The sequence below is a fragment of the Cucurbita pepo genome, chromosome 16 (assembly GCF_057944985.1).
Source record: "Cucurbita pepo subsp. pepo isolate OVF chromosome 16, ASM5794498v1, whole genome shotgun sequence".
NCBI lineage: Eukaryota > Viridiplantae > Streptophyta > Magnoliopsida > Cucurbitales > Cucurbitaceae > Cucurbita > Cucurbita pepo.
The window spans coordinates 4763360-4835448 of NC_141813.1; the positions used below are offsets into that span (position 1 = coordinate 4763360).

The following is a 72089-nucleotide window of genomic DNA, read 5'->3' on the forward strand; positions in this document are numbered from 1 at the left end:
AAGTGCTAGGAGAACTCTGGCTAAAAGGATTTTTTATTGATGACTTCACGTATGTACAGTAAGAGAGAATTACAGAGAATAGAAAGTACATTTTCAAAGCTCTACCAGACGGGATATATATATAGTTCAGTTTACTATATATAGCTACCAGATTTAACCATCTACTATATATAGCTATTTACTATATATAGCTTTACCCGATTTAACCATCTACTATATATAACTATTTATCATATATAGCTTTACCGGATATAGCTTTATCAAATATAGCTTTACCGGATATAACCGTTGACCAAGCTATAAATAAGCAGCAGGCTCCATAACCTAACAATTCTCCCACTTGGAGACTGTTCTAGTCAACCAAGAATTTCATTCTCAAACGACCATGAGCATCTTCATGGTCTTCATGGCACCATATCAATTGAGGCTTTGCAGAACCTCAATATTCCAACATCAACACATTTTTTCAACATGTTTGCTGGATTCTTTGCACCCTTTATCTTCTCCAAACACATCACCATCTTTCACTAACCTGCAAGTGAAATGGTATCGTCTTCTGTGTTTTCTCTTGAAATCATAGACCGGGTTCCTTCGCCAACTGTATGACACTCTGACTATCTCTGTAAAGAATATCTTCGTGCTACTTCTTGCCCATTCTTCCAGACAGTCAGTCATCCATATCGTCTTCTTTCCAGCTTCAACTATTTCCACGTACTCAGCCTCAGTACAACGCATTTTTGAAGCCTAGACGTCTCATCATCCATGGCTTGCTCCTACTTGGTTGTATCCTCCAACTGTAGGGCCTCATCAAAGGGCTCTGGTTCTCTTTCATCAGCAACAGATAGTGTAATGAAGGTACATACGTATCTGGTATTCTGATAGTACAGGATGATCTTCTTAACACCAGTTCAGGTGTCACTTGCTCCACTGCTGATTCCTCCGCAACAACCTCAGGAGTTTGTTGAGTATCTGCTACAAGATCACTTGGTGATTTTCTCCGCAACTCAACCTCAACTCCCACTTGCTTTGTTGTCTTGGAACCTTGCTCCACATCTGGTTCCTCAGCAGTAGTCTCAGGAGTTTCTTGAGTATTTGCTACAACATCACTAGGTGAGTTTCCCTGCAACTCAAGCTCAACTCCCACTTGTTTCGTTGTCTTGGAACCTTACTCCACATCTGGTTCCTCAGCAGTAGTCTCAGGAGTTTCATGAGTATCTGCTACAACATCACTAAGTGAGTTTTCCTGCAACTCAAGCTCAACTCCCACTTGCTTCGTCGAACCTTGCTCCACATATGATTCCATTTCCAACCGCACTTTCTTCAATTCTCTGGCGGTCCTTGTGAAGCTAACTCGTTTCTGCTTGCTCATAACGTAGTTCTCACAATGACCCACAACAACAAATTTCAGACCTTCTAAAACTTCTTTCGTAGCCAGCCTCTTCATTCCTTTCGCGCTCATAGGTTCAAGTCTATTGTGCCGTAGACTTGAATTTGAAGCACTCTCAGCAACAGTAGCTATGTTCATACACCCTGCAGTGGTGTATAGGGTTCTAGATTTTGAGCCACGTGCTACCACCGTAGCACCCTTCGTAATCTTCCACGAACTCTTCCCTAACTTTGTTGCATAACCTTGTTGGGTTTTATGTCCTAAAACTCATAGTTTGTAAACAAAAACATATTCTATTTTCAATAAAGTTATTATTGTTATTTATTCAATAAAGATTGTTATTGAACAAAGTGAACTTTACGATCATTAATCTAAATCTAATAAACTAAGAACACTCTGGCTATAGTATGATTACTTGAACTATATGTAGAGACATAAGAGTGGATCAAGTTCAAGTATATAGTCAAAAAGATCTATAGTATAAGGATAAGGCTGAGAACCTTATTCTGGGGACACTATGGATGCGGCCCACTTTTGTATATGATATAAACAATGTGATCACTAAATTGTACATGTGGAGACATGTGAGTGGGGGCGTCCTATGCAATGAGTATTGCATAAGATCGGACCATGAAGAAAACCACTCTCACTTTATAATGTCATTTACTGTTGAGACTGATTTTCTTTTCATTCGATAACCTAGGTAACTCGATTTTAATCCTGAGCTAACCATGAACTCCTGTTTATTCGGAATTATCCTTAGATTTGCATGGGTGAGAGTGGCTCTAGTTCGCCGACTCAATAGGCCTCTCATTTCAGGGGTAAGACTGGGTGAATGGCTGGGGACGTGGGGTGCAAGATGGAATTCACTCCTACCCACTTTTAGGGATAGAAGAAAGGTAGTTCCCTTAAGTACTGACTCCAGGTCTTGAACAAGGGGCCCCACCCTATCAATTGGCCTGAGAGGGATTCGGTTTACTGGTTGGACCACAAACCAATTGTTCATTAGAGGATCAGTGAGACATAAGGAACAAGAAGTAACTTTAGGGGTAAAACGGTAAATTGACCCAACTCTAGTTACGAACAACCTGTGAAGGATCGACTTACTAATCATGGTTATATCAAATGGACAGAAATATATCTATAGTGAGGGGAGTGCAACTACTAGGCTATAGTGGAGTGTCCTAGTAGTTAACGAATGTTGGTTAACAAGGTTAATGAGTTTAGCCGATTAATCTTGGATCGTTGGAGCCCATGATCTATAGGTCCATTAGGTCCCTCTGCTAGCTCATATCGGACTAAACCATAGAACAGTGTGACAAGTGAGTTCGAAGTGTTCGAATTCAAATTAGGGAATATGCGCTACATATATACGATATATTTAACCGCGTTTTTGTTTTATTTACGAATTAAACAAAAGAAGAGAATCAGAGATATTTAAATAAGATTTAAATATCTTAATCAATTATGTGTCAGAATTGATTGGGATTGACATTTGAATTAATATTAAATATTAATTAAATAGTTTAATTAATCATTTAATGTTACTTTAATTTGAAATTCATTATTCAAATTAATTGTTGAATTAAAATGAAGAAAGTCAAAATGTTGACTTCATTTAATGGAAAAATCCATGTTAGTGAATTTTGAGGTGTCAAAATTTGGTTTAACCAAACTTGCATGTTTGCCAAATAAACCCCATAAGTTTGAGTGGAATTTTGAGTGTCAAAATTTGGTTAACTCAAACATGCATGCTTGCCACATAATTGTTGAGTTATGGAGTCTGCTTCCTGTATTTATAGCTTGGTCAATGGCTATATCCGGTAAAGCTATATTTAGTAAAGCCATATATGGTGAAGCTATATCCGGTAAAGCTATATCCGGTAAAGCTATATATGGTACATAGCTATATATAGTAGATGGTTAAATCTGGTAAAGCTATATTTAGTAGACTGAACCATATATATATCCCGTCCAGTAAAGCTTTGAAATGTACTTTCTATTCTCTGTATTCTCTCTTGTTCTACATACCCTGAAGTCATCAATACAAAATCCTTTTAGCCAGAGTTCTCCTTGCAACTTTTCTCTATCCTCCTTTTCTTTGTGTTCATCTAGATCGAGCGTGTGCGTTGTTGTGCGATCCTAACAACTGGTATCGATCCTAACAACTGGTATCAGAGCAAGGCAAAATTCACCACGATCGGTGAAGATGGAAAGTTCAAAGATTGGAATTGAGAAGTTCGATGGATCCGATTTCGGTTTCTGGAAGATGCAGATTGAAGATTATCTGTACCAGAAAGATCTTCACGAACCTCTGTTGGGGGTGAAGTCGGATACCATGACCACGGAACAGTGGAAGCTCAAGGATCGACAAGCCTTAGGGATGATCCTGTTGACGCTATCCAGAAACGTGGCGTTTAACATCATCAAGGAGAAGACAACGTCAGATCTGATGAAGGCGCTGTCAAATATATATGAAAAACCGTCGGCTATGAACAAGGTGTATTTGATGCGTAGATTGTTCAATCTACAGATGTCTGAAGGTGGACGTGTTGCGGATCATATAAATGAATTCAATATGATCATAAGTCAACTGGGTTCGGTGGAAATTAATTTCGAAGATGAAATTAAAGCGTTGATTTTGATGTCATCCTTACCCGAGTCATGGGATACTGTTGTTGCCGCAATCAGCAGTTCCCGAGGATCTGATAAACTGAAGTTTGATGAAATTCGAGATGTAGTTCTCAGCGAAAGTATTCGCAAACGGGAAACTGGAGATTCATCAGGCAATGCTCTCAGTGTTGATCGAAGGGGAAGAAGCAAATCAAAGAGCTCAAACAAACATGGGCGTTCAAAATCAAAGAACCGGGGAAAATCTCCAAACAAACCCAACGTAACGTGTTGGAGCTGTGGGGGAAAAGGACACTTTCGGACAGATTGTACAAAGCTAAAGAAGAAGCAGAATCATAAATCTGAAGATGATGATGATTCTATATACACAACAGAAGATGTTGAGGACGTTTTAATCCTTAGTGTGGATAGCCCAGCTGAATCCTGGATTTTGGATTTAGGTGCATCGTTCCATTCGTCTCCAAGTAAGGAATTGTTTCGAAATTTCAAATCAGGAAATTTCGGGAAGGTGTATCTTGCCGACAATAAAACCTTGGAGATTGAAGGAAAGGGAGATGTCTCCATACAAACTCCAGCAGGAAATCAATGGACATTACAAGATGTCAGATACATTCCTGGTCTCAAGAAGAACCTGATCTCTATTGGTCAGTTGATAGCACAGGCTATGCAGCAGAGTTTGGAAAGAGTTCCTGGAAGATTGTGAAGGGCGCCATGGTTGTTGCGCGTGGCACAAAATCCAGAACCTTATACACTACTGCAGAGTGTATAATCCAGAACCTTATCCGGCTTCACCCCCAATAGAGGTTCGTGAAGATATTTCTGGTACAGATAATCTTCAATTTGCATCTTCTAGAAACCGAAATCCGATCCATCGAACTTCTCAATTCCAATCTTTGAACTTTTCATCTTCACAGATCGTGATGAATTTCGCCTAGCTCTGATACCAATTGTTAGGATCGCACAACAACGCACACGCTCGATCTAGATGAACACAAAGAACAGGATAGAGAAAAGTGCTAGGAGAACTCTGGCTAAAAGAATTTTTTATTGATGACTTCACGTATGTACAGTGAGAGAGAATTACAAAGAATTGAAAGTACATTTTCAAAGCTCTACAGGACGGGATATATATATAGTTCAGTTTACTATATATAGCTACCAGATTTAACCATCTACTATATATAGCTATTTACTGTATATAGCTTTACCCGATTTAACCATCTACTATACATAGCTATTTACCATATATAGCTTTATCGGATATAGCTTTACCAAATATAGCTTTACCGGATATAACCGTTGACCAAGCTATAAATAAGCAGTTGGCTCCATAACCTAAGTTATGCCTTTTGGGCTAACTAATGCTCCTAGTACATTTATGCACTTAATGAATCACGTTTTGAGAGAATATTTAGGAAATCATGTTGTTGTGTATTTTGATGATATTTTAACTTATTCAAAGAGTTTGCATGAGCATGTGGAGCATGTTAAGTCAGTTTTGATTACGCTTAGAAAAGAGAAACTTTATGCTAATTTTAACAAGTGTAGTTTTTGCATGTAAAAAGTTAACTTTCTTGCCTTCATAGTTGGTAAAAATGGTGTAGAAGTACACAAAGAAAAAGTTAAAGCAATTAGGGATTGCCCAACACCAAGAAATGCAAGTGAAGCTCGTAGTTTTCATGGGTTAGCTAGCTTCTATTGGAGATTTATAAAGTTAAAGCAAAGAATGTTGCTTTTAAATGGGGAGATATGCAAGAGAATGGATTCAATGAGCTTAAGAATAAATTAACAAATGCACCATTACGCCTATGAGCTTAAGGGTCAATGCACCATTACTTGTCTATGAGCTTAAAGCAAACTGAAGTAGACATGCAAAGTGGGTGAAGTTTATTGAAACATTTCTATATGTCATAAAATATAAGCAAGGTAAGGATAATATGGTAGCTGATGCATTATCTAGAAGGTACAATCTTTTTACTTCGCTTAGTGCAAAAATTCTTGGATTTTAGCATATTAAAGAATTATATAGAGATGATCATGACTTTGGAATTATTTATGCATCTTGTCTTGCAAAAAACACGTGGATTATTATATGTTTCATGAATTTTTATTGAAGAAAAGTAAGTTTTGTATTCCTAAATGCTTTATCAGAGATTTGCTTCTAAAAGAAGCACATGATGGTAGCTTAATGGGACATTTTGGGATTAATAAAACTTATAATATGTTGCATGAACACTTCTCTTAGCCGAAGATGAAGCACAAATATTCATAAGTTTTGTGGCCAATGTTTTAAATGCAAAGAACTAAATCTAGATCACAAACCAACTGGATTGTATACTCCTTTGAATGTACCTAACGAACCTTTTACTAATATATCTATTAATTTTGTTCTTGATTTACCGCATACTAAAAAGGTGAAGATAGTATTTTTGTTAGGGTAGCTATTCTTGACATTGTTACCTAGTTTTAATAAAACATTGTCGGAAATATTATCATCAAATCATTTATATTGAATGAAAACCCTAATAAAACATTGTCGGCAATATTATCATCAAACCATTTATTTTGTGTTATAATTTGTAGTTCTTTTTAGGGGTAGCTTCATAGTTGAAAAATAACTATTAACAAAAAAAAAAAAAAAAAAAAAACCATCTAATACTTCCCGTAGAATTTTTAGTACATTCTACTTTCAATGTTGCTGACTTGAGTTCTTTTGATGTAGGTGATGATTTTTCTGATTCGAGGACGAATTCTTTTGAAGAGGGGGAAGATGATAAGGATCACGGTATAACAAATGTTTCAACTGGACCTATTACACAACCCAAGTCCAAGAAGATTCAACAAGCATTCATTCTTCATCTACAAAATTGGATAGGCTCAGTTCAACCTTCATTTCACGTGTTACAAGCTGACTCGATTGAGGAAGGACCATTTGGAGCTTCAGAAGTGAATTTTTGCACGGAGCTTTAGAAGTGAATTTTTGCACAGTTGAAATAGTGCATGAAATTGCAAGAATCATTTCATGAGATGATAGAAAACTTTATTTAATTTCAAAAAGTTTGTAAGGGTGAAATTGACTTCTGTCTTTGGTGGAGATTTAAGGAGATCATGATTAAATAATAGCCACTAACTTCTTTTCTTTTGTGGGGAGACTATAAATACCCACAAATTATTATCTAAAAATTAGATTGTGAATGAATGAATTTGAGGCTTTCACTCTTATAAATCTGAGCATCATCGTTGCCATTTCTATGTTTGATGCAATTCTTGTGGTAGATTATGTCTGAGTCATTCAATCAAGCCTTGATCAAGTTCGATTGTGGAGTGACTCAATTTAGAACAAGGTTCCAAATCTTGTTCCTAGATCTCTAATCTTCAGAGGTAATCTAATTCTAGCCTTGTCTCTTGGTTGATCCCAATTTTGTATAATGAGGTGTTTATTTCTTTTATTCAAGTTCTTGCTTCATTCAAAGCTTAGAACGTTGGGCTGAGGATTAGTGTTGTCTTATCAACAGTTGTGACCTATTTAGCTTATTTAAACTATTCCCAACCATTGGTGCCACGTAGTTTAACTCTTCTAAGCATACTAGAGTTCAGGTAATTTAGCTGTGCTTTTACCATTTCCCCTACTATTGATTCAAGTTGCAATAGGTGAGGCCACCTCCTATATGTTCCAACTATATGGCATATATGCTTCCTTCAAGATCAGATGACATGCCACTTGAGATTAGTTGGCAAATATGTAACAAGAGGACCCTAACCTACAAAAAAAACAATTATGAGTCAGTTAATAGAGGGCCTAGTGGACAGTTTCTCTAAATCTTAAGATGATGGACGGTTATGTCAAGGACGCCGGTGTATTCCAGTAATGGAGGAATTAAGGAGCCTATGTACTCCAACAGTAGGGGAATTAAGGAATGAGATATTGATAGAGGCTCACAACTCGTCATTTGCTATACACTCAGGTAGTACAGAAAACCAGAGTGTCCTTGAGATTCAGACGTAAGGGTAAACTTGAACAATACTAACTTTTGTAGAAGCTTGAAAAATCATGTCGTGGCCATTTTAAATCTCTAGTGAGTTTAATTGATTTCAATAATGATAAGCTATTGTATTTTTATTTTACCTTTATAAGAGTCTTTAAACATCCCTCTAGTAGACATGATTTAAAATTGTGATTTTGACGGCAATATTTAACGGGAAAAAATGGACCATATTTTTTAGCAGTTGGAAAGGGGAACGAAATATTCCTTATAAGGATGTGGAAACCTCTCCCTAGTAGACTCATTTTAGAATTGTTCGGCTCGTGGTGATACATAATGGAAAAAATCGGACAATATTTGCTAGTGGATGGATTGTGAGATTGAATATAGGTTGGAGAGGGGGAGAAATATCACTTATAAGGATGTGGAAACCACTCCCTAAAAGATGCGTTTTAATACCGGGAAGTTGACAGTAATACGTAACGAGCCAAAGCTGAATATATTTATTGATGGTGGGCTTGAGCTATTACAAATGATTAGTTGGAATAGCTCTTAGCTATAATACCTCAGTTGGTTAGAGCGTGTGGCCTTTAACAACAAGGTCAGTGGTTCAAGCCCTCCTTCTAGCGATAGGAATGAATTCACTCCTTATGGTAGTGGAAAACATCTTTTGAGTATAATTTTTTTAATCAATTTAATAAAAGAATAGCACTTTAAAACAAAACCTTTCTAAGTTATCAAAGGTGGGCTTTGAACTAACGCACTCTCACAAGGACAAAAACTTCAGTTCTAATGTCTTTGACCACTCAACCATCTTAACTATTTATTATGAGGTCTATCATCGGTTGGAGAGTAGAATGAAGCATTCCTTATAAGGGTGTGGAAACCTCTCCCTAATAGACGCGTTTTAAAACTTTTAGATTCAACGATACATACAGACCAAAACAAACAATATCTGCTAGCAATTGGAGAGGGAAACCAAGCATTTCCTATAAGGTTGTGGATATCTCTACCTAGTAGACATATTTTCAAATCCTGAGGCTGATGGTGATATGTAATTAGCCAAGGTAGACAATATCTGATAGAGGTGGGCTTGGTTTGTAACAAATTGTATTAGAGCTAGTCATCGAGTGGTGTGCCAACGAGGTTGTTGGGAACACAAGGGGGTGGATTGTGAAATCCCACATCGGTTGGGGAGGGGATGAAACATTTCTTATAAGCATGTGGAAATCTCTCACTATTAGACGCATTTTAAAACTGTGAGGTTGACGACGATATGTAACGAGCCAAAGTAGACAATATCTAGGCTAATACTCATAATTTCTTGGAATAGTTTAGTTGGTTAGAGCGTATGATTGTTAACGATAAGGTCGAAGCTTCATCTCTCTTTTTAGCCATGGGAATGAATCATTCAATTTTAGTACGTGGAAAAATTTAACCCTCCAACCAAAGTGGACAATGTCATATAATTATGTAGGTTCGTGATTCCTAACATTGTTACATAGTCGAGTTCTTTTTACGAGTACCTTCGATACAAAAACATAATGTAAAAAAATATTTAGGCATAAAGCAGTTACATCATGCATATTGTAGTGACTCTATGTCCCTAGAAAACTAGGGTCGTTACATATAATCTACTCCTGAACTTTCTATAACCTAGAGAAAAACCCGTGGCAACTTGCTCGATCAAGGATTCGATTACCGCCTACAAGTAGGTTAGTTATTTAGTTGCACTAGATATTACTTTTCCTTTTTTGGGGATCACTAATTGTTAGTTAAAGTCACAAAGGAGGGTCGTCTCGAGCCGTCAGTTCTATGTGTTACGAGTTGTTGTCCTTAGTTTTCGAATCTTGTTCCAATTTTTATCAAATTTTTTATCAAATTTTTTCCATATGAACTCCTAGGACAACTTATGAAAAATTGAAAGCCATTGGAACAGGTTAAGTAGCAAAACCAAGAATTATGGGTAAAATAACCAAAATGCCCCTAGGACGACTTATGAAAATCCAAGATCTATATGTGCTCCAAATGGTTTCGTACTTCTTATAAAATCTATTATGAAGGACATGAAGATATGTTTGGGGTTTCAAGTTGATTGGAGCAAGTTTTGAACCTAAACCAAGTTAGAACCCAAGAAACACCTAAAGGAAACACCACAATAATTAAGATTCTTCTAGAACCCTCTAAAGAACTCCCTGGGAATCTATGACCTTCTAGAACGACTCATGCTAAGATGAGTTCATATGGTTGCAAATATAAGTTACAACTTATGCCTCAAGGAATTACGAACCTCTGAAACTTACAAGATTGAGAACCAAGAACAATACCTCACAAGCTTTACAACTACCCAAGTAAAAAGAATCCAAGATACCACTCAAGGATAAGGGACCAAGGTCCTCAGACATAAAAACTCTAATCATGTCCAAAGTGACCCATGACCTCCCACCAAGCGGTGCTTTATGAGGCCCAAGATTTCTTCTTCTAGGTGGGATGCCCTGCACAATGTTTCCTTTGCAGAATATCATGTTTGGCCTCATTTCCCTCACCTAGAAGAGATGCCCTCTACCATATTATGGGTACCCGAAAGATTTGCGGGATGTCATGTTCATGTATGCACCGACCACATGATCTTTATGGTTTATCATGGGGAGTACTCTAGGGCCATGGTGGAACAAGAAGATAGTAAGTTACCCTAGCCAAGAATCAAAAACTCCTAAGACCTCCCATGGTACAACGTGCTTATGACTTAAACTACGTTGCTTGAAATTCATGAAGCCTTGAGCGTAGATGTTCAGACTGTATCATAGGGCAAGCCCTTGATGCAGGATTAGACTACATCTCTTGAAACTTAAGAAGTTTTGGATGTTGGTTTTCAGACTATGCCGCTTGGAACGCATGAAGCCTTGGGCATAGGTTAGCAGACGGTATTGGAGGGCAAGCCCTAAGATGCGGGTTAAGACTACATCGCTTGGAACGCATTAAGCCATGAACGTAGGTTAAGACTGTGTCGCTTGGAACGCATGACGCCATGAACGTAGGTTAAGACTTTGTCGCTTGGAACGCATGAAGCCTTGAACATAGGATTGTTAGGTGCATAGCTAGTGCCTTAAATCCTAGGGGGAGTGTCTTGGAAAATGAATCAAGAACATAACAAAAACAAAGCAAGTACCAGGAATAAGAGAAAGATCAAGGTCTAGAACATGGATCAAGATCCAAGTTCTAAGGACAAGAACCAAGAACCAAGAACCAAGAATCATATACTAAGGCCCTTAAAGGATAATCAATGTTTCAGAATCCAGAGACCAAGGTCCTCAGGATAATCAAGATAAGAACCCCAAGTCAAGAACAAGAACTAGAGAACTTAAGTACTTACAACAAGAACAAGAACAAGAAAACAACAAAGAATGTGGTACCCTAGAATATTAAGGACACAATTAAGAGCTTACAAGTAGGCTACTTACTGAGTCTTTGTCTCATTCTTTATTCTCCATTTTTTTTAGGTAATAAGAAGTTGGTCAAGGTCGGGATCGGACTCTGAAGTAGGTGTCATACACAAACCTCACTTGTTGTCCTCAACCCTTTTGTTTTAAAATGTTTTGTGCCAGTTCCCTTGGCTTGTGTTTTAACTAGTATGTTGTGTTTTAAATACTTATGTATAAACTTTATTTTAATATTATGTAAATATAATTTTTTAAATTCGTTTGTTTATTTCACGAAAAATTTACTTGTCTTTTAGAATCATTGCGATAGCCCGATCCTTACAGAGTGGTAGCAGAGCCCAAGGTTTCTCTATGGCCTAGCTCTGGAGGACTCCCTACCTAGACCAGGTAAGTATGTCTTTAGACTATTAACTTCAAGTATGCCTAGAACTTTAAGTTATTGGGGGATGATCATTGGGTTACTATTTAAGATAAGACTTAAGATAACTTAAACACCTCCACGATAAGAGGGTTAGACTATTAATTTTGGGGACTTAGTCGGATGAAACAATATTATTTACTTGTATTGATTTTCACCACAAACGGTTAATTTTATCTATTGGAATATAAGACTTATTTAAATATTGTATTTTATATCATTTATTTAGTTTTTCTAATATTCTCCATAATTAAAAAAATTCCATTAGTTTCATAATATAATGTTTTATACATATTTAAATTTAATTAACATACAAATTATCCATGTGATGTTGTATATTCAATTTGAATGTCTAATAGGCTGTTGACCTATTTGATGCTCTTAAAATACATATAAATTTGAACATTTAAAGTTTTAGAGATGGAATAACATTTAAAAATTTTCAATGTATCAAATAGCTTATAAGTTCAAACACCTATTCAATAGGGTGTGTTTTGTATTAAGAACCTGTGTGATGTATTAAGAACAAGGGTCAAAAGAAATGAACAAAAGAAAACTTACCCTAGTAGTTAATATAAAGTTTGTTAGAAGTGGGATTTGAACCCACGCCCTCTCATGCGGACCAAAATTTGAACCAAGTATCTTAGACCACTCAGCCATTTTGACTATTTATTATGAGATCTAACATTGGTTGGAGAGGGAAATGAAGCATTTCTTATAAGGGTGTAGAAACCTCTCCCTAATAGATGTGTTTTAAAACTTTTAGACTTACGACGATACATAACAGGCCAAAACAAAATATCTGCTAGCAATTGGAGAGGGGAACCAAGCATTTCCTATATGGTTGTGGATACCTCTTCCTAGTAGACATATTTTAAAATCATGAGCCAGATGGTGATACGTAATTAGCCAAAGTAGACAATATCTGCTAGAGGTGGGCTTGGTTTGTAATAAATTGTATTAAAGCTAGTCATCGGGTGGTGTGCCAACAAGGTTTCTGGGAACACAAGGGGGTGGATTGTGAAATCTCACATCGGTTGAGGAGGGGATGAAACATTTCTTATAAGCATGTGGAAATCTCTCACTATTAAATGCGTTTTAAAACCGTGAGGTTGACGACGATATGTAACGAGCTAAAGTAGACAATATCTAGTTTAATACTCATAATTTGTTGGATTAGTTCAGTTGGTTAGAGCATATGATTGTTAATGATAAGGTTGGAGGTTCAAGCTTTCTTTTTAGCAATGGGAATGAATCGTTCCATTTTAGTATGTGGAAAAATTGAACCCTCCAATCAAAGTGGACAATGTCATATAATGATGGAGGTTCATGATTCCTAACATTGTTACATAGTCGAGTTCATTTTTTACATCATGCATATTGTAGTGACTCTATGTCCCTAGAAAACTAGGGTCGTTACATATAATCTACTCCTGAACTTTCTATAACCTAGAGAAAAACCCGTGGCAACTTGCTCGATCAAGGATTCGATTACCGCCTACAAGTAGGTTAGTTATTTAGTTGCACTAGATATTACTTTTCCTTTTTTGGGGATCACTAATTGTTAGTTAAAGTCACAAAGGAGGGTCGTCTCGAGCCGTCAGTTCTATGTGTTACGAGTTGTTGTCCTTAGTTTTCGAATCTTGTTCCAATTTTTATCAAATTTTTTCTTTGTCACGTCAGTTTTATGTGTTACGAGTTGTTGTCCTTAGTTTTCGAATCTCATTCCAATTTTTATCAAATTTTTTCTTTGTCACGTCAGTTTTATGTGTTACGAGTTGTTGTCCTTAGTTTTCGAATCTCATTCCAATTTTTATCAAATTTTTTCTTTGTCACTATGTGTCATGAAAAATGATTTGAAGTCTTGAAAATTGAGTTATTATAGTTGTGATTTCAAGTTTTTAAAATTGAGTTATTACAGTTGTGCCCTATTTAGCTTATCTAAGCTATTCCCGACCATTGGTGCCATGCAATTTAACTCTTCTAAGCATACCAGAAATCAGGTAATTTAGTTATGCTCTTACCATTTCCCCTACTATCGATTCAAGTTGCAATAAGTGTGTTGGCAAATATGTAATATATGACTGTATGACAAATATGACTCCTCAAAGATGAGATGACTTGCTACTCAAGATTAGTTGGTGAATATCTAACAAGAAAACCAAAACCAACAAAAATTAAAAAAAAAAAACAAAAACAAAAAACAAAAGCTTGGACGAACTAGTTAATTTCTTTGATTAAAGGTTTCTTGCTTCAACTAAAGTTTGGATCGTTAGGTTGACGATTAGGGTTGCCTAATCAATTTGGTATCAGAGTCTAGGTTGCATCTATATGGCCTACTCTAGAATTGATATTATCTTTTGTTTATTTGTTTATTGTTTTTTCTTTTCTTCAAATATGTCCATTTATTTTCTTGCTGTTATCTTTTGACCTTTTCTCATTTTCATGTTGAAGATCACATTTAGACCTTGAAAAAAAAAAATCCTTATCATATTTGTTATTAATGTTCCTTACCATTTATTTGAGACTATTTGTATGTTTATTTAAAGAACAAATAAACTTCGATCCACATCCTTTCTTATTCCATCTAAATCGAGTTTGATATTTTTTTTTTTTCTCATCATTTAGACTCGAAGATAACTTCTAAATTTTTCCCTATTCTATATAAAGAAAAGTTAGATTGTTCTCAAATCTTCGTACCATTCTCTTTGAAATTCTTTTCTTTTTAAGTATGCAATTTCATCCAAAAATATATTTGTGCCCTTATTTCTTTATTTATTTTTTGCTTTTATTGCCATGATATTTCATAATTAATTTATCTTGATTTCATTAAATAGCTTGCTATTATTAGAATTGCTTTATCCACGCATTAGCCTACCTTGATCATAATTTAGTCACTTTTACAAATAGCCTACTTCTGTGTAATAAACACGAGTATCCCTGAGTGTAAAATTAGTGAGTTGTGTATGTGAGATCCTAAACATATTTAACTATCGTTTGTACAATCATGAATCATGATGGACGAAATGGAGGGGAGATCAATGAAGCTAGGTGGAGAGAAGCACAAGTCAGAACTATTACTCGTTTAAATCAAGTTATTAGTACATCGACAAATCGGATGGAGTGAATTTAAATAGCCTTAGGTAATATTCAAGGAAGAGAAGTACTCTCGAATGAAGGAGTTGAAAATGAAGAAGATGACAATGTCACCCTTTTAGCAGGACATAGTCCTAGGGTGGTTGAGAAAGAGTCAGAAAAGGAGTAGAGAAATTTTAGCACAAAAAAGAATTAAGAGGGAGTTAGAATATGAGAGAGGAGAAGGAAGAGGAGTTCGGGGTAAAGCTTAAAATTCCAACTTTTGATGGGAGATTTGATCTATAGGAGTATTTGCAATATGAGAGCAAAATTGAGCATGTTTTCGATTGCAACAATTTTAGTGAAGAAAGAAAATTGAAGCTTGTTGTGGCTGAATTTTGTGATTACACAAATATATGGTGGACATTTTTGAAAATAGAGTTTAGGAGAACTTGGGAGAAGGACAACTAGCTTAGGAGAAGGAGAACTCGAAGAGGTATGCTATTTCTAAGTCTATTACAATGCTTAAAAAAATAAGCAAAAATTGAAAGGATAGATTTCAAGGTTAGAGGCAAGTATGAGATTGAAAAAAAGAACAAAGATGAGATATCCAAGGGTAAAAAGAAAGTGGAGGAATACAAGGAGGTCATATTAGTCGTGATTGTCCTAACAAGAGAGTCATGATCATAAAGAATGGACAAGTTGTCACACATAGTGAGGAAAGTGACCAAGATGAGCTAGTTGAAGAAGAAATCCAAGAGAATGAGGAGGAATTGAGAGATTAAAAATAGTGAAAAGAATAATGAAATTGAAAAAAAAAATGAAAGAAAGTGATTTGTTTGGCTAGAGTTGGAGAGGTTAGAAGCGCAATGTTTTCACAAAAACCATCTTTATACTTATGTTTGGTCTCTAACGATAACAATTTTTCTTTGCCTTCTATGTTTCAATCTCTTTTATAAGAATTTGAGAATGTGTTCCAAGATGAAGTACCTAAAAGACTACCTCCCATTAAAGATATTGAACATAAAATAGATTTTATTCCGGAGGTAGTCATTCCCGCTTATAGAGCCAACCCAATTGAGACTAAAGAAATTCAGAGGCAAGTTGGGGAGCTCATGGAGAAGGGTTATATACGAGTGAGTTTGAGTCCATGTTTTGTACCAGTCTTATTGATGACAAAGAAAGATGAAACGTGGCACATGTGCGTCGATTCTTGAGCCATCAACAAAATCACTGTAAAGGATCGACATCCTATTCATAGGCTAGCCCATATGCTTGATGAATTGCATGGTTCATATCTATTTACGAAGATTGATTTGAAATCTGGATATCATTAAATTAGAAGACATACCGGAGATGAATGGAAAAGAGTTTTCAAAACTAAGGTTGGATTGTATGAATGACTTGTTATGCCTTTTGGGTTAACTAATGCTCCTAGTACATTTATCCGCTTAATGAATCACATTTTGAGAGAATATTTAGGAAGGCATGTTGTTGTACATTTTGATGATATTTTAATTTATTCAAAGACTTTATATGAGCATGTGGAGCATCAAGTAAGATTTGAATATGCTTAGGAAGAGAAACTTTAAGCTAATTTTACCAAGTGTAGTTTTGCATGGAAAAAGTTAACTTTCTTGGCTTCATAGTTGGTAAGAATGGAGAAGAAGTAACTTCTTGCTCTCAAGCTGAAGTAATCCTTGATTTGAAGTAAAAGGGATTGTAGATAGGATTTTGAAACTTACCCCTAATTTGAGCCCAAAACGGATTTTCTTCAATTGGGATTGTTCTTGAAGTTATTTCTTTTTGTTGTCTTCTATGGAAACATCCCTTGGAGGTGCGATTGGGATGGTCCTTGCTTGACATATTCTCGTGTATCCTCGGATTGAAATTTTAAATTTTCCTTGAAGCTCTTCCATGGCGAATTGGAATAGGGGAATGATTTCTAGGCACTTTCAGCATTGTAAGAACAAGTTTGAAGAGAAATGGTGGAGAATTGCTCTCGAATTTGGAAGAAATTTGGGAGTAGGAGACCCAAAATCTAAACGCTTATTGCCTACTATTGGGAGCTCGATTCTTGTTCCAAACTATTGCCTAAACTTTCAACTTTATAGGGAAAGCTTAAACTGACATTGCGAGCTCTAGAATCACTATGATTTTGAGATTGGACTTTCTGGATAATCCAAAAAAAATATCTACCCCGGTCAGAGGACTCAAAATTTTATCCCTTTTTATTCATGGTTCTTATAACCAACTACTCTCTTTTTCTATTAAACGATATCATTACACCATACATAACATTACTACTATGCATGAAAGAATTTATTTACAACGTTTCATAAACGGTGCTATGAACTAAAATGTTCATAATGAACTTATTAAAACAATATTGTTATGAACAACATAGTGGAAAATAGATAACATTAGTTTAAATAAAAATAAAGCAATGCCCTGATCTAACCTAAGGATCATTAAAAATAACATGAATGCAACTACCCTAACTTTGGTTCCTTGGCCTTCAACGCGACGTTGTCATCCGTAAATGGATATCTTACTTTTACTTTAAAATAAGAGTAGCATGTGGTTTGAGTACTTTAATAAATACTCAGTAAGTAATCCCATTGTTAGGGATGGAATATGAATCACATGTAATATAGTGGGACCTATCCTTTCATAAATACATTTTGGCATGGGCTTGGGCTTTGCTTTTTCAGTCCGAGCAGAGTTGAATATGTTGTACTTCCCTACACACGACCCATGAATGTGCACATTGACCAGAAGGTGGGTTGGTATAAGAGTACTCTGTGGGACTGCCTCGTCGAGCTTGTGCACACTCACACTACCAAATATCATGAATGGAAAAAAGCCGCATAATATCATAAGGAACATAAATATTGTAAGGTATGTGTCTGTACTAATCAAAATGGGGAAGTATCACAATGCACCTCCCATATAAAATGCTTGAGATCCCTAACATTAAAACACGACATAGCGTTCCTATGAGACATACATACTTGATTCTTGTCATTATTGTTCATGATTAACAATACATAGTTTTTATAATATTTCATAGGCATATGGTGTACACATAATATAGAAGTATCTCGATGCACGTGGTATACAAAATGCATGAGGTCCCATAACATTAAAGCATGACATATATTCATGGCGCTAGTCATACCTCCAATCTATTCCTAGCATAGCGTTCCTATGAGAGATAAATACTTGATTCATTTCATATTTTTAATAATTTACAATACATGATTTTGTAATGTCTCATAGTCATAGAGGGTACGTATTAACATAGTTTACATGAAATGATACATGAAGAATCATGCATCAAATAACATCGAAAACATAATATTGTTCTATGACATAACATAATACAAGAATATTGTATATGATATCATAGCGTAACTTGTATGCAACATATCGTATTTCATAGCATATACATAACATAGTATATGTCATACAATCATAAAACACGACATGTGCAGGGACCACAGGTAGCGATGTCCATTCCCTGTCATCATCCCCACCATCTATTTCATTCTCTATTTCTACGAAATACTCTATTTATTTGTGTGGGGATTAGGGTAAGGGATTTTTCCATTTATTATTCTTTTAAAAAATAGTCATTTTAAATAAATTTGTTAATGGATACATTTTATTTTTTCAATATAAACTATTAATTGGTGTTTCCATGCATGTTATTAGAAATTGAAGTAGAACCACCTTACTCTAAATTAAACTCATTTCATCTACCCTAGTAAATAAAATATAAACTTAATCTATGCCTAAATTATAAAGACAAAATTTGATAACATAATTTTCAAATCTAAGAAAAACACAATAAAAACAGTGATTAGTTTTTTCCGAGTCATAAATTAATAGTTGAATCAACAATAATGGCCATGAATACGACAAAAATAAAGCAACCGTAATGACATAAATAAATGGGTTCAATTAGACAAAAAAAAATAATAATAAAATAAACAAAAAAAAAACTAATCCAAATGTAAAAAAAAGTTTGTTATTACATAAATCAAACCAATGAAGGCAAGACCTTCAACCCATTGAAACATGGAAGACATAAAACCCATTGGAGTTTGGAATGGAAAATATATAGATTTCTTCATCTTTGGAAATATATAAAACTTGGAAATGGAACTTAAAAAGCCTCTCTTTGAGGCGGGGTGTGGGACGAGACTGGTCAGGGGAGTTAGGTGGGGACAAGAATGGGGAATAGAATCTATGTCTCCGGTCCTATTTATGTAACAGGTAAAAATTTCTCCTCACTCATTCCCTCATTTCCTGTTTAAAGATTACCATGGAGAAATACATTTTGAACACTCAACTAATGAGTGAACCATTTTCGAGCAGCAGCAATAGTGAGAAAGCAACGAAGTGTAGTAAGTTGTGCTGTAGGAGAAAATGTCTCTTTGTTATCAATACCTTCAACATGAGTATATCCCCTTGCTACCAGCCAAGCTTTATAACGTTCAACAGAACCATCAAAGTTGTATTTAATCTTGTACACTCAACGATAGCCAATAGTTTTACTGTCAGGTGGTAGATGAACAAGAGACCAAGTATGATTACGTTCCAAAGTTGCAATTTCAACCTTCATAGGTTGTTGCCATAATGGGTTGTCAACTGTCTCATCATAGGTTTTAGGTTATGTCTGGTTGTAATAAGAGCTAGAAAACCACGTTGAGTAGGAGAAAAACGAAAGAATGTTAGAGTGTAACTGATGTATCAAGTGGGATAGGATTAGAATTAGTGGGTGAATTTGGAGAAGGAATAGAAGGTGGATGAGATGACGAAACAGAAGGTGGGATAGGATTAGAATAAATGTTTGAGTAGGATGAATCATGAAGTGGTAAAACGAGAGTCGAAGCAGCTTATGTCAAAGTTTGTGAAGCTGGTGAAAAAAGAAAACATCTTCACAAAATTTAATATCACGGCTGATAAAGAATTTGTGAGATTGCATGTCATACAACTTGTAACCCTTGTGACCACATGGATATCTTATGAAAACACAAGAAATTGCCCGAGGTTCAAATTTTTGCTTAGGATATACTACAGTTGCATAACATTTACCTTCAGAAACTTTAAGATGATGAAATGTAGGTGGTCGTTTGTAGAGTGCTTCAAAGGGTGTCTTGCTAGATAACAATGGTGATGGTGTTCTATTTATAAGATAAACAACAGTTAAAATGCGCCCTTCGAAAAATTAAGTGGAACCTGTGACTGAAAGAGGAGAAACCTAGCTACATTTAGGATATGACGATGCTTACGTTCTACGACTCCATTTTTGTAGTGGAGTATAGACACAAGTGCGCTAAAATTCAATGCCACAACACGAAAAAAATGCTCTGAAATTCAGTCTCATTGCCTGATCGTACTGTAGTATGAAATTGAGTTTGAACGAATTTAACAAAGTTCATTAACAAATGATGTACTTCTCATTTATGTTGCATAAGAAAAACCTAAGTTCATAGAGTAAACCGATCAACAATAGTGATAAAAGAACGCAAGCCAGAATGGGTAGGAATTTTATGAGGTCCCCAAACATCACAATGTAACTGATCAAAGGAAGAATGTATTGTTATTGAGCTTCTTGAAAAAGACAACCTAGTTTGTTTTGCTAATGGACAAATACTATAGTTATGAGAAAAAGTAGCATTATTAAGATGCAATTGATCAGTTAGAAATTTAAAACGAGAAAAAGAAAAATGACATAGACATAAATGCCATAAATCAGATGATTAAAATACTTGATGAGTAGAATATTTGATTGAAGATGAAGAAATATGATAGAGGCCAATAAATTTTTTACCCGAGCCAATCATCTTCCTTATAGCCAAGTCCTGCATAACACAAGAATCAGGATAGAATGTTGCACAACATTTGAAGTCATTGGAAAGTTTGCTGATGGACATGTTTAAATTGAATGATGGAAGGTGCATGGGATAGAAAGGGCGCACATAGAAAAGGGCATGGGATACAAATGAATTCAAAATGAACCCCAAAAAGAATACAATTAATTGATGTCCCACGTCGAATACAACTAACAGACATTTCGGGTCAACACCGCTCTGTGTAGTCCCTAGTAGGTCTCTTCAAAAACTCATTCAAAAAACCAAAAAGTTATTTTGATTGAGTAGTTAAGGCGTGCGCTTGCTAATTACATGTAGGTCTCAAAGTTATTGATTTTCACTAACCATCTACCTTTTTAGTTCCCAGTGTCTCTTTGAGAAAGGTTCATAAAATAAAAAAGATGCTTTGTTCGAGCGATTAAGACGTGTTCCTGCTAAGTACATGTGGTTTCCCTGTGAGAGTTCAATTCTCTCATAAGATGAAAAGTTTGTTTTTATTTTGTACATAGGGTTTCCCGTGAGAGTTTAATTCTCTCATGAGATACAGAAGAAGAGTGCACATGATACAAAAAGAATTTCCCACCTTGACCAATACCTGAAATGGAAAAGGACCTCCCACCTTGACCAATACCGGAAATGGAAAAGGAGAAAGGGGTAAGTATTAAAATATACTTGGTAACCAATTACTTGTAGGCCCTCATTGCTTTCTTCTTCTATTAGGTTTCCACGACTTTCATTTTGTCTATATGAAGTTCAAGCAAACCATTTACCTTGCTCTAAGCTACCGTGCAGGTCTCAAAGTTCTAATTGATTCCAGGCCCTCATCGCTTTCTTCTTCTAGTAGGTTTCTACGACTTTCATTTTGTCTATAAGAAGTTCAGGCAAACCATTTACATCACTCTAAGCTACCGTGTAGGTCTCAAAATTCTAATTGATTCCTCATTAATCATCTATCTTATTAGTCCCTAGTACCTCTTCGAGAATCGTTCCTAAAATAAAAAATTTATTTTGTTCCCCTCTCCAACTGTGGTTGGATTTGTCACAACGAAGTTTCAAGGTATCAAGAAATCAAACGCAGACGAAAGTATAAAATTTGCACAGTTTAAAAGACATACAACACGTGTGTCAGAATTCCAATGTTATTTACAAACGCAAAAAAGGCCACGAGATACAAAAGAATTCATAATGAAACCCAAAAATTATACAACTAATTGATGTCCGAGGTCGAATACAACTAACATACACTCCAGTTCGACACCCCTCTATGATAGTAGAACTCCCGAGTATCTTCCCACCTTGAAGAAAACCTGAACTAGAAAAGGAAAAAGGGGTAAGTATAAAATATACTTAGTAACAAACCTACTTGTAGGCTATCATCACTTCCTTCTTCTACTAGGTTTCCAAGATTTTCCTTTGGTCTATAGGAAGTTCGGGCTTTCCCTTTACTGCGCTCTAAGCTACCGTGTAGGTCTTGAAGTTCTAATTGATTCCTCATTAATCATCTACCTTAGTTGTCTCTTGGGCCTCTTCGAGATTCATTACTAAACAAAAAAGTCGCATTGGCCGAATGGTTAAGGCGTGTGCCTACTAAGTACATGGGGTTTCCTTGCGAGAGTTTGAATATGTAAGGCAATGAAAAGTTTAATTTTTGTTACTATCCAAAGGCTACCGCTAAAAGATATTTTCCGCTTTGACCCCTTACCTCATGATTTAATAGACGTATTTACACCCTTATTATAAGAAATGATTCATTCCCCACTCCTACCACTCTTGGATCTGTCATGACCGAATTTTAAGTATTCATCGATTATTTTAGAGGTTTCGACAAATCGAACTGCAATGAAAAAATAAATTTTGCAAAGTTTAAAAGACATACAACACCTATGTCACAAATTAAAAGTTATTTACAAAATAAAAAAGGGAATGGGATACAAAACAATTAAAAATGAACCCCAAAAATTATACAACTAATTGATGTCCCAGGTCGAATACAACTAACATACACTCCGGGTCAACACCCCTCTGTGATAGTAAAGCTCTCAAGCATCTCCCCACCTTGAACAGTACCTGAACTAGAAAAGGAGAAAGTGGTAAGCATAAAAACATACTTAGTAACCAACCAACTTGTAGGCTCTCATCGCTTCCTTCTAATACTAGATTTTCACGACTTTTCTTTGGTCTATAGCAAGTTCAGGCTTACCATTTATGGCGCTCAAAGCTATCGTGTAGGCCTCAAAGTTCTAATTGATTCCTCATTAATCATCTACCTTTGTTGTCCCTAGTGCCTCTTCGAGATTCATGCAAAAAAATAAAAAAGTCGCTTTGGTCGAGTGTTTAAAGCGTGTGCCAGCTAAGTACATGGGGTTTCCCTACAAGAGTTTGAATCTCTTAGGCGACGAAAAGCTTTTTTTTTTTTTTTTTGTACTAGCCAAAGGTCACCGCTAAAGGATATTGTCGGCTTTGTCTCGTTACCTCACGATCTCATAGAGGTATTCACACCCTTATTAGAAGGAATGCTTCATTCCGCTCTCTAAGCGATGTTGGATATGTCATGACAAAATTTTAGAGGTTTCGATAAATTGAACTAGGAATAAAAATAAATTTTTCTTTAAAAGAGATACAACACCTATGTCAGAAATTCAAAGTTATTTACAAAAGAAAAAAATGGCATGGGATAGAAAACAATTCAAAATGAACCCCAAAAATTAATTATACAACTAATTGATGTCCTAAGTCGAATACAACTACAATACACTTCAGGTCGACACTCCTCTGTGATAGTAGAGCTCTCGAGTGTCTCCCCACCTTGAAAAATACCCGAACTAGAAAAGGATTGAGGGGTATGTATAAAAATATAGTTAGTAATCAACCTATTTATAGGCTCTCATCCCTTCCTTCTAATACTAGGTTTCCCAGACTTTCCTTTGGTCTATAGGAAGTTCGAGCTTACTCTTTACTGCACTCTAAGTTACCGTGTAGGTCTTAAAGTTCTAATTGATTTCTCATTAATCATCTACCTTAGCTTTACCTAAGGTCTCTTCGAGATTCGTTCCTAAACAAAAAAGTTGCTTTGGGCGAGTGGTTGAGGCATGTGCTTGCTATGTACATGGTGTCTCCTCGCGAGAGTTTGAATCTCTTAGGTGTCCAACAGTTCATTTTTTTTTGTACTAGCCAAAGGCTGCCGCTAAAAAAATGTTTCATTCCCAACTCCAACCGTGGTTGGATCTGTCATGACCGAATTTTAAGTATTCATCGGTTATTTTAGGGGTTTTGACAAATCGAACTGCGACGAAGAAATAAATTTTGCTCAGTTTAAAAGAAATACAACACCTATGACAGAAATTCAAAGTTATTTACAAAAGCAAAAAGAAGGACATGGGAAACAAAACAATTAAAAATGAACCCCAAAAATTATACAACTAATTGATGTCCCAAGTCAAATACAACTAACACTCCGTGTCGACACCCCTCTGTGATAGTAAAGCTCCCGAGCATCTCCCCACCTTGAATAGTACCTGAACTAGAAAAGGAGAAAGTGGTAGGCATAAAAATATACTTAGTAACCAACCTACTTGTAGGCTCTCATCGCTTCCTTCTAATACTAGATTTCCACGACTTTCCTTTGGTCTATAGCAAGTTCGGGCTTACTATTTACGGCGCTAAAAGCTACCGTGTAGGCCTCGAAGTTCTAATTGATTCCTCATTAATCATATACCTTTGTTGTCCCTAGTGCCTCTTCGAGATTCGTGCAAAAAATAAAAAAGTTGCATTGGTCGAGTGGTTAAAGTGTATGCCAGCTTTGTAGATGGCGTTTCCCCTGAGAGTTTGAATCTCTCAGGCGACGTAAAGTTTTTTTCTTTTTGTACTAGCCTATGGCCACTGCTAAAGATATTGTCCCCTTTGGCCAGTTACCTCATGATCTCATAGAGGTATTCGCACCGTTATTGTAAGAAATGCTTCATTCCACTCTCCAGCTATTCTATCTATCATGACCAAATTTTAGAGAATTCGACAAATCGAACTTCAACAAAAAAATAAATTTTCCACCGTGTAAGACATACAACACCTATGTTAGAAATTCAAAGTTATTTATAGAAGATAAAAATGGCATGGGATACAGAACAATTCATAATGAACCCTAAAAATTTTACAACTAATTGATGTCCCAGGTCGAATACAACTACAATACACTTCGGGTCGGCACCCCTGTATGATAGTAGAGCTCTCGAGCATCTCCCCACCTTAAAAAGTAAATGAACTAGAGAAGAAGAAAGGGGTATGTATAAAAATATAGTTAGTAACCAACCTACTTGTAGGCTCTCATCGCTTCCTTCTAATACTAGGTTTCCACGACATTCCTTTGGTCTATAAGAAGTTCGGGCTTAACCTTTATAGCGCTCTAATCTACCATGTAGGTCACAAAGTTCTAATTGATTCCTCATCAATCATCTACCTTTGTTGTCTTTAGTGCCTCTTCAAGATTCGTGCAAAAAATAAAAAAGTCGCTTTGGCCGAGTGGTTAAGGCGTGTGCCTGCTAAGTACATGGGGTTTCCCTGCAAGAGTTCAAATCTCTTAGGCGACGAAAAGCTTTTTTTTTTTTCTCTACTAGGAAAAGGTCACCGCTAAAGGATATTGTCGACTTTGTCTTGTTATCTCACGATCTCATAGAGGTATTCACACCCTTTTTACAAGGAATGCTTCATTCGGCTCTAAGTACATGGGATTTCCCAGCAAGAGTTCAAATCTCTTAGGAAGAGTTCAAATTTCTTATGCGATGAAAAGCTTTTTTTTTTTTTTTTTTTGTACTAGCCAAAGGTCACCGCTAAAGGATATTGTCGGCTTTATCTTGTTACCTCACGATCTTATAGAGGTATTCATACCCTTATTACGAGGAATGCTTCATTCCGCTCTCTAACCGATGTTGAATCTGTCCGGACTAGATTTTAGAGGTTTGGACAAATTGAACTCGAAAGAAAAATAAATTTTGCAATTCAAAGTTATTTACAAAAGAAAAAAAAGTGCATGGGATACAAAACAATTAGAAAATGAACCCCAAAAATTAATTATACAACTAATTTATGTCCTAGGTTGAATACAACTACAATACATTTTGGGTCGACACCCCTCTATAATAGTAGAGCTCTCTGGCATCTCCCCCACCTTAATAAGTACCTGAACTAGAAAATGAGAAAAGGGTATGTATAAAAATATACTTAGTAATCAACCTATTTGTAGGCTCACATCGCTTCCTTTTAATACTAGGTTTCCAAGACTTTCCTTTGGTCTATAGGAAGTTCGAGCTTACCCTTTATTGCACTCTAAGCTACCGTGTAAGTCTTGAAGTTCTAATTGATTCCTCATTAATCATTTACCTTAGCTTTCTCTAAGGTCTCTTCGAGATTCGTTCCTAAACAAAAAAGTTGCTTTGGGCGAGTGGTGAGGCGTGTGCCTGCTATGTACATGGTGTCTCCCCGCGAGAGTTTGAATCTCTTAGGCGTCCAACAGTTCATTCTTTTTTGTACTAGCCAAAGGCTGCCGCTAAAAGATATTGTCCGCTTTGGCCTGTTACCTAACGATCGCATAGAAGAATTCACACCCTTATTATAAGAAATGCTTCATTCCCAACTCCAACCACTGTTAGATCTATGATGACCGAATTTTAAGTATTCATCGGTTATTTTAGAGGTTTTGACAAATCAAACTACGACGAAAAATAAATTTTGCCCAGTTTAAAAGACATACAACACCTATGATATTCATTCAAAGTTATTTAAAGGAAAAAAAAAAGGACATGGGATACAAAACAATTAAAGATGAACCCCAAAAATTATACAACTAATTGATGTCACAGGTCGAATACAACTAACATACACTCTGGGTTGACACCCTTCTGTGATAGTAGAGCTCCCTAGCATCTCCTCACCTTGAACAGTACCTGAACTGTTAAAGAAGAAAGTGGTAGGAATAAAAATATACTTAGTAACCAACTTACTTGTAGGCTCTCATTGCTTCCTTCTTCTACTAGGTTTCCATGACTTTCCTTTGGTCTATAGGAATTTCGGGCTTACCCTTTACTGTGATCTAAGCTACTGTTTAATCTCGAAGTTCTTATTGATTCCTCATCAATCATCTACCTTTGTTGTCCCTAGTGTCTCTTCGAGATTCATGCCTAAAATAAAAAAGTTGCTTTGGTCGAGGGTTTAAAGTGTGTGCCTCCTAAGTACATTTGCTTTCCCCCCGAGAGCTTGAATCTTTTAGGGGACGAAAAGTTTTTTTTTTTTTTTTTTTTTAGTAGCCAAAGGCAACCGCTAAAAGATATTGTCTGGTGATATGAACCACGCCCAAGGAATTTCCATACCTCAAGGTCCAGTTACAAGAACGAGAGCCAAGAAGGTACAAGAAACCTTGTACACTTATATTCAAGCTATGGTGAGATCATCAAAGGAAATTCTATAAGGCGTTGGAGACCTCTCAGATATGTTGTGCAAAGTGGAACTTCAAGAAAGAGATGCATTAAATGCACTTTAAGTTGCATTTAATGAACTCAGCTAAATTTATGGAACTAGTCCAAGGATAAATCCGGGTATCATCAAATTAGAATGCAGGTAAGAGATGAAGAGAAAAAAATTTTCAAAATTAAGTTTAGATTATATGAATGGTTTGTTTTGCCATTTGTGTTATCTTTATGCCCTTAATGAATCACGTCTTGAGACAATATTTGGGAAAACATGTTGTGTATATTGATGATTTTTTAATTTATTTGAAGACTTTGCTTGATCATGTGGAGCATATTAAGTCAGTTTTGATTACACATAGAAAGGGCAAATGTCATTCTAACTTTAATATGTGTAGTTTTTGCAGGTAAAAAGTTCACTTCCTCGGTTTCATAGTCAGTGAAAGTAGAGTAAAAGTAGATAAAGAGAAAGTTAAAGTCATTAGCGATTTGCCAACACGAAAAACTGCAAGTGAAGTTTAGAGTTTTCATGGGTTAGCTAGCTTTTATAAGAGATGTAAAATATTTTAGCACCATAGTTGCCCATGAAATGATTTAGTGAAAATAAAATGTTGTTTTTAAAGGGGGAAATGCAAGAAAATTCATTCAATTTGCTTAAGAAGAACTTAAAAAAGGTACCATTAAGTTATTAAGCAATTGATAACTCTAAGGACTAGGGTTGCAACGCTGGACCCCGAAGGAGGGTGGATTGTGATATCCCACATTGATTGGAGAGGGGATAAAAAATTCATACTAAGAGTGTGGAAACCACCGTAGTACGTAGCCAGCCAAAGCAGAATACATCTATTAGTGATGAGCTTGGTCTTTTACAAATGATTGGTTGTAATAGCTTAGTTGGTTAGAATGTGTGACTATTAACTGCAACGTTAGAAAAATAGAACTTTTTCTATTGAATAAAAACCCTTAATTTTTAGGTGTAGCTTCTGGTCGTTGAAATAAAATGTAAATGCATCTTCTGAGTCGAATTTTTTTTAGGTATCCCTTTTAAAGAGTTTAAAGCATATTGACACTGGCTATATTGTTTTCTAGAGTGTTAAAACGAAATTGAAGCCTTTTAGGTTTGTGCATACCCCTAATGAACCTAAGCTCACAACATAATCTATGAACAAAAAAAAATATATTTAAAAGGAGAGAAAACCAGAAAAGTAGCGGAATATTGAAAATGGATAGTCATTCACTATGAGAAAAACACAAAAAATTATGGCGGATGCTAATGAAGGAGTGGGGAAGCAAATGGGGAAGAAGAAATATAAGAGAGAGGAGAGGGCTTTGGAGGCTTGAAATGTTAGATTATGGCGGGCAAAAATGTCTCTAGACGCACTAAATTTTGTCACGTAGCATACATTGGCTAACACAACATTGGCGAGATAGAGGGGTAGGTTCCAACGTACAAAGACAGTTAACACCATGAGAAAGAAGGAGAAGGAACATGATGTAGACAACGAGTTTTGAGACGGAGCAATGAAGAAAGGAAAATGCGTGAAAACGGGTGGAGAAGACGAAATCCACCTAGTCGGACCCAAACTCGAATACCCGCAACCTCATTCCAGCCAAGCAACCTCATACCTAATTTGGTCAAGTAACCTAAAAATACAAAGCCTTGGCACAACAATGCAATCAGATACCCTCCAACAAACATTCCAGTCCAGTAGTTTAGTTCCTCTTTGCTTGGCCCAAAAACTCACATTCAAGCCAAAATACATAGAACCCGACCCAACCCATGATCCACTACACAAACATGTGTGCCCACATGAACATTCAGACCCGTGCCTCGACCCATTTCACGACCTACTCATGTGTCAATGTCCCTCAGCGACAGGGTCACTGCTGCATACACCGGCCCCTTATCTTAGCTTCTCAAAATCCTAAGCTAAAAAATGCCATATTTGGCTCCGTTTGACATTTTTGACACCGACCCATATGTTATTTACCCTTCCGAAGTTGATTTTTACTTTAACAAAGATAATTAAAGTCAGTATAATTTCTTATTTCTCAAGTTCATGTTAAATTAGATTAGAAATGTAAATTACTAATGAAGCAAGATGTACATTTTAATAGGAAACAACTCCCGAAGATACTTGGAGCAACTTCAAGAGACAGAATTCAAATGTACTCGAGTTTAGAGAAAATGCCGATCAAGGTCAACCAAGTAAGTGACCTTATTATCGGCTTGATTGGACGACTTGATTTATGTATGACGACACGTGCCCAGTGGTCCTTGCACATGCCATTTATACTTTATATTTTATGAGTTTGTGACTATATTATATGATGATGATGCATGTTATATGACGATGTGACTATGTTATATGATGATGCTATATGATGTTATATTATGTTATACAAATATGTTAGATAATGATATTGTATGATGATGATATGATGATGATGATGTATGACAACATGACGATGTAAAATGTAAGATTATAAGATTGATTAATATGACATTATTTTGTATTAAGACATGGCGAGTGTATTATATGCCAAGATGCACTATGAGATTGAGTTTCTCTAATATACAAGCTTAACTAATGTTAATGATGATGAACCTATAAGGCCAATGAATGGATAATATGTGAAGGGTATATAGGGTTGTGTCATAAAGATATTCGGAAGATGAAAAACCCTAGGGACCTCATGCATTTTGTGTGTACATATACATTGAGTTACTTCCCATTTATGATGATGAGTACGGATTCGTACACTACGATGATGATGATGATGATGATGATGATGATGATCATGACTCGCATGACACTCAAGGGTCTGTTGACCTCTAGACGTCGCTACAGATAGCTAGCTCGACTATGATGGATCTAGGGGGTGCGAACCGTCTTGGGATCCAGCTCGCACATGTGAATCGTGTGCAGGGAAGTACTATACATCTAATTTTGTCTGGACTGGAGGCCACCCCTATGATAATTTTAACGATAGGTCCCTAAGATCATTAGTTGCATGTGTTTGCATTCTCTAACCCCAATAGTGGGGTCACTTACGAGTATTTCTTAAAATACTCAAGCAGTGTACTACTTCTGTTTTAGGTAAAGCCAAGACACCTCTGTACAGCTGAAGACGATATCACAAATAGAGATAATGACACGTGCATAGGATAATAGTATTTTATTTTCTTAAACTTAGGTTAGTATAGGGCGTTTTTACTTTGATGTTTTAATTGTTTTAGTTACTATTTATTTATGTTGTTTTAAAAATGCTTTCTAACGCGCAAGTCCATGACAGTGTTTTAAGAAAAAGTTTAAATGTTTAATTTCGTATAGGAGCATAGGAAATTATGATGATAGCAACTTTAGGTTAATAGAAATCTAGGGCCGTTACATTTGGTATCAGAGCTCTAGGTTATAGATTATGTAGACTAGCGTATGAGATAGGCTTGGCACGTTCCATGGTCTCACCATCGATGTCCCATCACCGTCAGGTATGTATTGTATAAGATAAGAAAAAGAAACTCTTTCATTGCATGTACTTTGTCAGTTTACTAATATTGAATGCAATTTAGAATCAAATTTTTTAAGCTCTGATTATATGCTTGATGGTATCATGATGTTCGACCTGGTCGTTTTCTATGAATATGCCATGTTTGCGTGATTATATGTGATATGATGCAATTTATGTTATCAAGCTATACACTTAAGAAAAATTATATATTGGTTTTAGAATCATGCCACACAGAGGACAAGGAAGAGGACAACGAGGAAGGAGACGATCCCCTATTCGAGGTAGAGGAAGAAGTGGGGGTGAAGATAGACCACCTCGTGAAGGTTCAGTGACTAGGACAGACGTAGTTGTAGCACCTCAAGTTGTGCCACCTCAGGCTGCACACCTCCAGTGGCACAGAAAATTGGAATAAATCCCACTCCAAATCTGATGTGAGATTCGTTTTAGGCAATACGATGATGCCCACTCATTAGGTCGAATAGGGTGTGGAAATGGGAATGAAGCCAACAAGTCAATAGGACATCCTAACTGCTTATTGTTAGATCACGCATAAGTTGGAGAGAGAAATGAAGCATAACTTATAAGAGTGTGGAAACATCTCCCTAGTAGATGCGTTTTAAAATAGTGAGACTGGTGGTGATACATAACGGGTTAAAGAGGACAATTTCTACTAGTGGTTGGCTTCAACTGTTACAAATGGTATCAGAGCTAGTCACTGGGTGGTGTGCCAACGTGGATGCTTGATAAGAATCATGGTGTTCCAAATTTCAAATATTCCAACTGTACCTATTACACGATCCAAGGCCAAGAAGATTTAACAAGCATTCATTCTTCGTCTACCAAATTTGATAGGCTTGGTTCAACAATTATATCATGTGTTACAAGCTGATTTGATTGAGGAATGACTCTTTGGAGCTTCAGAAGTTAATATTTGCTGGGTTGAAGTAGCCGATGAAGTGGCTTGCACTTGATTGATAAGTTGTTACAAAACTTTATTTATTATTTTTAATTTCATAATTCTTATAATGGGCAAAAGGGTGGAAGTGATTGCTCAAATTTACTTCGTCTTTTGTGTAGATTTCACGGGATCAGGATTAAATCATGACCACTAAGGAAATTAAATCATGACCACTAACTTCCGTTAGTGGGCATTTAAAGAATTGAAAGTTTCTAAGGTGGGGAGACTATAAATACCCACAAATTATTATCTAAAAATTAGATTGTGAACTAAGGAAATTGAGATTTAAATTGATTCAATGAAGCCTTCATCTAGTTCCATTATGGAGTGACTCAATTTAGAACAAGGTTTTAAATCAAGGTTTTAAATCTTGCTTCTTGATCTTTGAATGTGTCTGAGAAGTAGTCACATTGACTAATTAAGGAAGAAGATCATGAGTTTATAATAAGTAAGAAATACTATTTCCATTGTTTGATCCACCATTACTAACATTATTACTTAGTCTTAATCAAGCATTTTCGATGAGATTTCATAGGTATCCTTTTCTATTGAATCAAAACCCTTGGATTGAGTTATAATGTTAATTTTTTTTAGGTATCCCTTTTAAGGTGTTTCAGAAATAAACCTAAACTGAAGCTTGTTTTAGGTCTGGGCATACCCAAATGAAAATAAGTGACCACATAGCCATTCACCCAAAACAAAAAATAAAAAGAAAAAAAAAAAGAAAAAAGGAAGAAAGAGAGTGTCAATGAAGGAGTATAGAAGCAAATGGGGAAGAAGAAATATAAGAGAGATGATGGGGCTTTGGAGACTTCAAAGGTTAGATTGTGGCGAACAAAAATATCTCTAGACGTACTAAATTTTGTCACCTAGGATACATTGGTTAACAAAATTATCAATGTCTTTGGATGCTTGTCAATTTAGTTGGCCTTGTCCATAAAATTTTGTGCTTTCAAAGAGATATTTCTGCTAAACATGGTAAACCAAATATTGATTCTCATTTTTACTATATTTTCATTTATCCGCAAAACAAACTGTCCGCAAAATTTAGAATATGAGTATTGTAGTCTACTAATTCTCGCAGAGTTCCTGACGGATGCGTTATGTGCTAAGTTAGGAACAATGAATATTTCTGACCTTTGGTTTATACGATGTTACATGTTACTAGAGAAATTAGTAGACAAACTGTAATTGATTGAGAGGGAGTCTTTTTTTGTTATTTGTTGACGGTTGGTCGAGGTAAGAAGCGCTGCTCTAGAAATGTGAGATCATAAAGGGGGTTTTCCCAAGGCATCTAGTCGTCTGTTTATTTTGAATTTCTACATTCTTTTTTAGTTGTTTGTTGAATATCAATTAAGATAAGAATTGCTACTCGAGAATTGTTTGAAATTTTACATTTCTTTTTTAGTTGTTTATTGATTATTGGTCGAGGTAAGAAGTGTTGTTCGTCACAGAGGGGGTCGTCCCAAGGCGTCTGTATATTTTTAATTTATTTTGAAATTCTACATTTATTTTTTCGTTGTTTGTTAACTATCCGTCGAAGTAAGAATCGCTGCTCGAGAATTGTGCAGTCTTAGAGGGCTTGTCTAGTCAAATCATCTGTTTACTTGGAATTTATACTTTTCTTTTTTAGTTGTTTGTTGTTTACTATTGGTCAATATACATCTATGTATTTTTAATTTTTAATGTTTTTTTAACTTAAGTGTACTCTAACCACATTCTCCATTTGTTATTTAACTTGAACAATACTAACATTTATTGGATTGTACTCTAAACACGCTCTCCAATTTATTATTAAACTTGAACACTAACTTTTATTGGATTTCATGAATTGTACTCCGAACACATTCTCCATTTGTTATTAACTTGAACAATACTAACTTTTATTGGATTGTACTCATTCAACTTTACCCTATTGTATTGAAGTTTCGAAAATCATATGGAAACCGGATTACTTATTGTAAGATCTCACATTGGTTGGAGAGGGGAATGAAACATTCTTTATAAGGGTGTGGATACCCTAGTAGGGCGTTTTGAAATTGTTAGGCTGATAGTGATATGTAATGGGCTGAAATGAACAATATCTACTAGCATTTGGACAAGGGAACAAATCATTCCTTATAAGTTGTGGAAACTTCTACCTAGTAGACGCATTTTGAAACCTTGAGGCTAATGGCGGTACTTAATGGGTTAAAGCATACAATAACTGCTAGCGGTGGGCTTGGGCTATTACAAATAGTATCAGAGCTAGTCATCGGGTGGTGTGTCAACGAGAAAGTTGGGCTCCCAAGGGGGGTGGATTGTGAAATCCCACATCAGTTGAGAGACGATGAAACATTTCTTATAAGGGTGTGGAAGCCTCTCCCCAGGGCAATTACAAATAGTATTATAGCTAGTCATCGGGCGGTGTGCCAACGAGAAATTTGGGCCTCCAAAGGGGGTGGATTGTGAAATCCCACATCGGTTGAGAGAGGATGAAACCTTTCTTATAAGGGTTTGGAAACCTCTCCCCAGTAGACTTTTAATTCACGAGCTAGGATTCTTATTCATGACTCAAGTCTTTATGCAGCTGAAGTGGCTTGTAGTCTAGCACGTGAGTAGGGTCCGTCATATGTTTCCGAAGCATGGACATGTGGAATACATCGTGGACGCTTGAGAGCGAGAGTGGTAAGACCAACTTATACGCTACCAGATCAATTTGTTTAGAATTTCGAAGCGTCCGATGAAGCGAGGACTTAGCTTGCCCTTATGCCTAGACCTTAAGACACCCTTCATTGAAGCAACTCTCAAGAATACCATGTCCCCTACTTCGAATTCCAAGCTTCTATGCCTCACATCCTCATTGCTCTTTTATTTACATTGAGCGGTGCACATCCTTACCCTCATTTTTTGTCCATCCTCATTAGTGACTCGGACTAACTCAGATCCCACTAACTCCCAATCGCCCACTTCATCCAACCATAACTTGGATCTACACCATTTTTCATATAAATCTTCGAATAGTGTCATCTCGATGGTTGCCTTGAAGCAGTTATTATACGAAGAATTCTTTACCTATAGCTTTGATTGCTAACTCCCTGTAAAGTCCATTGCACATGCCAATACCATGTCTTCTAAAATCATATTCAAACACTCTGTTTGAGGATGGAAGGTAGTGTTGAAATCGAGTAGAGTATCCAATGCTTTCTAGAGCCCGTGCCAAGATGCTGACGTAAAGCATGGGTCCAAATCCGACACTAACAACACTTGAACCCCATTCAACCTCACAATTTTATTCACATACAGCTTAGCCCAGTTGTCCATTGTATATGTTTCTTTGTCGTGTAGGAAGTGTGCCGACTTTCTCAATTTATCAATAATTAACTGGCCTTTTAGTGTTTTGGGTAGCCCTGCGATGAAGTCCATAACAATATTTTCCCACTTTCACTCTGTATACTTGTGAGTTGCAGTAATCTTGTCATCCTCTGTCTAGATGGCACAAACATTTACTCAAGAATTCCACTATATCTTTTTGTTAGGATCGATATCAGTCGTTAGCTCTGATACCAGTTGTTAGGATCGCACAACAACGCACACTCTCGATCTAGATGAACACAAAGAATGGGATAGAGAAAGTTGCAAGGAGAACTCTGGCTAAAAGGATTTTGTATTGATGACTTCAGGTATGTACAACAAGAGAGAGTACAGAGAATAGAAAAGTACCTTTTCAAAGCTCTACCGGACCAGATATATATATGGTATAGTTTACTATGTATAGCTTTACCAGATTTAGCCATCTACTATATATAGCTATTTACCATATATAGCTTTATCGGATATAGCTTTACCGTATATAGCTTTACCATATATAGCTTTACTATATATAGCTTTACTATATATAGCTTTACTATATATAGCTTTACTATATATAGCTTTACCATATATAGCTTTACTATATATAGCTTTACTAAATATAGTTTTACCGGATATAATCGTTGACCAAGCTATAAATAAGTATCATGCTCCATAGCCTAACAATTCTCCCACTTGAAGACTGATCTAGTCAACCAAGAATTTCCCTCTCAAACGACCATGAGCATCTTCACTACACCATACCAATTGAGGTTTTGCAAAACCTCAATATTCCAACATTAACACATTTTGTCAACATGTTTGCTGGATTCTTTGCACCCTCTATCTTCTCAAAACACATCACCATCTTCAACTAACCTCCGAGTGAAATGGTATCGTCTTCTGTGATTTGAATGATAAATCGGGTTCCTCGCCAACAGCATGAGTCTCAGGAGTTTCTTGAGTATCTGCTACAACATCACTATGTGAATCTTTCAGCAACTCAACCTCAACTCCCACTTGTTTCACCTTTGGTTTCTCAGCAAGAGTCTCAGGAGTTTCTTAAGTATCCGCTACAACATCACTCTGTGAATCTTTGAGCAACTCAACCTTAACTCCCACTTGCTTCACCTCTGGTTTCTCAGCAAGAGTCTCAGGAGTTTCTTGAGTATCCGCTACAACATCACTCTGTGAATCTTTCAGCAACTCAACATCAACTCCCACTTGCTTCACCTCTGGTGTTTCAGCAAGAGTCTTCCGGCCCATGCAACCTCCTCTGGAGTTTCAGCGATGCTTCAAGCCGATGCAACCTCCTCTAGAGTTTCAGCAACGCTTCCGGCCGACGCAACCCCCTCTAAAGCTTCAGCGACGCTTCCGGACGACGCAACCCCCTCTCGAGCTTTAGCGATGCTTTCGGCCGACGCAACCCCCTCTGGAGCTTCAGCGATGGTTCCGGACGACGCAACCCCCTATGGAGCTTCAGCGACACTTCTGGACGACGCAACCCCCTATGGAGCTTCAGCGACGCTTCCGGCCGACGCAACCCACTCTAGAGCTTCAGCGACGCTTCCGGCCGATGCAACCCCCTCTGGAGCTTCAGCGACGCTTCCGGACGATGCAACCCCCTCTGGAGCTTCAGCGACCCTTCCGGACGATGCAACGCCCTCTGGAGCTTCAGCGACGCTTTCGGCTGACGCAACCCCCTCTGGAGCTTCAGCGATGCTTCCAGCCGACGCAACCCCCTCTGGAGATTCAGCGACGCTTCCGAACGACGCAACCCCCTCTAGAGTTTCAGCGACGCTTTCGACCGACCTCCTCTAGAGCTTCAGCGACGCTTCCGACCGACGCAACCCCCTCTGGAGTTTCAGCGATGCTTCTGGCCGATGCAACCCCCTCTGGAGCTTCAGCGACGGTTCTGGACGATGCAACCCCCTCTGGAGCTTCAGCGACGCTTCCGGACGACGCAACCCCCTCTAGAGCTACAACGACGCTTCCGGACGATGCAACCCCCTCTGGAGCTTCAGCGACGCTTCCGGCTGACGCAACCCGCTCTGTAGCTTCAGCGACGCTTCCGTACGATGCAACCACCTCTGGTGCTTCAGCGACACTTTCGGCCGACGCAACCCCCTCTGGAGCTTCAGCGATGCTTCCGGACGACGCAACCCCCTCTAAAGCTTCAGCGACGCTTCCGGTACTTTTCTTCCATTCTCTAACAGTCTTTGTGAAGCCAACTCGTTTATGTTTTCTCATAACGCAGTTCTCACAAAGACTCATAACAATCTCCGCATCAAATACACCTTGTTCATAGCCGACGATTTTTCGTACATATTCGACAGCGTCTTCAACAGACCTGACGTTGTCTTCTCCTTGATAATGTTGAACACCACGTTTCTGGATAGCGTCAACCGGATCTGCTCCAAGGCTTATCGATCCTTGAGCTTCCACTGTTTCGTGGTCATGGTATCCGGCTTCACCCCCAACAGAGGTTCGTGAAGATTTTTCTGGTACAGATAATCTTCAATCTGCATCTTCCAGAAACCGAAATTGGATCCATCGAACTTCTCAATTCCAATCTTTGAACTTTCAATCTTCACAGATCGTGGTGAATTTCTCCTAGCTCTGACTTCCGCCTGGCTCTGACTTCTGCCTGGCTCTAACTTCCGCCTGGCTTTGACTTCCGCCCGTCTCTGACTTCCGCCTGGCTCTGACTTCCGCCTGGCTTTGACACTGCCTGGCTCTGATACTAGTTGTTAGGATCGATATCAGTCGTTAGCTCTGATACCAGTTGTTAGGATTGCACAACAATGCACACGCTCGATCTAGATGAACACAAAGAATAGGATAGAGAAAGTTGCAAGGAGAACTCTGGCTAAAAGGATTTTGTATTGATGACTTCAGGTATGTACAACAAGAGAGAGTACAGAGAATAGAAAAGTACCTTTTCAAAGCTCTACCGGACCAGATATATATATATGGTATAGTTTACTATATATAGCTTTACCAGATTTAGCCATCTACTATATATAGCTATTTACCATATATAGCTTTACCGGATATAGCTTTACCATATATAGCTTTACTATATATAGCTTTACTAAATATAGCTTTACCGGATATAACTGTTGACCAAGCTATAAATAAGTATCAGGCTCCATAGCCTAACACTTTTTTCATACTTCGCCACCAAAAGTGTTGTTTCGAGTCTTCGTACATTTTGGTGCCACCTAGATGTACATAGAATGAGGATTTGTGTGCCTTCGTTAATTTTTTGTTTCTTAATACCTCCACCACTACGACATAGTCATCCTTGACATAGCATTTTACCAACTGATGCCTGGGAAAAGCATTTTACCATCCTGTACTATGAGTCGAGAAATCTATGCTATAACCCTCTCAGTTACTATAGCTATGTCAGCTCACTTGAAAACTTCTTGTTGTACTCGTGACTCCCTAGTAACGATGGTTGACGAGTGTGTTGTTTTACGACTTGGGACATCTGCGACCATGTTTGCCTTTCAAAGATGGTACTGGATGTCCATATCGTAATCTTTCACCAACTCTAACCACCTATGTTGCCTCATATTTAGTTTTTTTCTTGGTGAAGAAGAATGTTAGACTCTTATGGTCGGTGCAGATCTAGGTCTTTTCTCCATACAAGTAGTGTCGCCAAATATTTAGTGAGAACACTACTGCGGCCAATTCTAGGTCATGTGTAGGATAGTTCTTCTCATACTCTTTCAATTAACGGAATGCGTACGCAACAACCTTACCATGTTGCATCAATACACATCCTAGTCCCTTATTGGAGATATCGTTGTATATCACCTACGCCTCTTAACTTTCCTTTTTCGTGCGCACTAGAGCTGACACTAACCTCTATTTTTAACCTTTGAAGTTGTCCTCATATGCATCATTCCACTCAAATATTACGCCCATCCTCGTCAGTTTTCTAAGTTGTGAGACTATTCTAGCAAAGTTTTGCACAAACATTCGGTAGTATCCCGTTGACCTCAAAAAGCTACGTACCTCTATAACTATAATTGAGCATTTCCCATTTAGTGACAACTTCAATCTTGGTGGAGTCTACTAAAATTCAATCTTTTGATACAATGTGTCCAGACAACGAGACTTGTAGTAGCCAAAGTTCGTATTTCGAGAATTTGGCGTAAAAATTATTCTCTCTCAAGTGTTCTTGGTGCTCTTGATCTTTTCTTGAGTACACTAGAATATCGTGTATGAACACGATAAAAAACGTGTTTATACACTCCTTAAAGACTACATTCATTAAATCCATGAATGGAGTTAGGGCGTTTGTGAGGCCAAACAAAATCACTACAAACTCGTACTGGTCGTACCTTGTTCAAACGATTGTCTTCGGTACATCCCCTTCTTTTATCTTAATCTAGTGATAGATGTTGTTTTGACTAAGGAGGAAATGTTGACGTCGAAAAAGCCAAACGAAAAATCTTGGAAGAAAAAAATAAGGGATAAATAACAGAGAGAGAAAATATGCGCTGAAGACCCGATATCTGTTTGTCATTCAATCGACATATTTAAATAACAATATATCCTCGAATTACAAAAGAAAATGGCAACTAAATTAAAGCCATTGCATGGGACGTGTAAATCCCACCAATGTGCCGTTAGGGAAAAAATAGTAACTAAAAACTAAAAATAAGAATGATTTTGAGGGAGATTTTCAACCCAGGAATTTATCTAACGCATCGAAGATCTATCTTTGAAAATACCTTCGCCTCTTGGAGCTGATCAAACAAATCTTTGATGCGAGAGTGGGTGGTTGCTAAAGTGGATGGTTTTGGTTTTGGCATTTTTTTTATGCTTCCATTTGATACAATTATTGTAATAAGCCTGAGGTGTATGGGCTTTAATGAATGAAGAAAGGTCTGTAATTTTTATGGAGTCATTAGAGTCCATTTTAGGTTGTAATTGATCGAAAATGGAAGAGATAAGCAAGCTGAACCGAAGAAGATGGAAGAGGCGGTTCGGGTGTTTTTTCTGTCATTGGGGACCGATTGAACATTTTTAAGGGTTGGTTTGTCCAGTTCGTGATCCTCGGGAGCGGCTCAAGTTATTTTTAATTATTAATGTAATAATTTAGTTAATTGCTTGCTTTAAAATGCCAAAACCAACCCACTTTAGTGTGTTTAATTAATTATGCATTATGAATGTATGTTTTAATTAAAAAGAAAATGTATATGCATAAAGTATGTCATATAGATTTAAAATCCCACAATAGGCTAAGCATGTTTCATGCATTCCAAGTATGTTATAAGTGTTATAATGTATAGTATGCATGTCTTAGGGTTCCATGAGTGATAGATATAAATTGTTATATTATTGCATGGAATGGATGATTATATAAATTGTTATATAAATCATGTTATAGGTTATTTTCAACGTCATAAAATGAGGTAGACGTTAAAATCTATAATAAAGATAAGTGCATGCTCACTAAGGGTTAAGAACCGAGCACGATCAATTTTAACAGTTAAAAAGGGTCGATGTCTTATAAAATTGCGGTTACGAGAAAGCTCACCTGGCACGATCTTGTCTAAGGCTGAAGGTACTTAAGTTGACGGTTTACGGAACACCTACTACCTGGAGATCGGACCAGTACTTGAGCTTAGTTAGCCCAGTTTTATGAGCATGCTTAAGTGATGTAAGATTTAGAAAAATCACCTAGACTTAAGTTATATTTAATTAGCCGGAATATACTTAAGTAATGAGTATACCCAACCGTCTAAAATACTTAGTGGGAGGAAAAAGGTGTATAAGATACATCGTTTTCTCTTCACGCTCTCTGTAAAATTCACACAGTGAGATTCATGCTCGGCCTCGTGTCGCCCTGGGAGCGTCCTCCATTCGGAAGATATTTGCATGAGTCAATAACAAGGTGAATTGAGAAAGTATTTATAGTAAGTGGGAGAAGGAAGTCAACACGTCCTATGGTCTCCACCACTAGGTTGCACCGTGAGATTCCCATGTTCCGCCTGCATGTTGCCCTAGAGCAACTACCCATTCGGAGGGTCGTAACATGGGAGTCGGAACAACGCAAACTCCAGAAATGGATAGGATTTCTTAGGTCCATTCCTAACTTTGGCTTTTTCATTCGATAGCGTTGTTGGGACCGATTTCTGAGGTCTGAAATTGGTGGGTCACACTTGCGAAGAATTACTAAGAGTTAGTATATTCTTGACCAAAATAGCGATAACTAAAATACTATAGGAACAAAAGTTATTTTGGAATTAGTGTTTAAGTCAAGAATGTCTTGGTTTAGTGAATGAGTGATTGACTGCCCCTCGGTAGCAGTTGCTCTAACTCACTAAAGTATCGTTGCAAATTAATAATGATTTGGGTACATTATTACATTTGCTAAAACTGATTGGATTAAACAGGATTAAGTCAAATCACTAATAGAATTTTCTTTATATCACAGCATGACAAACTCAATAGTACAATTACTCGCTTCTGAGAAATTAAACGGCGACAACTACTCAACTTGGAAATCAAACCTAAACACAATACTGGTCATTGATGATTTAAAGTTTGTTTTAACTGAGGAGTGTCCTCCAAACCCAAACTCAAATGCAAATCGAATAGCTCGGGATGCATATGACAGATGGATAAAGGCAAATGACAAAGCCCGAGTGTACATTCTAGCCAGCATATCTGATGTTTTGGCTAAGAAACACGATGTTATGGGTACTGCTAAAGAGATTATGGAATCTCTAAAAGGGATGTTTGGACAACCGTCCTTCTCCCTTAGACATGAAGCCATAAAATACATTTACAACTGCCGTATGAAAGAAGGGACCTCAGTAAGAGAACATGTCCTGGACATGATTGTCCATTTCAATGTGGCAGAAGAAAATGAAGCTGTCATTGATGAGAAGAGTCAAGTCAGTTTTATCATGATGTCTCTTCCGAAGAGCTTCTTCCAGTTCCGCACCAATGTGGTTATGAACAAAATAGAATATAACTTGACTACTCTTCTCAATGAGCTACAGACTTATCAGTCCCTCTTAACAAACAAGGGACAAACAGGAGAAGCAAATGTTGCTATCTTCAAGAAATTACAACGAGGATCGTCCTCCAAAAATAAGTCTGGACCTTCAACTTCTAAAAGTGTTTTGATGAAAAAGAAGGGAAAAGGGAAAAATAAGATTCCTACTAACCGCAAGAACAAGGTTCAAAAAGCAGATAAAGGAAAATGTTTCCATTGCAACGAAAACGGGCACTGGAAGAGAAACTGCCCAAAATACCTTGCAGAGAAGAAAGCCGAAAAGACACAACAAGGTAAATATGATTTACTCGTTGTAGAAATGTGTTTAGTAGAGTATGACAACTCAACTTGGATACTAGATTCAGGGGCGACTAATCATATTTGTTCTTTTTACCAGGAAACTAGCTCCTGGAGAATGCTTGCGGATGGCGAGATAACACTCAGGGTTGGAACAGGAGAGGTTGTCTCAGCAAGATCAGTAGGAAATTTAAAGTTGTTTTTTGTTGATAGATTCATTATATTAGATAATGTACTTTTTGTTCCTGGAATGAAAAGAAATCTAATATTCATCTCTTGTTTATTAGAACAGTTGTATAAAGTATCTTTTGAAATCAATGAAGTGTTCATTTGCAAAAGAGGTATTCATATTTGTTCTGCAAAACTAGAAAACAACTTATATATGTTAAAACCGAGCAAAACAAAAGCTATTTTAAATACTGAGATGTTTAAAACAGCTGAAACTCAAAATAAACGACAAAAGATTTCTCCTAATACCTATCTTTGGCACTTAAGACTAGGCCACATTAATCTCAATAGGATTGAGAGATTGGTTAAAAGAGGACTTCTAAATAAGTTAGAAGACAATTCTTTACCTCCATGTGAGTCTTGTCTTGAGGGTAAAATGACTAAACGATCATTTTGCGAAAAAGGTTATAGAGCCAAAGAAACCTTAGAACTCGTGCATACAGATCTCTGTGGTCCAATGAATGTCAAAGCACGAGGAGGGTATGAATATTTCATCAGTTTTATTGATGATTATTCAAGGTATGGCTATCTTTACCTAATGCATCACAAGTCCGAAGCTCTTGAAAAATTCAGAGACTATAAGATTGAGGTTGAGAATCTATTAGGTAAAACTAATAAAACACTTCGATCAGATCGAGGAGGAGAGTACATGGATTTAAGATTTCAGGACTATATGATAGAACATGGAATAAGGTCTCAACTCTCAGCCCCTGGTATGCCTCAACAAAATGGTGTATCAGAAAGGAGAAATAGAACTCTATTAGACATGGTTCGGTCTATGATGAGTTTCGCTCAATTACCTGATTCGTTTTGGGGATATGCAGTGGAGACTGCTACATACATTTTGAACATGGTTCCTACTAAGAGTGTTTCAGAAACACCTTATGAGTTATGGAAAGGGCGTAAAGGTAGTTTACGTCACTTCAGAATTTGGGGATGTCCAGCACATGTGTTGTTGCAAAATCCCAAGAAATTAGAACGTCGTTCAAAATTATGTCTATTTGTAGGATACCCCAAAGAGACGAAAGGTGGTTTGTTTTATGATCCTCAAGAAAATAGAGTGTTTGTATCAACGAACGCTACATTCTTAGAGGAAGACCACGTAAGAAATCATCAACCTCGTAGCAAACTAGTATTAAGTGAGATTTCTAAAGAAGCTACTGATAAAACAACAAGAGTTGTTGATCAAGCTGGTCCTTCAACCAGAGTTGTTGATGGAGCTGACACTTCTGGTCAATCACATCCTTCTCAAAAGTTGAGAATGCCTCGACGTAGTGGGAGGGTTATAACTCAACCCGATCGTTACTTGGGTTTGATAGAAACTCAAGTCATCATACCTGATGATGGCGTTGAGGATCCATTGTCCTATAAACAGGCAATGAATGATGTAGATAGAGATCAGTGGATTAAAGCCATGAATCTTGAAATGGAGTCAATGTACTTCAATTCAGTCTGGGAACTTGTAGATCAACCAGATGGGGTAAAACCTATTGGTTGCAAATGGATCTATAAGAGGAAACGAGACCAAACCGGTAAGGTACAGACCTTTAAAGCACGACTAGTAGCAAAGGGTTATACCCAAAGAGAGGGGGTGGACTATGAAGAAACCTTCTCACCTGTTGCTATGCTTAAATCAATTAGAATACTCTTGTCTATTGCCACATTTTATGATTATGAAATTTGGCAAATGGATGTTAAGACAGCTTTTCTAAACGGCGATCTTGAAGAGAGTATCTATATGGCTCAACCAGAGGGGTTCATTGAACAGGATCACGAGCAAAGGGTTTGCAAGCTTAAAAGATCCATTTATGGGTTGAAGCAAGCATCTCGATCCTGGAACATAAAGTTTGATACTGCGATCAAATCTTATGGCTTTAAACAGAATGTTGACGAACCTTGTGTTTATAAAAGGATAGTCAACTCTACAGTAGCTTTCCTGGTGTTGTACGTTGACGATATCCTACTCATTGGAAATGATGTGGGAATTCTGACTGACATTAAGCATTGGCTGGCGACACAATTCCAAATGAAAGATTTGGGAGAGGCTCAGTTTGTTCTTGGAATCCAAATTGTTCGGAATCGCAAGAACAAAACACTGGCATTGTCTCAAGCATCGTACATCGACAAAATGTTGATTCGATATAAGATGCAGGACTCCAACAAAGGATTATTACCTTTCAGGCATGGAGTTCATTTGTCGAAGGAACAAAGTCCTAAGACACCTCAAGAAGTTGAGGATATGAAACACATTCCCTATGCATCAGCAGTCGGTAGTCTGATGTATGCCATGCTATGTACCCGACCCGACATATGCTATGCTGTGGGAATTGTCAGCAGATATCAGTCCAATCCGGGACGTGCTCATTGGACTGCCGTTAAGAATATCCTCAAGTATCTTAGGAGAACGAGGGTCTATATGCTAATGTACGGTGCTAAGGATCTGATCCTTACAGGGTACACTGACTCAGATTTTCAGACCGATGTAGATTCGAGGAAATCGACATCAGGATCTGTCTTCACTCTGAACGGAGGAGCAATAATATGGAGAAGCATAAAGCAAGGATGCATTGCTAATTCCACCATGGAAGCTGAGTATGTTGCTGCTTGTGAAGCAGCGAAAGAATCTGTATGGCTTAGGAAGTTCTTAACTGATTTGGAAGTCGTTCCAAATATGCATCTTCCCGTCACTCTTTATTGTGATAACAGTGGAGCAGTTGCAAATTCAAAAGAACCAAGAAGCCATAAGCGAGGAAAACATATTGAGCGCAAATATCATCTCATAAGGGAGATTGTGCAACGAGGAGATGTGATCGTCACACAGATAGCTTCAGAACACAACATTGCTGATCCATTTACAAAGCCCCTCACGGCTAAAGTGTTTGAAGGGCACCTAGTGAGTCTAGGACTACGAGTTATGTAATCTAGGGCAAGTGGGAGAAAAGGCATGAGTATGTGATGCCCAAGTTTATTGTATTTCTCTCTACTCAACGTTATAAAACCCCACTAGAGTTTTAGTCCAAGTGGGAGTTTGTTGGGTTTTATGCCCTAAAACTCATAGTTTGTAAACAAAGATATATTCTATTTTCAATAAAGTTATTATTGATGTTTATTCAGTAATAAATTGTTATTGAATAAAGTGAACTTTACGATCATTAATCTAAATCCAATAAACTAAGAACACTCTGGCTATAGTATGATTACTTGAACTATATGTAGAGACATAAGAGTGGATCAAGTTCAAGTATATAGTCAAAATGATCTATAGTATAAGGATAAGGCTGAGTACCTTATTCTGGGGACACTATGGATGCGGCCCACTTTTGTATATGATATAAACAATGTGATCACTAAATTGTGCATGTGGAGACATGTGAGTGGGGGCGTCCTATGCAATGAGTATTGCATAAGATCGGACCATGAAGAAAACCACTCTCACTTTATAAAGTCATTTACTGTTGAGACTGGTTTTCTTTTCATTCGATAACCTAGGTAACTCGGTTTTAATCCTGAGCTAACCATGAACTCCTGTTTATTCGGAATTATCCTTAGATTTGCATGGGTGAGAGTGGCTCTAGTTCGCCGACTCAACAGGCCTCCCATTTCAGGGGTAAGACTGGGTGAATGGCTGGGGACGTGGGGTGCAAGACGGAATTCACTCCTACCCACTTTTAGGGATAGAAGAAAGGTAGTTCCCTTAAGCACTGACTCCAGGTCTTGAACAAGGGGCCCCACCCTCTCATTGGCCTGAGAGGGATTCGGTTTACTGGTTGGACCACAAACCAATTGTTCATTAGAGGATCAGTGAGACATAAGGAACAAGAAATAACTTCAGGGGTAAAACGGTAAATTGACCCAGCTCTAGTTACGAACAACCTGTGAAGGATCGACTTACTAATCATGGTTATATCAGATGGACATAAATATATCTATAGTGAGGGGAGTGCAACTACTAGGCTATAGTGGAGTGTCCTAGTAGTTAACGAATGTTGGTTAACCAGGTTAATGAGTTTAATCGGTTAATCTTGGATCGTTGGAGCCCATGATCTATAGGTCCATTAGGTCCCTCTGCTAGCTCATATCGAACTAAACCATAGAACAGTGTGACGAGTGAGTTCGAAGTGTTCGAATTCAAATTAGGGAATATGCGTTACATATATACGATATATTTAACCGCAATTTTGTTTTATTTACGAATTAAACGAAAAGAGAGAATCTGAGATATTTAAATAAGATTTAAATATCTTAATCAATTATGTGTCGGAATTGATTGGGATTGGCATTTGAATTAATGTTAAATATTAATTAAATAGTTTAATTAATCATTTAATGTTACTTTAATTTGAAATTCATTATTCAAATTAATTGTTGAATTAAAATGAAGAAAGTCAAAATGTTGACTTTCATCAAATGGAAAAATCCATGTTAGTGGAATTTTGAGGTGTCAAAATTTGGTTTAACCAAACTTGCATGTTTGCCAAATAAACCCCACAAGTTTGAGTGGAATTTTGAGTGTCAAAATTTGGTTAACTCAAACATGCATGCTTGCCACATAATCCCAAACATTTGAGTGGAATTTTAAGTGTCAAAATTTGGTGATCTCAAGTTTGCATGAACATGCAAACTTGACTCTTTAAATAGAGTGATCATGATACTTGGAAGAAATTATTCTTCATCTTGATGAAAAAACCTTGAAACAAACACTCTCTTTCACATATACAAAATCCCTCCCAAGTTTTGTCACTCACCGGATTCCACAATCCCGTTCTAAGGTCGGAGGATAGTGGAGAAGACACTAGTGGTGGTTCGAAACCGGAGAAGACACTAGTGGTGGTTCGAAACCGGTTCGTGAGGCAAAAGGAGTTTGAACTACAAAAGGTTAGTATTTAAACCCATTAAGTTTTAATATTTATGAACATGCTAGTTATTTACAATAATTGATGTTCTAAAAGTGCCTAAGATCCAAAATGCTTCCGCATGTGTTATATTAACACCAACACAAACAACATCGGCGCACCCCAGAGGGATATGCTAGGGCAGATGAAGCCTTTATCCAACACGTCTTGTGACTATAAAGTTTGTTTAATTCTACTTGCGCCATACAGTACGTGACTTTAGAAATGTCTGTAGCTCCTAGTTCAATTTTTATTCTAAAATCTACGGCTCGGGTAGGAGGGACTGTTGGTAAATCCTCTAGAAAGACATCCGAGATTTTCTTTACTATAGGTACTCTGTCCATGGTAATTTCTTTCACTTTTATGTCCACTGCACAAGCCAATATGACCCACTGTCATTGTCCTTGTTGTTGCTTTCATTATCAACACTATTTATGGATAGCCACCCTATAGGTCCCTTGAACATAAAATTTGATTCAGTTGGCGGTGGGAATACTACCTCCTTCTTATGACAATCTATACTTACATAATTCTCGACTAGACAATCTATTCCTAATATGACGGAAAAGTCGGTCATACTCACTACGCTCAGGACTACACTTATGGTCTGTTCAACTATTATTACTTGTTCGTCTTTTATTCAATTTTAGCAATGGAAATGAAGCACTCCTTATAAGGGTGTATAGATCTCTCCCTAGTATTACACTCAATGTTCAAAGTGTAAAATATCGTATTATCATGGAGGTTCCTGATTCTTGACATTGTTACCTAGTCTTAATCAAGCATTGTCGGTAATATTATCATCAAACCATTTCTATTGAATCAAAACCCTTGAATTGTGTTATCATTTGTAATTCTTTTTAGGGGTAGCTTTGAGTAGTTGAAAAAGGATGTAAATGTAATTTGAGCAAAAAATTCTTAAGGTGTTTGAAGCATATTGATAGTATCTATATTGCTTTATGAGTGTTAAAGCTAAATTGAAGCTTATATTAGCTTTGGGCGAAGGTTCTTGCTCAATTTAATCAAATAATAAGCTCCAAATCAAACTTCTATCAATATCATATTTTAATCTCACAAATATTTTTGAAATTGTTGGTTGAACACGTAAACCATTTCCCATGCTATCTATTCAAGTTGCAATAGGTAAAATTATTGGTTGAACACGTAAACCATTTGGATCCATCCTTCATTTCATTGAAAAAATGGGGAAGTTGTGATTTGGAACTATCATACTCATTGCAAATCAAAAGAAGACTTCATACTCATTGCAAATCAAAAGAAGAAGATTTAGGTTAGTAGAGAATATATATATATCTACATACTCATGTAGAATTCAAGTTTTTATTTTAAGTTTTGAAATTTTAAAAACAAAAATTAAACTATTTAATTTTTACATAATATTTATTAGGTTTTTAATGGTTTTATTTTCGTATTTTAATGTTTTTATTTTCGTATACTTCTTAAAATTTATATGTATATATTTATCTTAGTTTGGGTGTATCTAACCTAAAATTTTAGATTTGCTATGGACTTAGGCGTGCATATCGTCAATCCAGGAACCCAATTCTATTGGGACTTTAAGGAGAATTTTTTTCGAACGACATTGTTTTGGTGTGACTTTGAGAGCAAATTAGGGCATGCTTCATTTGAGGTTTTCTGGTAAGAAAAGGGAACATGGCTTTCTAATCGATGGGGTAATGAAACATGAATATGGTTGGCAGATAATAATGACTTTTCATTGTTTAATAATCATCTAAACAAATTTGAGTTCTTGCACTCATGGGAAAATGGTTGTTCTCAACCTTATTAAATAATGATCTAAGTTAGTGGACGAAAATGTCGCATGCTTATTGCTTTTGTAGAACAAACCTTTGTGAGAACAACCAAGAAAATAAAGTTGTTTTAGTTATTTGCTATGTGAAAACTACTCTAAATTCTGGGGTTGATTCAAATTCTAAATCTAGATTCAAATAATATCAAGACCATTACGAGTTAGATTCAAATTCTAAATCTAGGTCAAATTCGATATTGTCCTCTTTAGGCTTTTTCTTTCGGGCTTCCCCTCAAGACTTTAAAACGCGTCTGCTAGAGGAACATTTCCACACCCTTATAAAGGGTGATTTGTTCTCCTCTCCAACCAATGTGGGACATCACACATCATGACCTTATTCTCTACTTCAAGTTCGAGTAAGGTTTGATGTGTAGTACTTTTCTATACACGAAACACACATGCGCACATGGACCCATTAAGTGAGCTCGTATACATACCTCATGGGTCTGATGGAACGCTCGCGAACACTCACGTTGCCAGAAACCACAAAGGGGAAGGAGCATGCATAATATCATAGTGTACATAATCATAACGAGAAAGTCTCTCGATGCATGTGACATGTGAAATGCATGAGATCCTATAGTTTCGAATCATGATACATAGTTATGATGTAAATCATACATCCATTTTATTTTTCATGACATAGCATTCCTATGAGACATACACACGTATATTGGACAAATCTTCTATGGTTAATATACATGGTTTATCAATGTCTCATTGGCACAACTTGAACATGTTAACATAATATGCATGGTGTAATATGTGAAGGTTCAAGCATTATATATCATTCATATCGCAATGTAGATTCATAACATATATTTCATTCATATCATAACATAAAATGTAACACCCCTAAGTTTCATAAGCTAATTAGTGACGTCAACTCATGCCTGCTTAAATCATAAATGCGGAAATTCATAATAGATATTTTTAAAATGAGGTCATGGACTTGCATAATCAATTCAAAACATGAAATTCAACCGTTTTAAAGGAAAATCAAACTTCACACAAACACCTAACAAAATTGACTGAAATCCAATATGTCCTATCATGTACTAACTTAAAATTCAAAACATTCACGTGCCCTATTATTGTCTATTCTGAATTCTATGGCCTGCCCAACGTTCACCTTCATTAGTTCATAGGATCTTTACCTTCTCTCTCCTATTATTTGTTTTAATATAAATGTGAGATATTGTGCAGTCCTAAAAAAAATATGCCAAAAAAGAACATGCCGGTAAGGTTGAGTTTCCATCCAACCCTTCCACGCCAAATTGGAGTTAATAAAGAGTATTCCAAAACTGCTTATAATTAACACCATATCAAGTCTCATTTTCGAGAGAAGAGGAAGATACAAATCTCTACTTAAAATGGGAGTTGAGATTCTCACATTGGAGAATAACTTTCGTTGTTTTTTCTTTTCTAACTATTAACTTTGTATTTATTAGAGATTGTATTAACAAGTTGAGAATGACAACACTAAGTAACTATTTAGATCTAAATAGTCATTGATATATTAATACGTAGCACATGGGTTTCATTATTGTCTTCTTTTTATAAAAATAGAGTAAACACAAATAATTTGATTTTTTTACTTTGGTAATGTTACCTAGAATATTCAAATAAACTTTTAAAAAATATGGATGGGGAAAAACTTATTAAATAAGTATCTTTTTTTAAGGTTAAATTTGTTTTAAAATAACCTTTCTATGAACTCTATTAAAGTAGGATGGAAATGAGTGAAGAATGGTTGAATAGTTGTAAAAATGATCTAATAAATTAATTGATTTTATTGCCATGGAAATGAGGGAAGAAGAATGGTTGAATAGTTGTAAAAATGATCTAATAAATTAATTGATTTTATTGCGTTGAAACCCTATCAAATACAAAACTAAAAACAAAGACACAAATCATTTTCAAAATTTTGAGTTCATACATTTAAAGTTCACACATTTATGACACACGATTCTTAAAATATTTTTGGCCCCATGGTCTAGTGGTTAGGACATTGGACTCTAAATCCAGTAACCCGTGTTCAAAATCTTGGTAGAACCTTTTCTATATTTCTTTACTTTAAAATTCACGTACATAATAGATATGAAAGGATAGGTCCCACTATATTACATGTGATTCATATTCCGATACTAATAGTGGGATTACTTACTGAGTATTTATTAAAGTACTCAAACCACATGTTATTCTTATTTTAAAGTAAAGGTAAGATACACATTTACGAATGACAACATTGCATTGAAGGCCAAGGAACCAAAGTTAGGGTAGTTGCATTCATGTTATATTTATTGATCCTTAGATTAGATGAGGGCATTGTTTTATTTTTATTTAAACTAATGTTATCTATTTTATCAAAATCTAAGGAGCAGGCTCGCAACATGTCCTCTAAAACCTGGTTCAGACTTTCGGTCTGTCCGTCCGTTTGAGGATGGAATGCTGTACTGAACCTCAACTGAGTTCCTAGTGCCTTCTGAAGACTCCTCCAGAACTAAGAGGTGAACTTGGTGTCTCGGTCTGATACTATGGACACTAGTACCCCGTGCAGGCGTACTATCTCCTTGATATATCACTGAGCCCACCGATCCACTCGATATGTGGACATTCCTGGAATGAAGTGGGCTGTCTTAGTCAGTCTGTCTACAATTACCCAGATGACGTTGAAACCCTGCTTTGTCTTTGGCAAACCCGAAACGAAATCCATACAGATTGCTTCCCATTTCCACTGAGGGACGCTCAGGGGCTGTAGCAATCCTACTGGGTGCTACCTCGGGGCCTTCACCTGCTGGCAGGTCAAGCAATGGCTTACGAAATCCATTATGTCCCTCTTCATTCCGGACCACCAGTAAAACCTTTTCAGATCCTGATACATCTTCGTACTTCCAGGGTGGAACACATAAGATGTATCATGGGCTTCGGTCATCATATCTTTTAAGATTCCCTCGTCTCGAGGAACGCACAGGCGGTTTTGCCATAGCAGACCCCCGTCTGAGGAGATAGAATACCCTACTGGCCTCTCTGTCTCAGTCTGACTCCACACTTTACCGAGGTGTTCATCAGACCTCTGAGCGTCGATAACTTTCTTTCGTAGGGTGGGTTGTATCGTTAACTGTGCCATCTGAACATTACCACCTTTAACCACCACGTCTATCCCAGCCCTCTTTATCTCATCTTGTAGTTTTTCCTGTGTGGTGATCATCGCAGAAGTATGCACAGCCTTCCTGCTCAATGCATCAACTACCACGTTGGCTTTGCCTGGATGGAACAAGATCTCTATGTCATAATCCTTTACCAGTTCCAACCATCGCCTTTGTCTCATATTGAGCTCCTTCTGCGTGAATAAGTACTTGAGGCTCTTATGATCAGTGAAGACTTGTACTTTTTCCCCATACAGGTAGTGCCGCCACGTTTTTAGAGCAAATACTACCACTGATAACTCGAGATCATGCGTGGGGTAGTTTCGTTCATATTCTTTCAATTGTCGAGAAGCATACGCTATCACCTTACCTTTCTACATGAGCACAAAACCCAAGCCTTTCCCTGATGAATCACTGTACACCACGAGATTACCTGACCCGTCTGGAACTGTAAGGACTTGTGCAGTTACCAACCTCTTCTTGAGTTCCTGGAAACTATGTTCGCAAGCTGGAGTCCAAGCAAAGGGCTTGCCCTTCTTGGTTAGCTGAGTCAGCGCTAAGGAAATTTTGGAGAAATCCTGAACAAACCTTCTGTAATAACCAGCTAGCCCAAGAAAACTCCTCACCTCTGTGACTGTGGTCGGCTGTGGCCACCTCATCACTGCTTCTATCTTAGCTGGGTCCATTGTAATCCCCTTGCTTGACACCACGTGACCCAGAAATGCAACTTCAGACAACCAAAACTCACACTTAGAGAACTTGGCATACAACTGCTGGGCTCTCAGTATTGTCAAGACTTTTCTGAGGTGTATTTCAAGATCTGCCTTTGACTTAGAGTATACCAGAATGTCGTCGATGAACACTATGACAAAGGTGTCTAAGAATTCCTTAAACACCCTGTTCATTAGTTCCATGAAAACGGCTAGTGCATTGGTAAGGCCAAAGGACATAACGAGGAACTCGTAATGTCCATAACGACTTCTGAATGCTGTCTTGAGTATATCCCCTTCTCTGACCCTCAACTAATGATACCCTGACCTTAGGTTGATTTTCGAGAAGACTGTTGCTCCCTATAGCTGATCAAATAGGTCGTCAATTCTCGGGAGAGGGTATTTATTCTTTATAGTGACCTTGTTTAATTCCCTGTAATCAATACACAATCGCATGGACCCGTCCTTCTTCTTGACAAACAGAACAGGGGCTCCCCAGGGTGATACACTGGGTCGGATGAAACCCTTATCCAACAACTCCTGTAACTGTTCCTTCAATTCCCTGGGTTCTGCAGGTGCCATCCTGTAAGGTGCCTTGGAGATCAGCATCGTTTCTGGTTCTAAATCGATCCCAAAATCGACTTCCCTAGCTGGGGGCAAACCTGGCAGATCCTCTTGAAAGACATCTATGAACTCCCTGACGATGTGTACCGATGAGGTTTTTTGTTTGTTACTATTATCTAAGGTCACGCTGGCTAGAAATGCACTTGCGCCACTACGAATCAACTTCTTAGCCCTTAGCGAGGTTATGACGCTCGGGACACCTTTAGAAGTGGCTCCCTTGTAGGTAAAGCTTTCCCCTGACGGGAGCCTAAGAGTCACTATTCGAGTCTCGCAATCTATCAAAACGCGATTCTCACCTAGCCAATCCATACCCAAGATGACATCGAAGTCTTGCATGCTTAACACTATCAGTGTAGCTTCGATGACACGCCCTGCTATTGTTACTCCACCTCCCTTAACCCTATGGGTAGCTAGCAACAGCTCGTGAGCAGGGGTAGACACTGATAGCGTAATTTCTAAAAGTTCTTTCTCTAGATGTGCTAGCTCTACAAACTCTTTAGATACGAATGAATGTGTCGAACCCGAATCAAACAACACTAATGCAAGATGACCAAATACGGGTAGCATACCTGTGACAACTGCGTCAGGCTGGTCAGCTTGCCTAGCTGTTGTTGCATGGGCTACAGCTTGCACCTGCTGATGTTGGCCAGCTTGGCCCCTCTGATGCTGTACTGCATGCAGGTTGACACGCTGATCGTTTCTCTGAGGGCAATCCACTGCAAAGTACCCTACCTAACCGCATCTGTAGCAGGCGCCTGTTCCTGCTCTGCATTCCCCCGTGTGAGGACGTCGACAATTAGGACACAAGGTCATGTTTCGTACTGGGGCTCTCCTTTGCCTATCAGTGCGGCCACAGGGTGGTCTGCCAGTTCTGGGGTGGCTAGGGTATGTCCCCTTTCCATGGGCTGCAGTGTGGGATGATTGTGCTATTCCCAACTGTAGCTTGTCGGTACGGGGCGAGTCGAGCAGGGTCACCACTTGAAGGGCTTTCGTATAGACAAAGAATGACTGGGACGCCACATTCCCCCTTAGTTCTTCCCTCAGGCCAGCGATAAATCGTTCGCCCTTCAACTCCTCAAAACTAACATAGGCTGGAGAAAACCTTGCCAGCCTATTGAACTCCAAGTCATAATCCTCCACTCTGTCTCCCTGTTTCAATGCGAGGAACGCTGCCTGCATTTTCACTCTGGCAGTGTTTGGGTAGTATTTGTGGAGGTATGCGTCTTTAAACTGACACCATGTAATAAACTCTCCTTGTGGTACTATGGTTTTCTGAGCACCTTTCCACAAGAAGTGTGCTTCTCCTTTCAGCATATATGTCCCACAATGGACTTCATACTTTGGTGGGGAGTTCATAAAATGGAAGGCCGTTTCTATGGCCTCTAGCCAGTTCTCAGCGGCAATGGGATCCATCTTGCCTCCATCAAAGGAAGGCAGTTTATGCCTCTAGAAATCTCTTAAGTAGCGGGACTCCACAGTCATAGTCCCTGAATCCTTGCCCCCTTGCCTTGTTGACTGATTAGACATCATGGTTTGAATCATCTGGTTCGTCAGAGCTTGATTTTCCATTGACGTCATCATGAACGTCTGAAATATCTCAGCTGAGGGCATGGCTAATGGCTGGTTTAGCGGGACTGCTATACACGGGGTTGGATCCGATGGGGCCTCTTCGGAGAAGGGAGTAGCAGGGGGTGTATCAAGCAGTCTTCGGGCCTTGGCCTTCATTCGGCGTCTTTTTGATCTTGATGGCTGTGGTACCGTCCCCTCGCTAGTTTGAGGCATATCCCCAACCTCCTCCTGAAATCAGGTTGTTCCTCTTTAGGTGTTGGAACCGAGGTGTCCTGGACTTCCTCTCTTCTTTCCCTTCTGGGTCCTGGCCCTACATACGGTTCGCGTCTCTTTGGTGCCATTATCTACCACAATTGAAAAAGGAACTATGGTCATAATTCATTTATAGCACATCTCCTAGGTAATGTGCGATATAATGCCATAGTCGGGCATGGTATACTCTATAAATACTAACTTAACCTTTGTCTCTATGTTTCTGTCGCGTGAGAACATCTGGTCGTGAGCGGCATGTGATTGACGAGCGAAGTCATAGAGGACACGACTCTCTATCCTAACTGTCTACAGGACCTATAACCTGACTGCTCTGATATCAAATTTGTCACAGCCCAATATTTTACTACGGACCGTGACTAACGACACGACACAAATGCACAAAGAGATTTAAATATGAAATAAAGAAAATCATCAAATTCCAATAAAGTTTTTCGAATGACAAACACAGAACACAAGACCGTTTGGAAAATAAATTTCAAAAGAATGCCAATATAAAAATAAAGACTAAGACTGGACTGACGCCCCGGGACAACCCATTCCTCTGTGACACTTCCCGGCTGATCACGCCCACTCTTGACCGACGCCTCGCGCCCCTGAAAAAAAAAGGAAACTATAGCAAGGATGAGTATAAAGATTATACTCAGTAAGCCACCTACTTGTAGGCTCTCTTTACATCTTAATTTAACAGGTTGCCACGGTTTCCTATTTCGGTTCTAGGACATCTGGTCCTAATCTTGGTCCCTTGGGGCTTGCCCCTTGGGTTTCACTGGTTCTTCGTTCTTTCATTAAACGCCTAGAGGTTCTTTATTCCAAACTAATATGGTCGGTATCTCTCTATGAGGTGCTACCTCTACATGGCTATCTGGGACTACATGGTACCTAGCCTAGGGGTGTGCTGAGTACCCCTACGCCCATCTAGTCCCCCTATGGGGGGCGCGACCCAACCCGTTCCCATGCAGCTAATGGGCTGTACGACGTGGGGACACATTTCCCATGCGAAATGGCTAAGAGCAGTAAGGACTGATCAGGGACCCCTTGGTCCTCCCACGAAGCTATAGATACCGTTCACATGCTAGCAATCTATGAACACTCCGGGGTACCTTCTTGTCGTGGTAAACCGCTAAGTTTCTAGAGAAAAATTATGTCTGACTAGAGCGACATATCGCTCCTAACAGAAATTCCCTAATCTTATCATAGTAATGGGCCCTAGCAATTAACAGAGGGTGCATGCAATCTTCTTCTAACAACATAGTATGTAATTCATGCAAACTAGGCATACCGGCTCAACGGGGCGATGACCTCCATCCAGCACCCAGAGAATGAAGTGCGTGCTCATTGGGGCGAATTCGTCCATCAAGCACCCGAAACCAAGCATACACAATTCTAACATAAATTAACGCATGCACACATACAGCGGAAGCTTAAAACATACAGAAACACTCATGTAATTTACCCAATATAAACACAATAGTTAATCTGACTAATAGTTTACATGGAGAGCTAATCTGAAGCAGGACTACTACAATGCATGCAATCCGAGCGAATCCTACAAGTATTTCTTCCTAAATACCAGGTGGTGAATTACCTGGTTGACGCGTGCCCTTTTGCTAGCATTTCTTTGCCCGTGAGGTGTCCAAAAATACTGATTTCTTTAAATTAGGTTCCTATTCACGTAAAAACAGTATTAGAACTGGAACCGGGACAAAAATCGGGCAAACAAAAAACAACCGAGCCAAATTGGCCGTTCCACGCGCGCTCACGTGCTAACAGCGCACTGGGAGTGCGTAGCCACGCGCGCGGGAAGGCGCCAGTCGCAGGCTGCACGAGCGCCTGCCACGCGCGCTCGCTTCCACGTAGTCGCGGTCGGTCGGCCCGGCCCGGTCCGGTCTGGTCGGTTCGGCTCACGTTGCGGTTCGGCCCGGCTTACAGGCGACACGTGTCGATGCATCGCTGGAGCTGCGTTGCTCCAGCCGATGGTCGACGCGTGTCCGGCGCCTGTCACCGTCCTCTGCCGCTCGCCGGCCATTTTTTCTTCTTTCTCTTTCTTCTTTCTTCTCTGTCCTCTAAAAACCAAAACCCAGTCTGTTTTTTCCAATTTTCATATCTTTCGATCCGCAGATCTGATCGATATGATTCCTTCGGCAAAGTTCTAGATCGTGTTACAGGCTACGTCCTAGTACTTTTTCTGTAATTTTTTCTTAACTATAGGATGATTTAAGAACGTCGGAAGTTCGCTCACCGTTCTCGGATGACTCTCGGATCTCCGCCTTTGGGTTGAAGTCTTGGCCAAACTTCTTCACAGACCGGGCGTGAGTTGTTCCTAGGTGAAGATTTCAACATTTTAGGATCGATTCACGTAGGGGAAAACTCATATCTGAGCAATGTCGTTCAGAAACCTTATCTCGCGAAATGTTCTTAGGTTTTGACGGAGCGTCGGCCTTGCTAGCCTCTCAATCCTTGCACGAGTCTCGTCTGGATATGGATTCCGGCGGTGGTCCGTTAATCTTCCCGGCTGACTCCTCTCTGATTTCTCTCTAACTCCTTCTTTCTTTTGCAGGGAATCTGACGGGGTTCTCCTTGGACCCCTATTAGGGATGGAGGGGCAAAATGACCTTTTTGCCCCTCAGTTGACTTAGCCCCCCGCTTTTTCTTTTTCTTTTTCTTTTTTTCTTTTTTTTCTTTTTTTTTCTTTTTTCTTTTTTTTTTTGGCTTTACACTATCAAATAGTGAACTAAAAACAAAGACACAAATCATTTATAAAATTTAGAGATCTATAAGAAACAAATAAGATACTATTATTCTTTTTAAAGTTCATATATTTATGACACATAAATCTTTAAAAATTTGTCGTCCCATGGTCTAGTGGTTGGGACATTGGACTCTGAATCCAGTAACCGGAGTTCAAATCTCGGTGGGACCTTTTCTATATTTCCTTACTTAAAATTCACATACATAATAGATAAAAGTTAGGACTTGTACTATACATATAAAGTGTATAAAAATATTATCTACTTTTTCAATTTCGAAATTTATAAAATATTTTTTCAATTTCGAAATTTATAAGACAAATTTTATGAACATCTATGGTCCCATGGTCTATCGATACAAAGATGAAAGTACTGATACATTAGGAGATTGTCCCATGGTCTTCTCCTTTAGTATTTCTCCCCTTGATTTCTTTATGAAACTTAATGGTGATGTCTTAAAGTGCGTGGTCTTAATTTTGGAATTTGATCCTCCGTCTGCAACTTATTTGAGAAAGCAGAATTAACTCTCGATCCTCCTTAGGCATCCTTATCTAAGACGTATTAACTCTCGATTTCTTTATTAAAAGCGCTCAACTTAATCTTCTGAAGCCAAAGAAAGGGTCAATTTTGAAGAAAATTGATTGTAAGTAAGACTTCGATCCTTACTCCCAAATTTTAAACGAAAATAATTTTCTTTAATTGGACTTGCTCTGAGTCTTGTTAACCTTCGTGGTCTTCTATGGAAATATTCCTTGGAGGTTCGAAAATCGAACATGATAGGTTTCTTGAAAAATTTGCATGTAGCCTCTGATTTAATTTTCGAGCTTCAACCATCTTCCTTTAAAGATGGACCAAATTGAGAAGTTATGTTTGAGGCACCTTCAACACTTTATTTCATCACCAAACTTGTGGGTAGTCTCATTTAGAAGGTGCAAAAGCAGGTTTGAATGAAAATGGTTGACTATGGCTATCAAATTTGGAAGAAATCCTGCGAGTAAGTAACCCAAAATCTCAGAGGCTATAACAACTCACAGTTGAAGGCTCGACTTAGCTCGATTCTTGCTCCAAACGAAAGCTCCTACTTCAGGCTTTATAGAGAGAGCTTAAATCGACGTTAAAAACTTCTAGATTTTCATGAATTTGAGATTGAATTTTATAAAATTTATGCCAAACAGATTTTCTCTGATTAGAGGGCAACTCATCTCCATTTTAAATTTGGTTGTTGGATTCGATGAGTTGCGTCTCTTCTATAACATACTTAGAAGTCCATTTGAATCTGTCATGATTCAAAGATTTTATACAAAGTTACAAGGTCATTGGAATATGTCTAGATTTAACCAAGATTTGGGGTGGTAAATGACAAACATACCCTATAAGAATTCTAAAATGTTTTCAAGATTCCAAAAGACATCAATGTTAAATAAACTTTTTAAGAGACCCATGTATGACCTTAAGAATAAGTATGCAAGATCACATGAGGAAATTAGAATGTGTTTAAGGTATGAACTCTAAGAAAAATGACGAAACAACCCCTAAAAACCTTTTATAAGAATCAAGGTTTGTTATGAATACCAAATGACAAGATGTGTATATGAAACTATTCTTAAGTATCTCAAGTTTTACTACATATAAGAACATTTATTATGCTTATGCAATATTCGTCTTAGATGAGAGTTTTATTAAATCACTCCTTGGTGTTACAAAGAAATTGGAGGAAATAACACTTTTTTTTTCTAAGATGTTTATGCACAAATAGTAAGAGGAAGCTTTGAGGTTGTATGAGCAAAGTGGTCAATGATTGGATACTTTAGCAAGATTTGGAGTCTGCGACCTAAAAGATAAAGTAATACATATAAACTAATCAAGTCATGATCTAGTTAAAGGAAGAAACCAAATCACCTAGAAGAAATTGGGAAGGTTTGAAATAAGGTTGAATGTTATATCTAAGTTATTCCAACATTAATACCAACACGAGATCTGAGCCTTGAATCTACTTAAAATTTTTTAGATTATGGCCAGGACAACATGACAGAGTTAAGGTGGACCGAGCCATAGACACATGAGCTACTAAGTCAGGACTTCACACTCCTTAACATTTGTTTTAGAGAGCAATAGCTCTAGTCATTAAGAGGAAAGAATGGGCCCATACGACGATATATTAAACATTATGAGTTGATCCAGATAGTTATTAAAAAGAAAAAAAAACATGCATACATGTAGAAACAAGGGTTCCCTCAAGCATATGAACCAAGAAGGCAAGGTTAAAAGGTTTTCTCGGAGTTCGACATAGTTGTGTGAGTTAGAGTGATGTTGTTGGACTCACTAATTTCCCATAGCTTAAGTAATTTTTATGAATCAGATATTGAACAAGGTTTCTAGACTTGTTTTATAATAATGTTCATATCGATTAGAGGAGGCTAATCAGAGACAAAAAAGATAACAAGATGAGCCCTTAAGCCAACTTGATACCTCTATATAAAGAGGGCAGATTGTGAGATCCCACAACAGTTGGATAATGGAACATTCTTTATAATGGTGTGAAAATTTCTCTATGCGTTTTAAAAACGTAAGGTAATCCCGAAAATCCAAAGAAGACAATATCTGCTAGCGATTGGCTTGGGCTATTACAATGTGCAAAGCCACGACCACATGTCATCATACGACACACAATTATAAAAAATGATGGTAAGTCCACTTACTTGATTAGCCTAAGCCGAAGCTACTACGACCATTTAACGTTAGCTTAATGCTGGCCTCTAAATTTTTATTTTGCCTAAGAAGTCCAACAATAATAAATTAAAATTCTACTATTGAAATTAACTTACCCATAAAATAATTTAAACTTACTCATAAGTATATAAACTAACTAAACCTACCTGTGCATTAATAATATAAACTCGATTCTAAAAATTTAACTAGCCAAAAGGTAGTCATACTAATTTAAGCTTCTGAAAAATTGAAAGAAGAAAGGGTCCGAGCGTATCAAACTCAAACGGGATCAAGCAAAATATTGACCTAGAGCCGTAAAAAAATGTATTCTTCGACTGACTTTAATCCGTTCAATTGGGCTTATAAAATGAAGTGATGAACCTCCCTTTTACCGTTGGACGATATCATTAATTCTCTTAATAATATCTTTTCATGATACGGGGTTACAACACTATGAACTTTAAAGATAATGTCTTAAAATTGGAAAGTTTTCAAGTTTTATTATGCATAAAATTACGTAACCTAAACTCCATTGCCTATATTAGGAGCTATTGATCTGCAATTTGCATAAATCCTTTGTTCCATTATGTAAGTTTGTTAGAACGTCACGCTAATTAAGTGCGAAGGTGGCAGGTTTGCCACTTGGATGGGTCAATTTCATTAATTCTCAATGATATCTTTAATGATACGGGGTTAAAGCACTACAAACCTTAAAAGATAACGACCTAAAGTTTTAAGTTTATTACGCATAAAATTATGTAACCTAAACTCGATTGACTGGTTTAGGGGCTACTCTCTGCAATGAGCATAAAACTTGTGGCCTATTAGATTAGTTGGTTAGAATGTCGTGTTAATAACACTAAGGTTGGATGGGCTAATTTCATAATGACTTCAAATTAAAGAGTTAGTTTTATTATGCATTAAATTATGTAACCTAAACTCGATTGGCTAGATTAGGAGCTAGGCAGGTTTGACACTTGCATGGTCAATTTCATTAATTCTCAATAATGATATATTTAATGATATTAGATTTAAAAGATAATCACTTATAGTTTTAAGTTTATTATGCATAAAATTATGTAAGCGAAACTCGATTGACTAAATGAGAGCTACCGATCTACAATGTGCATAAAGCCTATGGCCGGCAAGGAAGTCTTTTACGGGAGGAAGTTCGAATCAATACCTATATTTGCTCTCTTTCCTGGTTCAGGCATTAGAGCTAGAAGAAGAAGCCACATGAGGACTATTAGCTCAGTTGGTTGTGAAGGTCATTGGTTTGACACCTGCATGGGCCAATTTCATTTCTTCTTAATAATATCTTTTCATGATACGGGGTTACAACATTACGAACTTTAAAGATAATGACTACATTATGTAACCTAAACTCGATTGACTACATTAGGAGCTATCGATCTACAATGTGCATAAAACTCGATTGATATGTTCTTCTATGAACGATGTTTCAGGAATAAGAAGGAGGTAAATGAGGAGAGTCGTGATATGTTCTTCTATGAACGATATGAAGGATGAAATTTGAGGATTTTTTAGAGTCCTTTCAGGAACAAGAAGAAGGTAAATGAGGAGAGTCGTGATATGTTCTTCTATGAACGATGAAATTTGAGGATTTGAGGATTTTTTAGAGTCCTTTCAGGAACAAGAAGAAGGTAAATGAGGAGAGTCGTGATATGTTCTTCTATGAACGATGAAATTTGAGGATTTCTGAGAGTGATATGTTCTGTAAATGAGGATTTCAAGAATTTTTGGGAGTCCAAGGAATAAGAAGGAGGTAAATGAGGATTTGGGAGTCCTTTAAGGAGGATTTGAGTCGTGATATGTTCTTCTATGAACGGGTAAATGAGGATTTGGGAGTCCTGTAAGGAGGATTTGAGTCGTTATATGTTCTTGTATGAACGATGAAATTTGAGGATTTCTGAGAGTCCTTTCATGAACAAGTTCTTTTGTGAACGGGTAAATGAGGCACAACCTATGGCCTATTAGCTCAGTTGGTTAGAGCGTCGTATTAATAACGCGAAGATTGTAGGTTCGACACCTGTATGGGCCAATTTTATTAATTTCTAATAAAATCTTTTCATGATATGAGTTAAAACACTACGAACTTTAAAAGATAATGACTTTTATAAGTTTATTATGCATAAAGTTATGTAAACGAAACTCGATTGGCAGGTTTAGGAGCCAACGATCTATAATGTGCATAAAACCTAGGCCCTATTAGTTCCGTTAGTTAATTTTCGTGTTAATAATGTGAAGGTCGTAGGTTCGACAATTACATGGGCCAAATTTCATTAATTTTTTATAATATCTTTTCAAAATACGGGGTTATAACACTACGACTTTAAACCGACGTGACCTGCGAGGTAACCTTTCACAATTTTTCTTTAGATCTGAGCTGTGATATGTTCTTCTATGAAGGAGAAGGATGAAATTTTAGGATTTCTGAGTATCCTTTCAGAAACAAGAAGGAGGTAAATGAGGAGAGTCGTGATATGTTCTTCTATGAACGATATGAAGGATGAAATTTGAGGATTTTTTAGAGTCCTTTCAGGAACAAGAAGAAGGTAAATGAGGAGAGTCGTGATATGTTCTTCTATGAACGATGAAATTTGAGGATTTCTGAGAGTGATATGTTCTGTAAATGAGGATTTCAAGAATTTTTGGGAGTCCAAGGAATAAGAAGGAGGTAAATGAGGATTTGGGAGTCCTTTAAGGAGGATTTGAGTCGTGATATGTTCATCTATGAACGGGTAAATGAGGATTTGGGTGTCCTTTAAGGAGGATTTGAGTCGTGATATGTTCTTGTATGAACGATGAAATTTGAGGATTTCTGAGAGTCCTTTTAGGAACAAGTTCTTTTGTGAACGGGTAAATGAGGTACAACCTATGGCCTATTAGCTTAGTTGGTTAGAGTGTCGTGATAATAATGCGAAGGTCGTAGGTTCGACACCTGTACGGGCCAATTTCATTAATTTCTAATAAAATCTTTTCATGATACGAGTTAAAACACTACGAACTTAATGTTCATAAAACCTATGCCTTATTAGTTCCGTTGGTTAATTGTCGTGTTAATAACGTGAAGGTCGTATGTTCAACAATTACATAGGTCAAATTTCATTAATTTTTAATAATATCTTTTCAAGATACGGGGAATAATATCTTTTCAAGATACGGGGTTATAACACTACGACTTTAAACCGACGTGACCTGCGAGGTAACCTTTCACAATTTTTCTTTAGATCTAAGCCGTGATATGTTCTTCTATGAAGAAGGATAAAATTTTAGGATTTCTGAGAGTCCTTTAAGGAACAAGAAGGAGGTAAATGAGGAGACTCGTGATATGTTCTTCTATGAATGATATGAAGGATGAAATTTGAGAATTTCTGAGAGTCTTTTCAAGAACAAGAAGGAGGTAAATGAGGAGAGTCGTGATATGTTCTTCTATGAATGATGAAATTTGAGGATTTCTGAGAGTGATATGTTCTGTAAATGAGGATTTCAAGAATTTCTGGGAGTCCAAGGAACAAGAAGGAGGTAAATGAGAATTTGGGAGTCCTTTAAGGAGGATTTGAGTCGTGTCGTGATATGTTCTTCTCTAAACGATGAAATTTGAGGATTTCTGAGAGTCCTTTCAGGAACAAGTTCTTTTATGAACGGCTAAATGAGGATTTGGGAGTCCTTTAAGGAGGATTTGAGTCGTGTCGTGATATGTTCTTCTATGAATGTTGAAATTTGAGGATTTCTGAGAGTTCTTTTAGGAACAAGTTCTTCTATGAACGGGTAAAGGAAGATTTGGGAGTCCTTTAAGGAGGATTTGAGTCGTGATATGTTCTTCTATGAACGATGAAATTTGAAGATTTTTAAGAGTCCGTTCAGAAACAAGAAGGAGGTAAATGAGGATTTGAGTCCTATGAGGATTTGGGAGTCCATTCAGGAGGATTTGAGTGATATGTTCTTTTATGAACTATGAAATTTGAGGATTTCTAGGAGTTCTTTCAGTTACAAGAAGGAGGTAAATGAGGATTTGAGTCCTATGAGGATTTGGGAGTCATTTCAGGAGCATTTGAGTCGTGATATGTTCTTCTATGAACGATGGAATTTGAGGATTTTGAGAGTTCTTTCAGGAACAAGAATGAGGTAAATGAAGATTTGAGTCCTGGATTTGAATCCTTTCACGAACAAGGAGGTAAATGAGGATTTCAAGAAAAGGAGGTAGATGAGGATTTGAGTCCTTTCAGGAACAAGAAGGAGGTAAATGAGGATTTCAAGAATTCATGTTATTTTTAATGATCCTTAGGTTATATGAGGGCATTGCTTTATTTTTATTGAAACTAATGTTATCTATTTTCCACTATGTTGTTCATAAACGTTTAGGCAATAGTTTGGAACAAGAATCGAGCTCCCAATAGTAGGCAATAAGCGTTTAGATTTTGGGTCTCCTACTCTCAGATTTCTTCCAAATTCGAGAGCAATTCTACACCATTTCGATTCAAACTTGTTCTTACAAAGCTGAAAGTGCCTAGAAATCATTCCCCCAATCCAATTCGTCATTGAACAGCTTCATGGAAAACTCAAAATTTTAATCCGAGGATACACAAAAATACGTCAAGCAAGGACGATCCCAATTGTACCTCCAAGGAATGTTTCCATAGAAGACAACAAAGAGAAATAACCTAAAAAACAAGCCCAATTGAAGAAATTCCGTTTTGGGCTCAAATTAGGGGTAAGTTTCAAAATCCTATCTACGGTCTCTTTTCATTCACATTAAGGATTCCTTTAGCTTCGTAGCAAGAAGTTACTTGTACTCCATTTTTACCAACTATGAAGCCAAGAAAGTTAACTTTTTCCATGCAAAAACTACCCTTATTAAAATTAGCATAAAGTTTCTCTTTCCTAAGCATAATCAAAACTTACCTAACATGCTTCACATGTTCATACAAAGTCTTTGAATAAATTAAAATATCATTAAAATGTACACCAACATGCTTTTCTAAATATTCTCTTAAAACGTGATTCATTAAGCGCATAGTACTAAAAGCATTAGTTAATCCAGAAGTCATAACAAGTCATTCATACAATCCAACCTTAGTCTTGAAAACTCTTTTCCATTCATCTTCTATATGCCTTCTAATTTAATGATATACAGATTTCAAATCAATCTTTGTAAATAGATATGAACCATGCAATTCATCAAGCATATGGTCTAGCCTAGGAATAGGACGTTGATACTTTACAGTGATTTTGTTGATGGCTCAAGAATCCACGCACATGTGCCACATTCCATCTTCCTTTGGCATCAATAAGACTGGTACAGAACATGGACTCAAACTCTCTCGTATATAGCCCTTCTCCATGAGCTCCCCAACTTGCCTCTAAATTTCTCTAGTCTTAGTTGGGTTTTCTCTATAAGCTGGCTATTAGGAATGATTGCACCCGTTATAAAATCTATTTTATGTTCAATATCTCTAATGAGAGGTAGTCCTTTAGGTACTTCATCTTGGAACACATTCTCAAATTCTTGTAAAAGAGATTGAAACATACAAAGCAAATAAAAATTGTTATCGTTAGAGACCAAACATCCTTACTTGTACACAAGTATAAAGATGGTTCTTGTGAAAACATTCGGCTTCTAACCTTTCCAACTCTAGCCAAACAACTCACTTTCTTTCATTTTTTTTTTCAATTTCATTATTCTTTTCACAATTTTAAGCTTTCAATTTCTCCTCATTCTCTTGGATTTCTTCTTCAACTAGCTCATCTTGGTCACTTTCCTCACTATGTGAGACAACTTGTCCATTCTTTATGATCATGAATCAATTGTTAGGATAATCACGACTAATATGACCTTGTATTCCTCCACTTCCTATTTACCCTTGGATGTCTCATCTTTGTTCTTTTTTTCAATCTCATACTTGCCTCTAACCTTGAAATTTATCCTTTCAATATTTGCATTTTTTTTCCAAGCGTTGTAAGTAATAGACTTAGAAATAGCATACCTCTTGGAGTTCTCCTTCTCCCAAGCTAGTTGCCCTGCGATTTTAATAACAAGGTATAACAATTTTTGTATATCAAAGTATGCTTGCCTATCCACTTAGTGAGCAAGTTTTCAGGTCATCCCACCGAGGAATCTCGCCATTATATCATCTTCGTCTTTATCAATGCATGCTCTATTCATAAGGGCCTCCCTTTCTGTGTAATATTCTTCAATACTTTTGGATCCCTATAGCAGAATCTAGAGTTTTTACTTGAGTACTCTAGAATAATGCTTCAAAATGTAACTTTTTCTCATTAATGTCTTTAATTCCTCCAACGTTTCAATTGGTTCTTCATAATTTCTCCTCCACTCTATTTTCAATGATGTCCACCATATATTAGCGTAATCACAAAATTCAGCCACAACAAGCTTCAATTTTCTTTCTTCACTAAAATTGTTGCAATCGAAAACATGTTCAATTTTGCTCTCATATTGCAAATACTCCTCTAGATCAGATCTCCCATAAAAAGTTGAAATTTGAAGCTTTACCCCCAGCTCCTCTTTCTTCTCCTCTCTCGTATTCCTACTCCCTCTCAATTCTTTTTTGTGCTAAAATTTCTCTACCCCTTCTTCTGACAATTTCTCTCCCACCCCTAGGACTATGTCCCGCTAAAAGAGTGATATTGTCATCTTCTTCATTTTCAAATTCTTCATTCGAGAGTACTTCCCTTCCTTGAAGATTACCTAAGGCTATTTCAATTTACTCCATCCTGTTTGTCGATGTACTAATAACTTGATTTAAACGAGTAATAGTTCTGACTTGTGCTTCTTTCCACCTAGCTACATTGATCTCCCCTCCATTTCCTTTGTCTTGGTTTATGATTGTACAAACAATAGTTAAATATGTTTAGGATCTCACATACACAACTCACTAATTTTACACTCAGGGACACTCGTGTTTATTACACACAAAGGTAGGTTATTTAGGAAAGTGACTAAATTATGATCAAGGTATGCTAATACATGGATAAAACAAGTCTGATAATAGTAAGCTATTCAATGAAATCAAGATAGGTTAATTATGAAATAATAGCAAAATAAAAAAAATAAATAAACAAAGAAAGAAGGGCATAAATATATTTTTGGATTGAATTGCAGATGGAAGAAAAAAGAATTCCAAAGATAATGGTGGTGTAGATTTGAGAACAACTAACTTTGTAAAATTTAGAAGTTATCTTCAGTCTAAATGATGAGAAAAAAAAATATCAAACACAAATATTCCAGATTTAGATGGAATAAGAAAGAATGTGAATAGAAGGTTATTCCATATAAATGCTCCAAAATAGATGGCCTAAAATAAAGATAAAGATATAAATTCTTCCTACCCTTTAGACCATTTAGATATTTGTGGGTCAACGTGTTGTGTCGATTCTTATGTACAACTATATCAATGAAGCTGTAAGATAATAGAATTTCATATACGGGTCAACGTGTTGTATCGATTCTTTGCAATTTGCAATCCTAGTTTTACATAGGAACACAATCCTAGTTCTACAACAAGGGCATTTGGTCTAGTGGTATGATTCTCGCTTCGGGTGCGAGAGGTCTCGAGTTTGATTCTCAAAAATGCCCCTCCACAACTATATCAATGAAGCTGCAAGATATGTGTTGGGTGTGAACTTAGCCACACCACTCCCACGTGCTGCCCGCGTGTTAGGAGCTACAATCGCACTATTGCAGTAACGGGACAACGATTGTGCAACATTTGTTCTAAACTAGCAAACAAGTCAGCCGAGCAAAATTTTGATTGTATAAGCAACAACGACTTTGATAGCATATGACTAGGGTAGGAAGAATTCACAACTTGCTAGCAAAATTTTGATTGTATAAGCAACAACGACTTTGATAGCATATGACTAGGGTAGGAAGAATTCACAACTTGCTAGTTTAATTAAACGATTAGTTTGTCAAATTGCTAGTTAAGAGTTTAAAGGTATACTTACTTGGTCTAGTAGGGAGTCCTCCTAAGCTAGGCCATAGAGAAACCTTGGGCTCTGATACCACTCTGTAAGGATCGGGCTATCGCGATGGTTCTAAAAGACGGAATTTTTTTTTCGTGAAATAAACAAAAGAATTTAAAAAATTATATTCACATAATATCAAAATAAAGTTTATACATAAGTATTTAAAGCACAACATACTAGTTAAAACGTAGAATAAGGAACGGGCACAAAACGTTTTAAAACAAATGGGTTGAGGACAACGAGTGAGGTTTGCCTATGGCACCTGCTTCAGAGTCCGCTCCCGACCTCGACCAACTCCTTATTACCTAAAACAAATGGAGAATAAAGAATGAGACAAAGACTCTGTAAGTAGCCTACTTGTAGGCTCTTAATCATGTCCTTAATATTCTAGGGTACCACATTCTTAGTTGTTGTCTTGTTCTTGTTATTGTTATTGTTGTAAGTACTTAAGTTCTCCAGTTGTTGTTCTTGAGTTTGGGTTCTTATCTTGATTATCCTGAGAACATTGGTCCCTGGATTATGAAACGTTGGTTATCCTTTAAGGGCCTTAGTACATGGTTCTTGGTTCTTGGTTATTGGTTTTTGTCCTTAGAACTTGGTTCTTGATCCATGTTCTAGACCTTGATCTTTCTCTTGTTCCTGATACTTTCTTTATTATTGTTCTGTTCTTGATTCGTTCTCTAAGACACTCCCCCTAGGATTTATGGCACTAGCTATTCACCTAACAATCCTGTGTCCAAAGCTTCACCAGTTCCTCGATACAATCTTAACCTACGTTCATGGCTTCATGAGTTCCAATCGACGTAGTCTTAACCCGCATCTTAGGGCTTGCCCTCCGATACCGTCTGCTAACCTATGCCCAAGGCTTCATGCATTCCAAGCGGCATAGTCTGAAAACCAACATCCAAGACTTCTAAAGTTCCAAGAGATGTAGTCTAATCCTGCATCAAGGGCTTGCCCTATGATACAGTCTGAAACCTTACGCTAAAGGCTTCATGCATTCCAAGCAGCGTAGTCTAAGTCATGAGCACGTTGTACCTTGGGAGGTCTTAGGAGTTGATTCTTGGCTAGGGTGACTTACTATCTTCTTGTTCCATCATGGCCCTAGACTACTCCCCATGAAAAACCATAAAGGTCATGTGGTCGATGCATACATGAACATGGCATGCTGCAAATCTTTTGGGTACCCGTAACATGGTGCAGGGCTCTTCTAGGTGAGAGAAATGAGGCCAATCATGATATTCTGCAAAGGAAACATGGTGCAGGGCATCCCACCTAGAAGAAGAAATCTTGGGCCTCAAAAAGCATTGCGTGGTGGGAGGTCATAGGTCCCTTATCCTTGAGTGGTACCTTGCATCTTCTTACTTGGGTAGTTGTAAAGCTTGTGTGGTATTGTTCTTTGTTCTCAATCTTGTAAGTTTCTAAGGTTCGTAATTCCTTGAGGCATAAGTTGTAACTTGCATTTGTAACCATAGGAACCCATCTTAGCATGAGTTGTTCTAGAAGGTCATAAATTCCTAAGGAGTTCTTTAGAGGGTTCTAGAAGAGTCTTGATTCTTGTGGTGTTTCCTTTAGGTGTTTCTTGGGTCCTAACTTGGTTTAGGTTCCATACTTGCTCCAATCAACTTGAAACCACAAACATATCTTCATGTTCTTCATAATAGACCTTATAAGAAGTACGAAACCATTTGGAGCACGTATAGACCTTGGATTTTCATAAGTCGTCCTAGGGGCATTTTGATGATTTTACCCATAATTCTTGGTTGTGCTACTTAACGTGTTCCAATAGCTTTCAAATTTTCATAAGTTGTCCTAGGAGTTCATTTAGTGGGTTATTTTAACGTTACTTAAATCCTGAGCATTTTGATCAGTTCAGGGCCTTAACTCAAAGTTCTTTTTGTTTTTCTTTTATATATCCTAAATTCATACTTATTTTAGGGTTCATATGGAAAATCCAATGGATTCCTACAAGTATGTTTTAACAAAACGTCCAAGGTCACTACTTACCTCGTTGTCGACATTTGGGATTTCCATTCATGAGCTTCCAGTATCCGAATTATCTAAAATTTTCTTCCACAGACTCCTTAGTTTGTCTAGTTTCTAGAACCATAAAGATTTTCGTGAGAATCGGTCAGGAAGAAGGTTAAAATTGCGAAAAATGAAGGAAGGTCAACATATACCTATCTTTAACTTTTATTGGTCAAAGTTTGACCTTTGACTTTGGACTTCATCTTCTTCATTGGTAGCTAGAAAAATCTCGATTTTTTCTGATCAGACCACTCTGGTTTTACCTTTTTACAGCTATATATAGACATCTAATGGATTCTATTGCTCCACGAAATCTTTAGATGAAGTTTCAAGCAAGAAGTAGAGACCAAGTTCATACCTTTTTGTGGTCTGTAGCACAAGTTATAACCTTCCAAAGTTCATCGGAAAACATGTTTCTCGCCGGAGTATATCTAGAAACCTTTTGTTGGGCAGCCAATTATAAAACTTTTCAGTGCCTGATTCCTTAACGAAACTTGTTGTAAATCCCATATGAAATATGTAAGAGTTGGTAGGAAGGAAAATGATTATCCATAGCCCTCGAATTTTGAAGAAATTCGAGAAAGAAAAACCCATAATTTAAGAGCTTCAAACTTGAGTTTTATGAATTCTCATCACTCGATTCTTGTCTTAAAACTTTGCCCCAACTTCAGACTTTATAGGGGAAGCTTCCACCGACATTGAGAGATCCAGAATCGTCGTGATTTGGAATTTTCTGGATAATTCGTCGAAAATATCCTCTCCGATCGGCGAGCTACCAACTATGAGTTTGAATTCCGACTGTTGGATTTGATGATCTTTGAATGTTCTAGATTGTATCCAAATTTGGGGAAAATCCAACGACACGATTTTCAGATTCGAAGGTCTTTGTGCAGATGGTCACATGCAGAGGTTTTTATTTTTAGCAG

The 72089-nt window shown here is 37.4% G+C and overlaps 1 non-coding gene across 1 annotated transcript; it reads left to right on the plus strand.

Moving 5' to 3' along the window:
* The first annotated feature begins 25317 nt into the window (after window positions 1-25317).
* TRNAS-GCU (transfer RNA serine (anticodon GCU)) lies at window positions 25318-25399 on the plus strand. Its single transcript has one exon. It is a non-coding gene; the product is annotated as a tRNA-Ser (tRNA).
* The last annotated feature ends 46690 nt before the right edge of the window (window positions 25400-72089 follow it).